The sequence below is a fragment of the Stegodyphus dumicola genome, chromosome X1 (genome assembly GCF_044657685.1).
Source record: "Stegodyphus dumicola isolate Sdum_Otavi_A_Nest chromosome X1, ASM4465768v1".
Taxonomy (NCBI): domain Eukaryota; kingdom Metazoa; phylum Arthropoda; class Arachnida; order Araneae; family Eresidae; genus Stegodyphus; species Stegodyphus dumicola.
This window is the reverse complement of record NC_140780.1, coordinates 155351099-155423187: the sequence shown is the minus strand read 5'-3', so window position 1 is coordinate 155423187 and position 72089 is coordinate 155351099. Positions and strand designations below refer to the sequence as shown.

The 72089-nt window shown below is 32.8% G+C and overlaps 1 protein-coding gene across 1 annotated transcript; it reads left to right on the top strand.

Annotated features, from left to right (window-relative positions):
- Positions 1-21658: 21658 nt before the first annotated feature.
- Positions 21659-70625, top strand: Arl8 (ADP-ribosylation factor-like protein 8). The gene is made up of 6 exons (XM_085808002.1): positions 21659-21896; positions 38721-38801; positions 56106-56179; positions 58694-58855; positions 67665-67735; positions 67844-70625. The coding sequence occupies exons 1-6, from the start codon at positions 21774-21776 to the stop codon at positions 67891-67893; spliced, it is 561 nt and encodes a 186-aa protein (XP_085664128.1). The 5' UTR covers positions 21659-21773; the 3' UTR covers positions 67894-70625.
- Positions 70626-72089: the final 1464 nt, after the last annotated feature.

Sequence of the window (72089 nt, the reverse complement as noted above, 5' to 3'; positions counted from 1 at the left end):
TTTCAGTTACTGTTGCATATAAAACTTTAAGAAGATGTGGATTTAAGCCCCAGTGGATTCCCTTCATAAGTTTAAGGCGTTGAGCAATCACAGCAGTACTCTTCTTGAGATCTAACACATGGGGAATTCAATTGAGTTTGTCGTCGAAAATAATTCCAAGGTATTTAAATTCACGTTTAATACGAAGACGCTTGCCATTTATGGTTATTCTCGGCTGACGAGTCATAGAACCACCTTTCTTAGGAATGATCAGAATTTGCGATTTCTCTTCAGAGATTTGCAATTTAAAATCTTCACATCTAGTCTGAAACAAAGAACAGGTCTCCTGTGAGTTTGCTTGAAGTTTATCACGAGTCTTACCTCGCACTATGAAACTGATCAATCACCACGGTTCTTAATCCACCACAGTGATTTCCATAGCATCACTTCATGCAATAATTTCGAAATCAGGCAAATCCAAGGCGACGTATACTGAGTGAACCAGTCTCGCGCCAGGTGCAACAAGCCAACTTTCTAACTGTGCTATTGTCATTAAACTATTTAGCTTCCTACAGTCAATAGCAAATCGCCAACCTTTAAAGTTTGTGGGAGGTAAATCAATCTTTTTACGGCATAACCCTACCGGACTAGCATACGGAGTGTTGATGGGAATAATTATTTTATTTTTTAACATTTCTTCAATATGTTGCTAATTTCATCTTCTTTTAACTTTAACCTACCGATTTCTAGTTTCTTCTTATCTTCGGGTTTCATATGCCCCAGCTCCAAGACAGGTAGCTGTTTCCTCACGCTTGGCTTGCATCTATAGCTTCCCAGTTGCTTCCTGAAAGTTTATTTCTTCTCCTGCAATTTCGAGGAGATCCATACACAAAATGGCTGGAGCCTGAAGTTTTTTAACAACGAAAAAAACTGATTTTTGTGCCTCATTTTTAAGCATGGGTACAATGTTTGCCTTGTGCGGCATTAGCTTTCGTATTTTCTACCAGAAACAGTATATATCTTTCAAAAGTTTTCCAAAAAAAATTTTTCAGAAAGAGAATTTGCTTCCGCCTCTGTGTCTAACACGCTCTCTGCTGGCAAACTATTCAGAAAAATTTGAATGAGAGATTAAGGGCAAATTTTTTATGACCACTGTGTTTAATCTTAATTTAGAGGGATTTCTATAACTGCGTTGTAACTGCACCCTCCTTCTATCAGTAACAGTTACACTAAACCGGGCTAGTTCATCAACACCCCGGATTAGTGTAACTGCTGTTTCTCCGCCGCTTTATCTTTTATCTTGCTGCCTACTTTGATAATCGCTAAAATTTTTTCTTCATCTTGAAAGTTTTTCCAGCTGTTAAATCTTCTCCTCTTTTCTGCTATCAGCCTGCAAAACTGCCGTTCGTTCTTTGAACATAATATACTGTACGCGTACTTTCGGCCATCCTCCGGCTTTCAAAGTTGACCGCCAGATCAAACAACTGCTCCAAAGTGCCAGGGTTTCTCAATTCAATAAAGTCCTGTATTTGAGGCAATAGTCGGGACAAAATAATCTGAAACACTCATTATCGAGCCTTTTCCCATACAATAAATTAATTTGAATTCTTCTTAAAATAAGCTAGGTCAATCCTTCGACCTTCCTTCAGTATTTACGAATTAATTCATCTTCTAACTTCCCTCTGTCTTAGTCCGCTGGGAATGCTTTTAACAACGCGGTTTTAAATCTTTTACACGAGTATGTCTCACTCCCTATTTCTCCTAGTAAAATTTACCGATCCTTTTTTACCAGATTAAAGACTGTCTTCGTAGGGCGGTGGTAGCTATCGTTATTCTTTTAACTTCTGGGATCCGCTACAGTAAAAAGTTGTTCTCCAACTGTTCCAAAAAATTAGTGATCGATGTTCTCCCATCGAATGTCGCTGCAAGTTTTATGAAGGCCTCCATTGTATCTACTAAGAAACCAAACCTTTCCATAGGGTTTACTGGAATCTGCGACGTTAGGTGGTCTGCGACGTTAGGTGGTCTGCGACGTTATTGGGGCCAGCGAAAAGGTGGGCAGATCCTGGGCCATTGGTCCAGATTTTTTCGGGCGGCAAATATACGACCTAGTCTTCTTTGCTAACATACACTATAACTAGATCCGCTTGAAATCTATGTTACGACTTTTCACAAAGACTCAAAGATTAATTTAACTGCGTAGGGTGCAAAAGACCCTTTTATTGAACACAGTCATTTACAGATGATACGGACTTTAGTGCTTACACAGTCACCAACCACTTATGGTAATGAACTTAAAAGATAATGTTAATAATCTAATCTAAATTAAATAACAATCTAAATTCAAGGTAGTTTCAAAGTAAAATCAATGGTGATAACCTAAATTCAAAGGTAAATAATAGTGCAAAACTACACAATTTGATTTAATTTAGCAGGCTGACCCAGAAACCTACACAGGCGTGATACGAATTCGGCGGCAAAAATGCGAGATTCCTAATTTAACAGCCGGTAGAATTAACAACGTGCCCTCCCAGTAGTGAATCCACGTTCAGACTAACCTTTATCCAACTTCAGTTTAAATACTTTTATAAGGTATTTCTCCCGCCTTCCTAACGAACCTTCGTGGTGTACTGGTCTGCACGCTCAGTGCGTAATTGAGAGGTCCATGGTTCGATTCCCAGCAAAGGAGCTGCTAAATTTTCATCTCTCCGGCTTTTCCAATTAGAATAACGTCTCTACAGTGGCACCCGAACTAAAAAGGGTGTTGGGTGATGATTCTCCTCGCCCAGGACTTGACGATTGGGTCCCCTAAAACCCCCAGTCGCCCTTTAAAAGGGGGAGTATATAAGGTATTTCTCCCGCTTTCCTAGCGTGCCTTCGTGATGTAGAGGTTCTGCACGCTGAGCCGGTAGTCCAGAGGTCCGTGGTTCGATTCCCGGCGAAGGCAATTGTTCATTTTTCATCTTGCCAGCTTCCAAAATATACCTAATTTATCTACAACTTTCTTATTCACCCTAACTAATTTACGTTCTTCGAGGAAACGCGAGAGAAATTAAAAGGGACAGGAATAACAAATTAAAATAACTGTTAGTAAAAATAATATACCTCAAATAAAAATAATTTGCCTCAAATAAAAAAAAATACATAGGCACAACTCTGGCTTCAGTGCAAGGCCTGAACATCCAATTCATTTTAAGTAGTAGAAAAAGCTATAAGAAAAGAAAATGGTGTTAAAATTTTTAATTTAATCATATCTGCGGTAAAAATATTTTGCAGTCTGAATTTTTAACCTTTTAACTGTCAAGTTATTTTGATGATTTGGGTGCAGAAATTGTCAATTTTTTTTTTTTTTTTATTCCAAAAATGAAAGTTTTCCTCGCAATCAAAAAAAAAAAAAAAAAAAAAAAGCTGCGCACTTTGAACTTTAAACCTCTATCCTTTGAAACCTTCAGTAAAATCCTGCCATCTGTTGAATTGAAACTGAAATAAACTTCTCACGATATATATTCGGGTATAACAATACGATGCACTCAAAAAAAATTAGCCCAAGTAGTGTTCGGGCTTGACATTTTGGAATACCAGTGCTGTGCTCGAGGTTATTTCGGGCATGACAGTTAAAAGGTTAAAACTATCCTGTTTTTCGTCTTCGAAACTATAAAACTTCAAAAAAAACTATAAAAACGTTTATTACTGTGGTACTGGACTTTCTTCTAGTTTTCTTGACAAAGTGGCTAGAAAATAAAGCTTTCGTGTTGAATTAATAACTGCTATTTTCTTTTATAAACTTTTGCCACAAATTCAATCATTCTACGGCATGGATGCCTAATCCGCAGCATGCGTGGGCAAAGTTTTAACAGGGGTACGAGAAGACTGATTAAAAAATTTGAAAAAAATAATGTTGTCTTCTCAAAAACTTTGTCAAAATGTGTGGAAACCTACTCATATACATTACTGGATACAACAGCGGCGGACGGCGGCACTGCTTGACACTAGTACAGCGATGCGGTAAGACAACGTGGTCATGAGACGAGCCGAACGGTTTGAGTTGCCTTGCTTTGAAGCCTTGTGTCTTGCTACGGTTGTCCGTTATCGAGCGATTGCGATACTCTAACTGTTTGGCTAAGTTAAATTCCCGAACAAGACGCTTTTTTTAAACTGCTGTTAGATGATGGCATCGAGTTTTGTTTGAAAATACTTATTTTTACTATGTCCGTGAATAAACCTTCGACATTGAAGAGAAAATAGGAAGAGGATATTGCTATTCCTGATTTTAAAACTATTTGGGAAGAACAACTTTTGTTTAAGCATCAAAATTTTTACAAGCGTGTTTATCTGATATGTGAAAGTTATGTAGCAGTGCCGAAAAAATTTAACCTCGACCGACATTTCAAGCAACTCTATAGTGATTTCAACAGCAAATATCCTGTCGGACCACACTTACGAACGGAAATTATCAATGAAAAAAGTCATTATCCGGACAGCAATCCTTTTTCCAGAAAAGAAATGACGAAATGTAAACTATGGGGAAGGCTTCCTGTTAGCTTTCTTTGTTGTTACCCAGTGTGATACTTCTTTCGAAATTTGAAGCAATTACTGCTATTTTGAAGCAATTACTGCTATTTTCTTTTTTTAATCCATTGATGGAACACTGCAATAATTTTTATTTAACACCCAAAATGGCGACATACAAACAAGAAGAGAAAACGCACTCTAACTTATTTAAAATAAAAATAAATACTTTCTTCGTGCGAGAACCGCATGCCGCTCTCAGCCCTGCGTTTCAAACATTGCCGTTAACATATATGTTGTTCTTCATCTATTTAAATTTTACAATAATTTAACAACAGTATTTAGAACTATTACAACCAGCAAGAAAAAATTCTGTTCTGACAGAGAGAAGATAATATAAAAAATGGTTTTTTAATATTATTTGTCCAAAATGCCAGTAATAAAAACGTCAAAAATATGGTTCACAGAATAGCTTTCTCTAGAAATACCGTCATTCCTCGTATAGAAGATAGGGGCGAAGATGTTGACACACAAATTGTCTTTGAATTACAATATTGCAAATACTTTTCATTAACTTTGGATGAAAGCTGTGACACTTGAACTTTTGACTTGTGCCAGCTAGTTTTAACTACAGGTGAAGATATTATTAAAGAACTTAAGAATGTAATTGAAGTCAATAAAGTAGATTGGACAAAATTATATAGTGTTTGCACAGACGAACAGCCTTGCATGGTTGGCAGGATAAAATTTAGAAGGTCCCGCCTACTTAGCATGCCTTCGTGATGTAGTGGTCAGCACGCTCGGTGTGTATTCAAAAGGTCCTTGGTTCGGGTCCCCGCTAGGGCATTGCTCATTTTTCATGTTTCCTGCTTCGAAATAACCTAATGCTTCTACAATGGCGTCCGAACTATAAACGGTGGTGAATGATGATTCTCCACCACCAGGATTTGGCGATTGGGTCCCCTAATCTCCAGTCGCCCTTTAAAAGGGGGAGTATATAAGGTATTTCTCACGCCTTCTTACCATGGCTTCGTGGTGAAGTAGTCAGCACGCTCAGTGGTATTCGAGAGGTATGTGGTTTGAGTTCTCGCGATGGTATTTCTCATTTTTGATGTCTCCTGCTTCGAAATAACCTAATGTCTCTACAAGTGTTTCGTTACATTGCTTGAAAATTATTTGGGAAGAAAGGCTTTTAAGTATCGTTACGTGCGTACGAGTTCGCAATCGATTAAATGCACAAGTCGATAAAAAGTGAATAAAATTTATTAACTAATCCCAAGAAATAAAACAAAATGCTGAAATTACCTCAGGGGTATTCGTACAATATCGCAATATCTCACAATAGTTATATTTTAAACTACTAAAAACATTTTGCAAAACATAATTCATAACAGAGAAAGCTAATCCGATCTCCCCGCGAATTCGCCACAATAAACCACAACAAGTAAGTAAACAACTGAAATGAGATGTTTTGATCCCGCTTTTATAAGCTTTTTAATCGTGCACGAGAATATTTTTGTATTTTCTCGATTTTTCTGAATAGCAAAAGCAATAACGAGAAATCTATTAAATGCGCGTGCTCCTGTATTTTAACTTTTACGGCGTAGCTTTCTCTTCAAATAAGTCTCGTGCTGTATTGCACGGTAATATAAAATAATGTTAATTACAAATTCTCCTAAAAATAGCTAAATAAATACAAACACCGTAATTGTATTGTATAATCCACCAAGAAGCTGTTTATGCCAAGGACTTAACCCTGTCTTCTGTTGTTGAGCCTAAAACTCCCTATATCAACAAAATGCGAGCTCGAGCACTGAATCGACAACAGTTTCGTGAACTTTTCCCGGAACAAACGGAAGAGAATGTCGAGTTACTCCTTTTACTGTAGCATTTGCTGCCTTCCCAAAAGAAGTGCGCTCTCCAGATTTTTGGATTTTAAGTGTGTGTTTTAAAATATCTGGTAAAAAACAATAAATTGCCCGATGAGCACTTGATGCTCAAGAATTAAGATTGGCTAAGGCATTTAACTTTTATCACCGATATTATAGGATATTTAATTAATTTAAGTTTAAGATTTCAGGAAAAAGCTTGTATTTTTCCTACCGTTGTTGGTTTTGATTGTAAGTTCTTCGCTTTCAGCTTATTCGAATAAATAAAATTTCCATTACATTTGCCTTCATTTTTAACCGTTACATGAAGCAGTTAGCTATTAATTAACTGGCTGCAAATGAATTCGAAACAGAGGTATACAGCTGTATATATGAAACAAATAAAACTAATTTAAAATACATACATAACGTACAACCTGCTTTGGAAAAAAAAATAGTTACTTAATCTTAAAATCCAAACAATCCATTAATTAAAGAATGATCGACTATTACATTCATCTTAAGAGGCTTATAATCTGTAAGGCTTATCCCAACTTTTTAACAGTTAATTTTTAGTTAAAGCCACTTTCCTGTCGCTTCTAATTTCAGCTTACAAATTTCCTGCCAGAACGTGTTTTTATAATCGCGGTTAAATGCAAATGAAGGAAGAACAATATTTAAAGTCGAAGTTGCACTGACTTCGTTAGACTGCTATCCCACGTAGGTTTGTTTCGAAAGAACAACTGTTTAGAACAATTTTTCTGCTTTGTCACAACAGCCAATCACCACAGCTCGCTTTGGGGTTAACACAGGGGAAACTGGTTCTCCATTACAAACAAGCTAACAGCGTTCGGCGCTGATAGCTGATTGGTTGAAAACGAACAACTTGCAACTTTTTTCGAAAGGAAGGAAAAAGTCGCACGTCTTTCTTTCAATAGTAAAACAGGCAGAAAAATTGTCCGAAACAGTTGTTCATGTGAAACAAACACCGTGTGATATGGGCTTTTAGAAAGCCAGATATTCTGACCAGCGCGAGTTCGTCTTTTGGCTATATTCTCTGTAAGCTATTACTACGCTCAGCCGTATTTCAGGCCCTTGATAGCTTCGCCGTTTAGTAGTTAGCGTTTAAGGGGCCAACTCCTGTAAAATTTTGATAGCTTCGGCTATATCTTTTTAATTTAGTTAAGTTTATTTCATAGTATTCTTGATTCAAACCCAAGTAGAGGCTTTTCTGTACGTCCTGAGAGAGGACCGTCTGTAAAACTTTATTTTGAGCAATAAAGGGTAATAAAACCTTCTTGAGTTTCTGTCTCCTGAACTAAAGCGATTATTCGCTTACCAGTTCTCAGGGTTCCACACATTTAGCTGTAAATTCTAGGTTGGAAGATTACAAATCTTCTTAGGCCTGCTTTTAACGTAAGAGAAATAAATATGTCTTAGATGTCTGCGATTTCAGAAGTGGAAAGGAGAGGTCTGGAAAATATACAGATTTAATTCTTCTATGTATAAGTCAAAAAAATAGGCACAAACCTGTAAACATTCTAAAAAAATATTTGCTCAAATATATTAATATAATTGTTGTACAGCATATCATATTACGGTTATTACGTAATAGTTTTGCTTAAAATTCTCTCATATGATTTTCCTAATACATTTTACTGCATGTTCTACTGCGTTTTATATTCAATAGTTTTTATTACTTCCTATAAAAGTAATTTACTCTACTTATTTCGGTTGAGTAATTTACTCTATTCTCTACTTATCTTTAAAGTTATCATAATCAAAATATGTATTACAGTATATTAAAGCAATATTTTACTGTAGTAAATACACTGGATTTTAATTAATTTTTATAATTACTTTTCACTAATATACCCCTGATTTATACTAAGATTTTTCACGTCCTGGAGTGGGGAACTGGAAAGTAATTATTTCAATATTTAGTTTCAATGTCGCACTCTGAAGCACACACTCAGTTATGCATCGCAAAAATTTCATCATTGACCATAGCTCACATTAAAAGAATCTTCTTTGACTACATCATATTACTCGTACATTGTGCAGTATCAGAATCATATAGATATTCCAGTAAAGGGGATTGTTCAACGCGTTCTTCATCAATTCCCTGGCTACACTCTTGTTTTCTTTACCAACTTGAATGAGTGCACTACTTCAACCTTTTTTACCTAGACATTTACTACTCTCTTTATAAGAGAATGAGCATGTGTTAAGTATATTGTACAGAAAAATTCTGTAAGCTTTTCTTTTAAATGTTCTTAAATTTAAATTTTAGAAAACAAGAAACTCTATTATTCCCGTTTGCGACGGAGTTCATTCAGGGAATTACCGAATGGCATCAAAAAATAATTCAACCAAAAAATTCTAGTTGCTGAAATCAACTTTGAAAGGATCTTGAAAAATAAAGATTTTGTCAGAAAATTCGATGAGACTGTGCAATAATTCAAAGAAAATAATTCGAAATTTAGATTGAAATTTTTGAGATTTTAGAATCGTCTCTGTTTCAGTTGTTTAAAGAAACATGAGCATCTAATTTACAGTCAACAGTGAATTAATAAAGAAAGAGTACAGAGCTGAAAATTTTTCAGCTTCTTAACTAAAAATTTATAGCGATGGCATGGACTAAAAACTTAAGCAATTACATAAGATTAAAATATCATTGTCTGAGCGCAGCAACTGTAGCAGTTGAAGACTAGATTATAAACAAATGGATATTAAACCTGTTTTATTTAATAAAGGGCTACGACATGAAAAACATGATCAGCTGCAATGAAACTGCCTTATTTCATTGACCTTTGCCAAATGAGACAGTAAAATTCAAGAAGAAATTTGCCACGACTAGAAACGCACTAAAAAAGACTTACTAGTATTTCTATGCTGTAACGTTGATGGAAGCTAAAACCTTTTACTTGCAGCTACAGATAATTTTTTTGAAACCACTCTTTTTCAAAAACGTAAAGAAACTGCCATGCAAAAAGGCATGAATCTATTGTTTTTCGAACTCTTTGAAAAAATTTGATAAAATTATGAAAAATGAGTAAAAACGTCCTGTTGTTTACGGATCACTACTTTTCACATCCGCGTAGTCTCACATGTGCACGCGTAATTGTTTACTCACTATACTGCTTTCGTCTGTGGCTTTGCAAATGCGGTCAAGAGCAGGAGACTGACGTTAATTACGGAAGGGAAAAGTAAACGGCTGTGTCAGGGATCATAAGGGAAGATATATTTTAAAAGTAAAGTGTTTTTAGGTCTCATTCAGTATCAGTATATCAGGAATATATATCGCGCGCTGGAGATAATTTTTTTTTTTTTTTTTTTCCGTACAGTGTTGCCATTGCTCGCTTTGAAATCGCTGAGTTTTTAATCAAAAATTCGTTGAAGGCTTATAAAATATGAAATCGATAATAAAACAAATTTTAAATTCAAATTAGGGCTTCCACACACCGATATTCTATGGAAGATTACGTTATTCAAATTTAGATGGCTCTAGGTACCGTCGCTTTATCAAAACATACATACATTCATGCAGACTCTTCATTATTTAATTTCTTTAAATATAATACAGGGCGATAATATTTGGTGGCAACAATTTGAAAAGTGATTCGCCGTTTATAGTTTTCAACGCAAAATGCCAAAATGAAATTAATAATCCTTCTGGGCAAATTGTCCCTTTAATAATGTATTCTAAGAGCGATGGGCTGATGCCTAGCAGTAAGGGTTTGGAATCAAGAATATATTTCGCAGAGCCATTATATTACTTGCAAGTATTTCCTTAACTGATATCGTTAAATTTTGAAATGTCATATAAACTAGAAAAGGGATATAAAAATTAGGAAATATTTTATTTTTAAATAAACATTTAATTTATGTTTATTTATTTAATCAATTAGCTGCAAATATTTTACTCAGTTGTTGTAGTAGAGTTGTAATTTTATTGGGGGGGAAACTAGGAAATTCTACTGGTTAAGTAATGGAAAATCGAGAAAACGAAGCAATAACACAGATAACTAGCAACATGTAACACAGATAACATGTAACTAAATAAAATATTATACATTTTTTTAAATTACAAATTTACATTTATTAATCAATTCAAGAAATGCATACAAAAGCATTAAAGTCAAGATTACTGTTTAATTTGACGGTATGTTTACACATTATGGGGTACATAAAACGGCTTTTCTTCGTTAAGAAGTTCGTTTTAAAAAAGGTACCCTTTTTCATCGAAATCGTCGGCACTGATACGAAATGAAGGGCGATTTATTTATACTATACCTCAATTTCCTGGCCTGTAAGACGCGCAGTGATTTATCAGGTTAAAACTTGGGAAAAATACTTATACAGGAAAGAATTAAGTACCCATTTTAATGATAACACTTTATACAACGAAAACGGAACTGTTGCATTAAAAAATTAGCAAATACATCAGCGTTTCTTAGAATCCCAGAAATTCGTAATCACTGTTGCTAAAAATCATAGTTATTTTCACTTAGGTTGTCACTGTAACTAGATTTGCACTTTTCTAAAACACAATGTCATCCTTATTTCCACCTAGTGCACTGCTCATTCCACACTTTTTAAAAGATTTGGTGTAGGATAAAATTGGATAATAGGATAAATGTATTTTTCAGTATTAACTTCATTCTGAAGAATTTTCTGCAGTCTAGTTTGCGTTAGTTTATTCATAAGTCTCAAATTAAAAACAATTTAATGTTTATATGTCACTAGAAAATTAACCAAAAAGCAGCGACCACAGTGTAATTGAAAAACAGTCCTTAGACGTGGAAAGGTTGAAAGCCATTTGGGTTAAGACTATTTTCTCAGATACTCAGCTACTTCGCATACATGTAACATAGCATTCAAAATGAAAAATTCAATATTTACTACAAATTCATTGATGTAACAAATCTCAAATCTCTGTCTTTCTACTCCTACTTTAAAAAAAGATGTTATTTGCCTTACAGTTTATAGTTCACTAATACATTTTCATTGTACAAAATTGCATTCCTTCGAAGGATTCAATTTGTATTTTCCTCTGTATAAAAACTGAATGCAGAGAAGTTGAATGTTTAAACGACCCCCACATTTTCTCAAGACCACGAGCAAGACTATCCCCTCCTTTTCAGCCCCCCCCCCCGTGAAAAAAGGGGCTCTAAATTTACGACCTAACCGCATATAGGGTGATCAAGGATCAAGGATCAAGGAAGTGCAATTTACGGAGTTCATAGGCAAATACGCCTTTACCTCCACATCTTCAAAGGAAATTAAATCATCCGAAAGAGGGTATTGTCAAATAAGGTAAAAATTTTGATAAGCCGAATGACTTGGGGTAAGTGCCTTCACACTGAGTCAAAAAAAGGCAAAAAACTCAGAAGGTCTTAATTTTGCGCCGAAAAAGGGCCAGAATAATTTAGATAGGGGCAGCCAGAAAAATTTTGACTAGAAAAATAAAAGGTGAAGTTTCCTTGAACCTTGATAATCATTTTCTTTGCATACGTCAGATGAAGGACACGCAGGGGAATTCCGATGCGCATTCTTCGAGGTGGGAGGGAGGGGGGAACCTGTTTACAGGTCGAAAAAGTAGTTCTGTCAGTGATCAGCTGGGAGGGAGAAGTTTCATTTTTGACCGCTATTCATTGCGGTTTTTAAAAGCCAAAAAGGACGCTGTTAAGCGCCTAAGAAAGTTCCTTTTTAAAGGAAGAGAGAAGTTAAAGTTTAAAGAATCTTTTTCAGTTTTAAAAAATCTTTTTCAGTTTTATAGCAGTTGATAGATTAAAGTATGTTAAATCATTCCTATTTGACTGTGATGTTTCTTATTAAAGAAACGTTAAGGAGGTTCCTCGAGTTAATGCCGTGTGCATTAAAGAACTTTAGAGGCGGGGGGGGGGTTAAGGAACGAGAGGTAGTTATTCACGTGGCTGTCAGTGTGCTCGTATCTAGCCCGTTTAAATGGCAGAGCTGAATATTTCCTATTGCGCATATAGGGTGATTTCCTCTCGTCAGCCGTCAGATCGTGGGCTACGCGCTCAATAAAGGCCCATAATAGGAAAGTTAAATGCGTAAGGAACTCTTTAGGAAAGTTAAATGCGTAAGGAACTCTTGGAAAAGAACTAGGTATTCTCGATTCTGGCTACTTTCTTACGGATTTCTGGGATACAGTGATACTTCCAAACAATCTCTAACTATTTCAAGGAAGTATGTTTACTTCCTTCGAATGACAGGCAGATTACTTCAACGGAAGATAATGAAGCTGATACGGATTTTAACATTGATGAAAAGGGCTGGAGTAATATTACTCAGTGTTCATTAGTCTTTCCAAGATTTGATCAGGGTCAATGAAAGATATACTAACAGGTGAATATAGGAATACTAAAAGAAATGTTGAAGCTATTTGTGATGACAATGGTGGAAGAATCAGATAAAAATGAAGATGAAATTATTGTTCAAAATTTATCAACATTTTTTAAATGCACTGGCAGTTTTAGAATCGTTGAGGCACTATCTTCAAACTATTGAAGATATTCACCAATCGCAATACATTTTGAAGTATTAAAAAGTTATTTCTTTTTGCGCAAGACTTAAGCAATGCTAATTAATTCTAGCAACTTTTTCAGATGTATAGCTATCATTTATAATAAAATACTATTCAACTGATGTAAATATAGGATGCAAAAATATTATTTTTAAAACACAAGACAAATAAATTAAAATTATGATTAATCTTATTAATTTCTTGCTTATAGCCATTTTAATTCGTTCCTTCAAATCGACAATTACTCTTTCCTCACTTTTTTTGGGTTAATAAATAGAAACTGTCAAAAAATTAAGTAAATTGTTACATTGTACTTTATCTTTCTTTATCTTTTGGGAATTCTTTTTACTTTATCAATTCTTTATCATTTGGGAATTCTTTTGAGCGATGTGAATTCTTTACATTATATTTAATATACTTACTGACCGCTCCGAAAACGCTATTGAATTTCTGACTTTGTGAGTCACATACGCAGTTAATGAATTCTTCATAGAGCATCCATTAAAACATTTCCTTTGAGTGTATTTAAATATTAAATTGTATTCTTGCATTTTAAAGGCCCGTCTTGTGAGTCTCGGTGATAATGAAGCACGGCCACATGAACTCTGTAGAACTTAATTGGTGACTTCTCGAAATATATTCGAAATTTCTGCACCGCCAAGAACTGCTGACGTTTCCATTTCGGTAGCGTTATAATTTGTTCGAGTTAGGTTAAGGGTCTTGCTAAAATATGCAACTGGCTGTCTAATGTAACATCAAGAGCAGATCCGTAGGAATAAATCTTCAGCTCTCCATACAGCAGTACTCTGTATGGATCTCAAAAATGCGTTTGACTCCGTGTGGTGGCCTGGTATCCTTGAAGCCTTGCGCAACATTAAATGCCCTCAGAACATATTCAAGCTAATGAATAGTTTTCTAACAAACAGAGCAACGATAATCATCAGCAACAACAGTATAGTAGAAAGAAGAATAACAAGGGGCTGTCCACAGGGCTCTTGTCTAAGTGCAGACCTGTGGAACATCACCTTCAATTATATCACCTCCTACAAGTAGCCGGACCATACAAAGCTCATCGCCTTTGCCGACGATGTGGCCTTTGTAACAAATGGGCATTCAAGAGCCATACTAGAAAAGAACAGTAACGAGACTCTCTCCATATTCCGTTCCTTCTGCGTCAATCAAAAACTAATAATTTCAGAGCCCAAATCACATATTATTTTATTTCCAAAACCGGGCAAATCGCTACAAAGGCTACCTTGCATTAAAATCAATAATAAAAGAATCAAGATCTCAAAAGAAATCAAATTTCTTGGATTGAAAATTGACCAAAAGTTTTCTTGGATCTCACACCTCATGGAAATTCGGAAGAAGACCCAAACTATTTCTAGAGCCCTCGCGAGGATGCAAGGCACAACGTGGGGCCTCAAGTCGAGGATGCAAAACATTCTTTATAATACCGTGATCGAAAAAATAATCCTCTACGGGGCATCAGCATGGGCTTACCCTATGACAGTGATAAGGAAAAGAGTCTTAGCTTCGATCCAACGCCCCTTCCTCTTACAAATAGCAAAAGCATACAGAACTACCTCAACGGCAGCTCTCTGTGTATTAACAGCAATCCCACCCCTCCATCTGAAAACAAAAGAAGATGCAGACTTAGCCACGTTATTCCACCTCAAGAAAAACATAGAGGTAGAAGATCAAAACCTGTGCCCCCTTGATTTTGAACAGCCACGAAATCATTACATAAGACACCCTGCAGTACATGCAAAACTCAGAATATCTACAAAAGAAGACACCCTCAGTGTACCTTCATTTCCAGTCATGTACACAGATGGGTCAAAGTTAAAAGAAGAAGTAGGATGCGCGTTCTTTGCACTCCTCTCAGAACAAGAAACAACAGAATGGAAAGGACACCTAAGGAACAACAACAGCGTTTTCCAAGCTGAGCTTTCAGCCATAAAACACGCTATTCTATGGTCTCATCAAAAGCATCTAACATATGTTACCATCTACAGTGATAGCCAAGCGGCAATTAAAGCTGTCAATGATGCAAGAAACAAATCATCAATAGTACAAGATATCCACGATTTAATATCACAGCACAACAGAACATTTATAAAAATAAAGTGGGTAAAAGCGCATGCTGGACAAGCCCAAAACGAAAGGGCAGATGCGCTTGCTAAGAATGCAGCTGAAGACCCATCTCTACCTCCAATCAATGTCCCATTCCCTAAATCGTATGCGAAACATATGTTGAAAAAAATTACATTAAAGAAATGGCAAGCTGAATGGGAAAATGCAGAAGTAAGAAGGCTTTTTAACTTCTACAAGAAACCCACTTATGATCCAATCTCTTATAACTTCTTCATCAAGATATTCTTATCTGGACATGGTCCTTTCCCCACGTACTAGTTTGCACGAAATTTGAGCGATTCAGACAAGTGCGTATGTGGGGAAAAGGGAGACCCAGAGCACTATATTTTCAAGTGCCAGCTCACAAAAGAGCTACACTGCAAAGGAAGGTCACAAATTACGCCTGAGTACATTAAATGCATGCTAACGATCCCTCAATTACAACAAAGGGTTTCCTTGATTATGAAGAAACTTTTCGCATATAAAAGAGAAGACATATGTCAAGATGTTATCACATCTGTATAAATACCACTTATTCCATAACTTGCAATATTAATGCAAGATTTCAGAAATATTGCAAATGTCTGAAACAGGCTAAATATGGTATGAATAGTTTTTACAAAATAATTACATTAAGAATTTGGACTGTATTAGGAGATGAGGGGGAAAAATCTTGTAATAATTAAATCATTAATTAAAAAATAATATACGACTCTATTAGATATATTAGTGTAAATGTAAGTATTATGTGATTTTCTAATATATATTTTCTGTGTTTATGATACATTAATTTACAAAAATAATAATGTAAGACTTCAGTGCTGATGCAGTTGTGTGTAACAAGTTAAAAAATGAAAGGAAATGTATTAATAAGATAATTCGTCTTAGTAATTCAACTAAGTATAACAAGATGCACAAAAAAAAAAAAAAAAAAAAAAAAAATTCTTCCCCAATTAGTTCCTTAAAAAGATGTTTATTGTAATTCGATATAACTAGATATACTAATGTAAATATATTGTTTGTATGAAGTACAATGTACAATGAAAGTTTGTATGTATGTTATATTAATCTGCCATGATCCAACTTTTGTTAATAGGTAAATTTCTTTGTAATAATTGTATACTGTGTCTTTGTAATTGTATATTCAATACGTAAGTCTGATATTAATGTAAAATTACTATGTAAATGTCATGGTAGGCTAGCATCCGATGCAGGCCAACTAAAAGCCCAGCGGGGTACAGTAGTGTGGTGGAGCAACACCTGTAAAAGGTCACTGACGAAGTTCTGGTGCTCCGTCCACTTTTCCCTGTCCCTGTCCCTGTCTAATGTAACAAGTAGAATGTTTGATTACAAAGTTATTTTTGGTATGTTTTAAGAATACAGCAAAATTTATGCCACAGTTAACTTTTAACATGTTATTTAATCAAAAGTAATATGGGCTGTACTGTGTCCTTAAATCTGTATTTTGTATATTATAAGTACAGCACAAAGTAAACAAAGAGTATTTTTGTGTGCAAAATGGGTAATTTGTTTGTAATGTGCAATTTTGCTCTTTATTTAAGAGCTCTTAATTTATTTATCTGTTGTATCAAGTTATTTATTTCTGTCTTATATAACGAAGTTATGTACTTATAATCCAGTTATGTCTTATTTAAACAATTACATTGTTCAGAATCTATGTTGAATTGTCAAGAATAATGTTCAGCGTAATATGTTGCAAAGAATATATAGTGTATTAAGTGTAGCATTGAGTTGTAAATGTGCCTAAGTACAGTGCAATGATCAACGCAATGCATATTATGAAATGTATATTGTAGCGAGTATGTGTAGTAATGTGTTAACATGCGATGTAGCCAGGAAAATGTTTAATTTCGCATGCAGAAAAATCTATATTTTGCCCTTGTATGGCCATGTACTTTGCCCTTGTATTGTTTTCGGAATGTAGCTTCAGATAGTTGCGGGATCCGGACGATACCCGATTAGTCTATGTAAGCCGTCCTTGTGTTCGGACGTGCTCTCACCTGTCTGTCTTGTATGTTCATCTACAGCCCCGCTCAATTCAAGACGCACTTTTTTGAGCTCTTGAAAGCAAAAAAATTGAACTGCGGATAAAGCATCATTTTGATATTAAAAGTTATATGTTCAAAAAGCACTCCAGCAAAGGAATCGGAGATTCCAAGGGATCCATCTAACCACCAGTGGGATATTATCAAAAAGCGAGTTAATCTGTAAATTCAACGTCTTAATAATATTTAACAAAATTATGGATAATCGATGTCAAGGTATGTCATTTCGATTCATATTTTGGGGAAAAAAGGCACAATAAGCGTTGCAAATTTGTATTGATTACAGATAAGTACTTATCTGTAATACCTACTTATCTGTAATTAAAATATGTAGGCTTTTATACAACATCTATGCCAAACTAAGACTGCTGTCTAGCCTAATTTTAAATATTAGTTCCTTCCTTTGTTTGGAATTTGCAATTTGTCATATCTCTGTGTAACCACATGTCTACTGTCTTCAGTTAGCGAAATTCTAAGATTTTCATCTTTCCTTATATATCACTTCAGAAACGGTGTCTGGCTCCAGCATTGTGACCTGTCGCTTCTTTTGTACCATCAGTGCATATATCTGCACATTTTTCCCGCAGTATTACATTTGATGAGATTAACTCATCTAAAAAATTAAATAATTTAGCCCCTGATATGCTTCCTGGTTGGCAATAGTCTGCTAAGAAAACGCCCTACCCAGTAATGGAGAGCTTAAGACCACTGAATACTGGAAATTCGATCCCAGGCAAACATATTGGCTGCATGATTGATTTTTGTAGTTTTTAGCAGGTTTAACATGAATACATGCCGGTTTCTCTTAGAAAGTACTACAGGAAAGCATCGCTGCCTCTCGTCAGATAGCTGTCGTGTGCTTTGCCATATTCAAGTAACGTAACCTAACCTTCAAAATCGAAGCTCTTCTTGATAGCTTTGTGAGTAAGTACAAGTAACAAATACCGTTAAACCAACTAACAGAGCGACATCAGTAAATTTTTCATTTGCAGTTTGAATTTGATACACTTAATGCGACTGAGGAGTGACTCTTTCATATAGTTAGCTTATAAGGTATTTCGCCCGCTTTCCTTTAAATCAATTATCATCTACCGTTAGAATTTAGGGGTGGAATCTGGCCATGTTTTCGTCATTTGAATTGCCAAAAACTCAGTATGTCCTCAAATGATCCAAAATTTTCTTCTAAATAGAATTTGAATGTTTTTTTGTTTAGCTCGATTACCTCCACTAGCTTGCTACTTTTTTATCAGAACTTTGCCAAACATCAATAGGCATTCGAAAAAAATTATACGTTTATGTAATACCTAATATTCCAAATTGTAAGCTTTTTATCTTTATTTCTCTGTTTATCATTCTGTCAAAAGAATTAAACGCCTTTTATTTTTACACTGAAAATATTGCATTGCCGTATAGATAAAATATCAGTGATAGAGTTGCATGCTTTATCATCAGTCACAGAAAAAAGTGAATGATTACTCATTAAATTTGTTATGAGGTAGTGTAAAACAGTATTATGTAGTTATATGATTTCTTCGTCTTCTTTCTTTTCTCGTTCACAGAATTTTTTTTATGATTCCTTAAAAATCTATTCATAAAGGCATATAACAACTTGTACCAAATTATCTCAGAATTTACTACTATAAGCTTACATATTCAATGAAGAGGTGCAATAAATGTTATAAACAAAGCTGAATCTCTGTCTTTAGATCCATGAAATTACTCGTTTATAAGAACTGTGGGTCTTGAGGAGATATTGAATCCCCCAGTTTGTAACTGAAAAATGTTATTTCTATGTGTTCTTGGTCAGATAAAGTTTACTGCACTTTCTTGCGCAAAAACAAAACGTTCAGCAGTATGATGAAACAATTAAAATATCTTGTTTCTGTGATAAATATTTAATATCATCATACAGACAAAACTACCAGATCTGACTTGTATATTCACTGAAAGTTGTTTATTTTGGGAGGAGGTCTCACTTTTTACAAAGACTGTTTTAAAAATACAAATTCCTAATCACTATAACTCAAACTTTTTATTACTGTGTACAAAATGTTAAATATATACTAAAGCATACATAACTGTACTTAACTTGTCCATGAGAAAATCCAATCAGTCGAAATAGGAAGATTATAAATCAGATCGAACATTATCCCACGACAGCTTTCATTAGGAATACTCTCACAACAGGCGCAGATAGAAGTGGAATGGAACACCAGAATTTCCCTAGATGGATTCGAAAGTCTAACACACCTCTTTCCATACTCCCAAACCACTTGACAGGATTCTCAGCTTTGCAGTACCATAAGTGCCCTCGATGCCGCACAGAAATTATGTATTTGAAAAACAACGTTATCTTTCGGAGATTCGAAACCCGGATTCGAAACCAGCATCGGCGACTATTATGCAGATCAGGGTGGTACCAATAACCAGCAATCGCACAATCGGCCATTCCTACTATTTAAGGCGTGAGAAAGGGGACCGTGTTAAAGGATCCGAAACATTTGCTTGCATATGTTTCGTATTATATACAAAGCGATTACATCACGTGTCTTCCAGCAAATGAAGTGGCGGTCTCTTACAAGAGGTCTCAAATGGTCTCTACAGGAGATGCAAAATTGAATTTTATCAAGTTCCCGTTCAGAATATTAGTTCCTAATTATTTTTTTCAGTTTGATTAGACTTTTTACTTTTTATTCTTTAATTATACTTATACTTTCTTTTCCACTTCCACCAATCTTTTTAAGGATATTCGAGCTCCGTGGATTTCAAGTACCTCTATGCTGCAAAGATACTATACATTTACAAACATTATTATCTTCTCTGGGATTTGAACCAACTTCAAACGATGTAATAACCATCTTCGTTACTGAATATATCAATTAAGGCGACGCTGAATAAATTATTTAGGCCATCTATACCGCTTCTACCTTCCCGGTGCTTTTGTATTACCTTTGTTCGGAATGCGCTCGAAACCCTTCATTAAATTCTTCCTCTGAAATTTTAGATAGAATTTACAAAAGTAAATAATAACTGCAATAGTAATCAGTGCTAATACTGTATAGGGTTATTTCAAAACAAGAATGGAATTTAAAGAATATATTAAAAATATAATGAGGATATTGTATGCCACTTTTTATTACATCTTACAGAAAATAGTAGCTAAGATAATTAATGAGTATATCTAAATCATAAGGTAACCATAAATGCTTTGTTTTTCATGTAGAGCCGAAGAAAGAGGTCACATAGGTTCCAAAACAGACACCAGAATGACTACTTTATGAAAGGTAGTTTATGCTCTTCAGACTGTACAATACATTTTTAAGGAATCTTTTTATTTAAGAAATATCCCACGTTGATATTCCAAGGTGGTAGTTATCCCTCTAATTGAAGAAAAAGTTTTTCGCTATCCTCTAATTGGGGTATCAGCCAGAAACTTAGCATAAAGAGAAAAGAGGTTCCCTGATCCCCATTTCTAAAAAGAAGGGGGCCATATGCAATACTGGAGGAAACGTCATTTCTGTACTCACATGTCCCTTCAAGTTTCATCGTAATATTTTTTACTGTGTTAGCCAATCAAAAAGAAAATTGCAACGGAAAGTAGGATGGGCAAAATTTTGACGGCACTTGGAGGTAGAATTTAGGAGAGCAGAGACTGCACCGTATAGTAGAAAGCAGAGCCGTAGCCCTTGATTTATCACAACATGGAAGATATCTATTTAAAGACTGAAACTAGTTTCGGATCTCGTTGAACATTATTGGCTGCAAAGCTCCCAACTCTGGAGTTTCATCATTGAGAACACAACAGTCCCTTTTCTGCATCATTTCTTAAGTATCCAATTGTTAACATTTTGCTTGTAGCATTAATTTTTCTGACTTTTCTTACAAATAACTTAAGCAGGATTTATTCAGATACCACATACATACATTTCGTTTTTGTTTCCTTTTTACAATTTTAAATATTTGGCGCAAGATAAGGAATTGAGAAACTTAATACAGCGATCTCGCGTTTTTATGAACTACGCTTATGAATGCCTATCTTATGAGCTTTGTTACAGTCTGCGCGAATTTTTTAAACCAGATGTCCACTCTAAAAGAGATGATATCCAGATACTGGCACGCCCTTAAATTCCGTAAAAACGTTTAAAACGCTTTCACGAATACAAAGTATCAGACTGGTAAATGCGTGCTGGACAGGTGCTTGCAATATAAGAAAGGGACAGGAAATTTACATCCATAAAGAAATCTATACTTATTAGGAGCTAAGTTTCGCTCCTAAAGTCTGATGCCGCTTATGTAGCCTGAGATATTTTGGGCTATCACCCTCCTCAAAATCATGATAGTCACGCTTTCCTGGAACTCCTGCAGGTATAAAGATTGATAATCTTTACTCTTCCAACATATATTAAGCCTTTATCGATTAATTATCTCTTCACCAATTACACAATATTTTTTCACTTTCAATTCATTAAGCAGTCTATGCTATATTCCAAGCCTTCATTTAAAACGAAAGGATTATCATCTTATCGTTCGGATAAGGGAGGCGGCTGTGAATCATCTAGTAAGCTGTGTAAAACGGAAACGTCATTGGAATTTCTGAGAAAGTGTCTTTTTTATTTACAGCGTGCTGTGTTGTTATCGAGTTCAAGAAAATCGAAAGGAAACATGCTTGCCTTAATTAATAGATTCTTAGACTGGATAAAGAGTTTGTTTTGGAAAGAAGAAATGGAGTTGACTTTAGTGGGCCTACAGTATTCCGGAAAAACTACTTTCGTCAATGTGATATCGGTAAGTTTTGTTTTGCGTCTGCTAGAAATACTCATTATAATTTTGTGAACCATTGACTAGGTGTATTATATAGTCGCATGATAAATAAAGCTGTCTTCCGTATGAATGTAATAATTTTTGGTCTGAAATATGTGTTACAGTAGTTTGTTTAAAGGCCTAATGAGGAAACAAAACTAACATGGAAGCAAAATTTTAGCTCCAAGCATATTTCCTCATATTTTAATATATTGTGTAGTCACTGCTTTTAATAAACCCAAAATCACTGCAACGCAAAATTAATATTCACCTACTTTATTTCTTACAATTTATCCTAAAATGTAGGGAGGGCTTTATATTTGTGGGAAGGGAAGTCGTATTTTTGAGTAAATGTGATATAAAAAGTACTCATTCAAACTGATGTATTAATGTATATTTATTTTAAATATTTTATTCTAGATTCTAAAATAAAGGAGAAATATATGAGAAATGGTGTGCTATTCAGAAATGGTATACATTTCGAATCCAAAACAGCAATTTAATCTCCTCAAGCAGAGGGTGATTCTGCACTTTTCCCCGGATTGCCGCCATGTAGTTAGATTTCGCACCAGTGATAATGTTTGCTGCTAAGTCATGATCCCCCAGTAAGAAAGAAACATACTGAAAATTACCATCTATAAAAATTCATGTTGAGAAAATAGTTTATAAGCTATATTAACAGCCTTCCCCAGAAGTCTTATTTATGTGGACTAGCATTTCTTTTCATAAATGTGAAAACCATTTTGTTTCCTTTTTTCTCTCTGTTCGTAAATATTAGAAGCATATGTACACTTTTGTATACATAAGTGTTCTCGTACCAGTTACATGGATATCCATTCAAGATCATTCACACTTTTAGATAATATGCTTTGTATTCTCAGGCATTAGAAAAATGATGTATTTATATTAATTTTATTTCATCATTATGAATGTTATTTATGTTTAAGAGAACTATTTTCATAGCTTCCATTACAATACAGTACGATGTTCGAGATCTGAACTCATCGGGACTTCGGCAATTTGGGATTTTTCCGTATATTATGTAATCAGTTTAAATCTAGTAAGATTCTTTAAATCTACGCAAGTAGAAATTATAAAATTAAAAATATGAAATCATGAAGCATTTATGATCTGAAGGGTATCAAAATTTACAAGGAAAAAAAACTTAATATTTATTTATTTTATTTATTGGTTGATCTTTACATTACGGTAACTTGGCGATTTTTTGGCGAAAATTTGGCGACCAACTCCCCTACAGCAACCCTCTATTTTTTTTTTCCCCGCCGCCATTTTGTCTTCACGAAGTAAAGACTTGTTTCTTTTCTTCTTATCTACTGAACACTTCTTCCAACAATCTACTAGCCGAATTACACTTATGCTAGAAATTTTATTAAACAAAACTGCTTAATCATGACAAATATTCACTGCAAAATTCGGAAAAAGTGCACAATACCATACACCTTACGCGTTTTTCAAAATAACACATACACATAAACCATGTACACGCCGACTTATTTTTACTTAAAAAAAACATCCCAGAATTGCACAAAAATGGCATTGCGCACACTCTTCACTATATCCATGTACACTGCTTTTTTCTCATAAATTCGAAAAATTTCACGAAAATACATGACAATTTTCTCAATCTTTAAACCCGGTAAAAAGAACATATATGAAATTACCTGATCGCGAAAAAGTATTTACCCTTTACAAATATGAACATTTCCACATATAAAATAAATAAAATATCCAAAAACTTTTACCTCTAAATCATCTATTACATTATACACGTCACCAACGAATTCATACATGAAGCATTACAAATATTTAGTATCAAATATTTAAATTATTTCCATGCACGTTTATTTCAACTTAAACGTAAACCAAATTCCTACAAGCATAAAATTCACAAAATAACTATCATTTCATTAAAATATCACTGAACCATGTACACGTCGACTTATTTTTACTTAAAAAAAATCCCAGAATTGCACAAAAATGGCATTCCGCACACTCTTCACTATATCCATGTACACTGCTTTTATCTCATAAATTAAAAAAATTTCACGAAAATACATGACAATTTTCTCAATCTTTAAACCCGGTAAAAAGAACATATATGAAATTACATGATCGCGAAAAAGTATTTACCCTTTACAAATATGAACATTTCCACATATAAAATAAATAAAATATCCAAAAACTTTTACCTCTAAATCATCTATTACATTATACACGTCACCAACGAATTCATACATGAAGCATTACAAATATTTATTATCAAATATTTAAATTATTTCCATGCACATTTATTTCAACTTAAACATACACCAAATTCCTACAAGTATAAAATTCACAAAATAACTATCATTTCATTAAAATATAATTAAATTCAAAAACACCACTTAAAATATACATGAGCACATACATTCAATTAATAAAAATTACCTTACAATCCTAATTACTTTAAACTAAATCATTGCTAATAACAATTTTCCCAATAATACCAAATTCCTTTCCACCTTACATTTCCAACAATGCATAAAAATAATTAAAAATACTAACTTACCTAATCTCCTTCAAAATCTTCATTACGTGGCGGATACACTTTTCTTCATTCTCTTTCAGAATCTTTAAAATCATACTTATCTTTCAAAGCAAGATACCAGGTAAAATAAATAACATAATAAAACATGTTTATTTCTCTCTCACACAACCTTAAAAAACATTTCTTACTATCCTTTTCAATATCACTAAATACCCATTTCGAATTCACTTTACTTACGGCCATGGGATCCAAAAATTCACAAACACTATTTCACACAACACAGAATAAAGCCAAATACAAAATTTCCAAATTTTTTCCCGATTTCCCCCCCTTTTCCGATTAAAGAACCGTAATTCGTCCATTAATATCACATGACATATCCCATGATCTCTCATTTCCCCCACACAAAATAATGCGTAATCGGAACTCAGTACTGCTCACATTATTACCAAAGTCCCAGGTAGTAACCTTTATCGCGTCCAAAATGTCGCCAAACTACCAGTTACCGTAATGTAAAGATCAACCTATTTATTATTTCGACTCTAGTGTAGAATTGGGTGCCCCTTTGATTAACGATAATTTTTTAAATTTTTTATTTTATCGATGAAACCTCATTTCTGGTTACCATGATAGTTTTAATTTTGTTGTAGCTTCCTGATTTTTTTTTTTTTTTTTTTTAATGAAAATAGATTAATGTGTACATGGACAAATTTAAGGCAATGTGCAATGCCTAGTTTGTGCAATTCTGGAATTTTTTTTAAAGTGAAAACAGATCGATATGTTCATGGACACAGAGTTTGTGCAATTCTTTGACTTTTTATTTTAGTTTTGTGTAGTGGCCATCTTGAAATTTTACCTTCCTGTTGCCGATCTTGGCATAAAAAAAGAATCGCCAAAAACAAGGAGCACCCAATTGTAAACTTTTACCTACATTTCTTTGAATGTAAATTATTCGAGTTGCTTCGTTTTTTGTTCTAATACTTTCTCTTCAATTCTATAGACAGACATAATCTCTTGGTCAGTTACAAAGTTCCACTGTTCAGGTTATGTAATTGCTGTTTCGAGAATTCTGACCAACTTGTCAATCGAAGACGAAGAAATTTACTTCTCTGTCACTTTCTTCACTATCGGTATTTTCTGGATCTAGAATCGCAGTACAGATTTTGGCATGCATTGATTGATGATTGAAGCATTGTCATCATAATGGAAAAACTTTGTTTTATCATCTTCATTTGTAACCACTTCTCCACATTTCATTATAAAATCCATTAATTGGAAAATTTCACCTGTGGTTTGCGATATCTGAAAACCTTTAAATTCGCAGCTATCATCTTCACCATCCTCACCGTGAAATATGGTAGCTGGTCATAAATTATGCCAAGCATTATTTTAAAGTATCTGGAGGCACAACCTACTGCAATCTTTTGATGCTCTACACAGCAGATTTTATGTTAAAATATGTCAAAATTTCTTGAATAGTCTTACCATTATTCAAGAAATTTAAGATGGATTTTTAAAACTGTGACTTTATATTTGCACTTCAGCACAAGCACTATTCCGATATCCATAGGCTGAATGATGGACATACAGTTTGGAGGAAGGAATAACATGGATATATTATCTTTCATTAGAACTTTTAAGTGAAATATGAGCCAAACAGTTATCTGCAATCAGGACAATTTTTGTTTTGTTAGGTAAACGAACCGAATTCAAATTTTGCTGAGCCTCGGGTATGAAATTATTTTCAAACCAGTCGTACATTGTCATCTGTGCTCTTTTATTTGCATGATATATAACGTGGAAAATCTTCACTTCTTGCTCAAGGTCAGGTATTTTTTCCGAATACGAAAGTTTACACTTGTGCATTCCTGTAACATTTGTGCCTGCTAAAACTGTTAGTCTAGCTTTGGAATCTTGGCACCAATTGGAACCCTTTCTCTAGAAGTTGCCAAGGTATTTCACGGTGCATATTGCCAAAAAAGACCAGTTTCATCAGCAATGTAAATTTGTTCTGGAGGTAACGTTTCACTATTAATGAGTTCAATTAATTTATCTGCAAATAGTTCAGCAGCTTCAGTATCATCTGAAGCTTTTTCAACTCAAAACTTTTAATTGCATTATACCACAGCAATTTTAAAATTTGTTTAACCAATCTATTGAATGTGTGCATTCATTTTTTTAAGTTCATTTGTTCGTGAAATGTTTTGGTGCCTCTTTGGTAGATTTTTGGTGATTTATTTTGGCACAGTTGTTGGCACGGTTTTTACAATTGTTAGCCATCTTGAAAAATGCGGTTTTTACGTATTTTATGCATAATAAAGTATTCAAAACATTAAAAAAATAAATATCATTAAAAATAATGCATTCATTTTTTGTTGAAAACGTTTTTTAAGATGGCAGGCAAATGTAAATAAATACATTTACTACGAGTATAAAACACTAAAGTAAGGTTAAATTATTACTTTCATATAGCAAAGAAATAGGGTTGGATCCTAACAGAGCCCACACCCTTGGCACGCCCACTTACATGGTGCACATCGATGTGTACATAGACAAAGTCAAAAGAGTGTGCAATGCCAAGTTTGTGCAGTTTTGGGATGTTTTTTTAAGTGAAAATAGGTCAATGTGTATATGGATACCGAGTTTGTACAATTCTTTGACTTGTTATTTTCAAGTTGGCGATTTTGAGAACCGCGTGAATTCTCCACTTTCCCAGTTCGTCGCCAAGGGTGTGGGCTCTCCTAGGATTTTATCAGAAATAGAATAAAAACACCGCTGTAAAAACATTGTGCCAACCTTTAATTGGATTAAAATATTACTTAAATTGAATATTGAATTAAAAACTATCATACCAACATTTAAAAGCATAAAAATATTACTTAAATTCAAATACTTTAAAATAAGTAAATAAGAATGCTTTGTACACTAGAGCTAAAATGACAGCAATTAGAAGTTTACTGTCGGTAAAAAAGGAGAGAGAGAGAACGGAGGATGTGGGCACTATCCTCTTACCAAACGGTTAATTAGTATAGCACCACATCGACCACTATCTATAGCACCCCTTTAAAATTGATAATGCCACCTGAAAGGTATTCAACGTGCATGACAAGACATACAAAATAACATGTTACAGATTAACCCTTAACGCTCCACACGTTTTTGTACCACTGCCTACCAGCAACTCCGGCACATTTTCGCAGCAGAATGCAGCATCCTGAATAGCTGCATAAATCTCTTTCTTGTAAATATTTTACCGAAAAAAGGGATGTGACTATTCGCCTTAACTGACCAATAGTCCTGCATATTTGCCAGCTGTATCGTACCCATATTGATAATAACTCCAATAAAAGCCCAAAAATCATCCTCTTCCACCGCACACCACGTTTTCCAAATAGAATTACTAGATATTTCTTTATTCTTTAGAACATTTTGTGCGTAATTTTTGGTTTCTTTTATAATTTCATTTACCAGTTTGTTTTTGAAAAATAGTTTGAAATATTGTGTCGGCTGTGCAATATTTGTAGGAATTTGTGGTCTAATGACCTTTGGCGATACACTAAAATGTATTCTATCTGGAATATCCAATTCTTCCGTTACATTGCGCCATTCATCTAAGTCTTCTGGCGACTCTTCGCTTTCACTTTCAATAACTACCATTCGTCGTCTCTTTCGTAGTATAATTTCGGAACCACTACTTGAAGTGTGAGAATTATAATCAACATTGTCTTCCACAATATCTTCTAACAATGAAAAATCAAACACATCTTCACTATCACTAAACTCTACATTCTCATCATTATAATTATTTTTCTCCATGTTGCTAACCATAAAATTGGTCAAATAATGTTTCAATCGTTCAGTAGCGAGAGTGAGCACATTTTAACTACAGATAACAATTGCCAACACTGACGATTCCGTAACATCTTAAGCCTAATCATGCTAAAAACATTGGGCTCTGTAGCGGAGCCTGCAGAGTTGCGGAACAAATGACGGATGGTTCTGCAACGAAGCGCTAAGGGTTAATATTCAAGATACATTACTGGTACATTACTGATGCAAATATGACACATGCAGAACTGATAAAAGGCTGATATAATACTGATACTAACACTGATTAATACTGATTCATTGATATGACACTGATTATTAATACTGATTAAATGGGAATGATTTTGCACAAGTCGGTAAATAAATCCACGAAATAATACGTTGCAGACTTGAAATATTGCGAATTAAAATATCGCAGATCAATGTTCTACTATTACATTACTGATGAAATATAACTGATATAATACTGATACAATACTTCACTGATGTAAGACTGTTATATTGCTCATGGAATATATGCATGAGCAATATGCATATACAATACTTTACTAATATTAATACTCATACAATACTTTACTGATGTTAATACTCGTACAATACTTTACTGATATTAATACTCATACAATACTTTTACTTGTATTAATACTCATACAGTACTTTTACTTGTATTAATACTCAGACAATACTGATTAATAGTGATTAATTGTAAATGGGAATGATTTTGTACAAGTCGGGGTTGATCTTTACATTATGGTAACTTGGCATTTTTTTTGGCGAAAATTTGCTGACCAACTCTCCTACAGCAACCCTCTATTTTTTTCCCCGCCGCCATTTTGTCTTCACGAAGTAACGACATGTTTCTTTTCTTTTTATCTACTGAACACTTCTTCCAACAATCTACTAGCCGAATTACACTTATGCTAGAAATTTTATCTAACAAAACTGCTTAATCATGACAAATATTCACTGCAAAATTGGGAAAAAGTGCACAATACCATACTCCTTATGCGTTTTTCAAAATAACACATACACATAAACCATATAAACGCCGACTTATTTTTACTTAAAAAAACATCCCAGAATTGCACAAAAATTTCATTGCGCACACTCTTCACTATATCCATGTACACTGCTTTTTTCTCATAAATTAGAAAAATTTCACGAAAATACATGACAATTTTCTGAATCTTTAAACCCGGTAAAAAGAACATATATGAAATTACCTGATCGTGAAAAAGTTTATACCCTTTCCAAATATGAACATTTCCACATATAAAATAAATAAAATATCCAAAAGCTTTTACCTCTAAATCATCTATTATATTATACACGTCACCAACGAATTCATACCGCAAGCATTACAAATACTTAGTGTCAAATATTTAAATTATTTCCATGCACGTTTACTTCAACTTAAACGTATACCAAATTCCTACAAACATAAAATTCACAAAATAACTATCATTTAATTAAAATATCACTAAACCATGTACACGTCGACTTATTGTTACTTAAAAAAACATCCCAGAATTGCACAAAAATGGCATTGCGCACACTCTTCACTATATCCATGTACACTGCTTTTTTCTCATAAATTGGAAAAATTTCACGAAAATGCATAACAATTTTCTGGATCTTTAAACCCGGTAAAAAGAACACATATGAAATTACCTCATCGCGAAAAAGTACATACCCTTTCCAAATATGAACATTTCCCCGTATAAAATAAATAAAATATCCAAAAACTTTTACCTCTACATTATCTATTATATTACAAACGTCACTAACTAATTCATACCTTTACTTCATTACAAATGGTTACAAATACTTAGTGTCAAATATTTAAATTATTTCCATGCATGTTTACGCAAATTACTTTACTTCCACCTTACATTTAGAACAATGCATAAAAGTAATATCCTCAAATAATTAAAAATACTAACTTACCTATTCTTCTTCAGAATCTTGATTACGTGTCCAATAAACTTTTCTTATTTCTGTTTCAGGATCTTTAAAATCATACTTATAGTTCACACCAAGGTACCAAGTAAAATAAATAACTTAATAAAACATCTTCACTTCTATCTCGCACAACCTTAAAGAAACACTTATTACTACGCCTTTCAATCCCACTAAATACCCATTTCGAATTCACTTTAGTTAGGGCCATGGGATCCAAAAATTAACGAACACTGTTTCACAGAACACAGAATAAAGGCAAATACAAAATTTCCAGATTTTTTCCTGATTTCCCCCCTTTTCCGATTAAAGAACCGTAATTCGTCCATTAATATCACATGACATATCACATGATCTCTCATTTCCCTCACACAAAATAATGCGTAATCGGAACTGAGTACTGCTCACATTATTACCAAAGTCCCAGGTAGTAACCTTTATCGCCTCCAAAATGTCGCCAAACTACCAGTTACCATATTGTAAAGATCAGCCCAAGTCGGTAAATAAAACCACGAAATAACACGTTACAAAGACTCAAGCTAATGCAAATTAACACATCATATATGCATTATCGACACATTACTGGTATATTACTGATGCAAATATGACTGATACACTATGGATGAAGGCCTGATATAATACTGATACAATACTTTACTCATGTACGACTGTAACATTACTGATACAAATATGCATATACAATATTTAACTGTTACAGTACTGATGCAATACTTTACTGGTATTAATAATGACACAATACTGATTAATACTGCTACTGATGTAAGACTGTTATATTACTGATACAAATTTGCATATAATCCATACGGAGCATATGTTTATGGCAGCAGAATTCACGCTGTCTGATATAAGTCCATGCCCTCAGCGCGGACAGTTTGTGAATTAAATTGACAATCTTTGTAATCAGATGTCTCTGCTTTATGATAAATTTGCAGAAAGCCTGCCTGTTGGTACTTGGCAGCTGAATATAAAGATCAGATGTCAATGGACAAGTGGTCAGGTAATGCTCTGGGGACCCAATGTCTCCGCAGCAGCAGAACTCGGTATGGCTGAGTCCGCGTTTTGCAAAATATTGCTGAAATGGACCATGGCCAGTGATAAATCGGACGAGCTTAGGGTTGGAAATGATATGGTCAGTGTCCACATACAATATGTTATATACTGCGTTCGTCGACCAGTTGAGCCCTAGTCCCGTTCCTCTTGCCATTTTCTAGTGGCCTTCAATCTCAGACATTTCTTTAGATAAGAAATAGGCCATGGGATATGACTTGAATATCTGCATTGCTCTTTGGCTAAACTGTCTGCAGTTTCATTTCTGTAATGCCCAGCATGGGCTTTGATTCACTCAGTCCAATTATGTAAGTGTTGCTAATTTAAATTCAGTTCTTTTCCAAAATATATGCATAATGAAACAGAAGCTCAAAAACTGTTTTTTAGAATATTTTAGTTTTAAAAGTTAGAAAAGAAAGGATTATTTAATCATGTACCATTTTATACTGTTTATTGAAAATTAGTAAGTGATATATTTCAGGTATTAATAATAGAATGAATTTATTTAAGTCATTAAAAATGTCGAATTATTTAGTATACAAACCCATAATTCAAAACGTAAATTCCATTTGTATTTTTATGCTAAATTCCCAGCCTTGCTAAGGGAACATGTTCACTCCATGGAGGTAGGAAAGGGAGGAGGGGCCATTCTGCGCTAGAAGTGAAGCACTGCTTTGAAGCTTGTGTCACCAGACGGGGTGTTCTTTGTTTACATTCAGAAGCTCGCTTGACAAGATTCTGATAGTATTTCGACACACGACAGTTCCATAGAAATCGAAAAAGGTACACTCTCGCATGAAAGAAACATTCATAGTGTGATGGATAATAGCAATTTGTATAGTTTACTGACATTTACGCAAAAATCACATCTTGGTTATTTTTCGATAACTAACAACAGCGATTTTGATTATGAATTTGTTTTATAAAATTCTAAGCTGTTGCACTACAAAAATATAGATTTTAAGAAAATTGCTAAAAGAGATCTGCCAAAATTTATTTTCTAGAAGATTTTAAAAGTTTGAAACTTGATGGCTAAATGTAAATATAAAATTATGTATGTTAAAATATTTGTAATTAGGCACATAGGTCAGATTAAGTTTTTATTAAATAGAGTAACGCAAGCAAGGGCTATCTGCCTAAAGAGAGAGATGCCATCGTGGAGGAATTTTAAAGAAAAACTGACCTTTGAGTGGGTATTAAAAATAATACTTATAATTTTCATTCAAATTATATTCATATATATTTTTTATGTAAAACTTTCGGGTGTATGCTAAATTAGTGTAAATTACTTTACACGAAAAATATAGTGAATGCACAGAAATTAAAGATTTGCACATGCCGGAAATGATAAATAGGAAATATGTATGGGTATTTATGCATGTGCTTGCAAAAAGCATGTATCTGCCTTTGACAAAATACTTAAATATTCATTAAATTATTTATAAATGTATTTGAAATGAAGAATTTATTCACTTATAAACAACTGTGAAAGTACTGTGAAGAAATCTAATGATTAAATGTATCTAATTTATAATGATTATAAATGTTATCTAAATATATAATAACCTTAATATTGAATTGTAAACATAAATTGAAATCCTGTTGACAAATACATTATAAAACTATTTAAGCAAGAATTGTTCGTATTGGAAAGCAATCTGTTAAGAGGTATTGTAAAGCAAATGCTATGAGATGCGCACTTAAGAACGTAATAAAGAGTTTTGGAATATGTATTGTTGAAATGAAGAGTAAAAAAAAATCTGATAAGTATAATTAAAAGAATTATTCCCTCTACATTTTATAATAACTCAGTTACAAGTTTTAAATAATACGTAAAAAAAAAAAAAAAAAAAAAACTTATTTTATTCCCTTTCAGAAATGTTCAGAGAAAGTCAAATACTATTTAATACCTATTTAATTATTAGGAATTAGCGAAATACTTATTTAAAGTATTTCGCTAATTCCTAATAATTCTCTAATTTAAAATAAACCGAATAGAGCATTAATTATAAATTGACTTACATTTTTCGATTTAAAAGAAGCCAAAAAATCATGTAATATTTAAGAAAGTATTTTAGGAAGAAGCTCTATAAATAGAAAAGAAATAATGCATAATTTTAATATTAATAATACAATAAACTTTGATCTTAATTTTTGTACCTTAACCGAATAAAATCGAATTACCTGAATTTTTTTTTCTAATGTAATTAACGAAAACTTGTGAAAATATTTCATTCAAAATAAACCATTCTGAGAAAACTGTCCTGTGAAAAGTATAGCATTTAATTCCGTTCAGAATGAAATGTTGTTTAAAAATATGTTGTTTTCAAATACTTAGGACTCTGAAGTGTTGTAGAAAAAGAAAATATATACATTTATATGTATATTTGCGACGTAATTACAAAATATTTACACCCGAACGCGTCAAATCCCATAGAACTGAATGGTAAATGACCCAATGTTTTGGTCACCACGTAGGGATCGCCGCTGCTTCAGAGCAGGGTACGGAGAAACTTGTTTAGGGCGACTCCATCTTACTTCCTACCTCCATGGTTCACTCAGGTATCAAAATTAAGTTAATTTCTTAGTGTAAAGAGTTTTTCAAATTGAAAGGAAAATTGTTTGTTATGTATAGTGTCTGAAAAACTATGGGGAAATAAGTTACCTAGTAGTTAGTTGTCTTCAATACTGTATTATATTATGCTATATAATTTAAGAGAGAGAAATTTCCAGATAATATCGGGTGCCCGGTCAGCAAAAATTGTAGTCTGTTTGAAATCGTCGCATGTGAATTTTTGTATTTTCTCTATTGTCTAAAACAGTTTGTTCTTTGTAGCAGCTTTGACATTAACCATGATGGCATATTTTATATGGTGGAATTTAAATTCTACGATATATTAGTGTCTTTATATGCAGTTACTCAAAAGAACTTCATTGTCAGGTCAAGCAACTTTTATACTGACACAATTGAATTAATTGTTTTTCCCATTTCCATCAAAAACTTGGCAGTTATTTATTGATTTCATTAACACCTCAGCCACTTTCAGATCCATTTTCCATATCGAGCTCGCAATCAGATTCGCTATCTCCGTAGTTTTCATCATCAAGTTCTTGAAGAAGTTTTCGTATTTCTTCTTCAGTCAGTCCTCTTTTCCTTTTCGGCATATTGGTAGGAAAAATCAAAATAATTGCTAGATAACTTACAAAAATATGCAATACAGTCAAAAGTCGTTAATCCGGATTCGTCAGGACTTCGGCGATTCCGGATTATAGATCATCAGTTTAAATCTCGTAAGATGACATGCAGAAATTCTAAAATTAAAAATATGAAACCGTAATTTATGAAATAAAGAACAATTATGATCTAAAGGGTATCAAAATTTACAAAAAAAAAAGCTTAATATTTATTTGTTTACTTTATTAAACATTTCTCTCAATGTAAGTTGTTTAAGTTGCTTCATTTTATGTGATAATACTTTCTCTTTAATTTTATAAACAGACATAATTTCTTGTTCAGTTACAAAGTTCCGCTGTTCAAGTCCCGTTAATTGCTGTGCCGAGAATACCGACTAACTTGTCAATCGAAATTTTTTCGTTTTCACTAACCTCTCTGTCACATTCTTCATTTCTTTATCCATGTTTTGCAGCAATTTCACTTTTTGTTTGTTGGACATCGAAACATACTTTCGTTTTGTAGATCCTTTGGAAGTTCCAGCATCGGAAATTCTATTTGACATAATCGAAAGTTAAAGTTTACTTTTATAAAATTGCTCTTACAGTCTGCAAAAAATAATAAGCGGGATCCAATTTGAAGATTAAGGAACAACGCAATCATTAGCATTAACTGAAATAGATAATTAGATAATTTTAGCTTACACCGTCCGTTATACATTAAACGCGCAGGCGAAAACGCTTTAAATTGCGCGTCCCGTGATTTCCGCGGGGATGAATTTTTGCCGTCTATTTAACTGTGCAACACGCTCGTTCCCCCTTCAAGGCTTCCTTTTGGCTTCTGTGATGTTTAATTGTTTATTTAGATGTGGACTAACACATAGCGTTAATTGTCTTCATTTCTGCCAAATATACAAGAATGCATAATGTAGCATTTTGTACGCGCTTTTCAGAGCTCAAAGATGTCTGCCAGGAAGCGTTTCACGAGTGATATAACCTATATTCCTGACGATATTTCCGACACTGATAGTAGTTCTGAATCTGATTTGCCCACCAGCAGCCAAGTGGTAAAGTCTCTGAACACTGGTAGTTCGTTCGGAGGTTCGAACCCTGCGAACGGGCTGGCTGCATGGGTGTTTTCCCCATGTGTAACGTGTATACGAGCCAGTTTTCCTTAGAAAGTCCTCCACGAAGGCATCCCTCTCCTTAGACAGATAGCCCTTGTGTATTTCGCCATAATTAAATAAACCAAACCTGACTCTAATTTCAAGTATATTCAAGATAGTTATAGCGAAACTAATGAGAATTTTTAGGATTCCTCTGCAGATAGTGATGAATCTGATTAAAATTCAGTTTCCATTGAAAACGTTCAACAGTGGTGAAAAATTGATATTCAAAATATTTTCATTAGTATATATATATTTTTATTTTACCTTTGTATTTTACAAAATAAATCATAATTTAACCAATATTAATGTTCAAAATTTTCCTTTTATATCATCATTCTTCAATTTCAATATTCTGGCAACCTTTTTTTATGATCTAATTTTATATTGAAAAAAAACTCTTTTACAAAAAAAATTTTGTATATTTTAACTCAAATGTATGTATATTTAAATATGTAATAAAAGAAATCCGCAATTTTTGAACATATTTTGATAAAACAAGTACGCAGTGAGAGGGTTAAGGATTATCTGCGTCCTGAATAAATAAATTCCTACATATATGTAAGCTTACTGAGTGCCGGCGCTAGATATTTTGCTGCCTGATGCAGTCTCTGTGCGTCCTAAATTCTGCTACCAAGCGCCTCCCTTAAGTTCTAAAATTTTGCCGTCTCTTAATTTTGGGTCCCAGTATTTTCTCTAAATTCTAAAAAATTTATCATCCCTTAATTTTGTTACTCAGTGTTTCTCTAAATTCCAAAAATTTTGTCTTCCCTAAATTTTACCACCTGGTGTGGCCATATGAGCTCCGGTGCCAGTTCTGGGTTTATGTGAGAAAAAAAAATCAGTTATTCTGAAATCAAATAGCACTAAATGTAATCTTTTGGCCTATGAGTATCATTAACAAAATCTGTTTTTAGCATATGGAAAGAAATTTTTGTAAATTTTTTCCTTGTCAACATTTACTTCATTTAACTTAAATCTGTAATCATCGTTGAGTGTAATGTCAACATGAAAGGTTTCTATACTCTTGTTATTTAGTTACTAATATATATAAAACAAATTTAGGCATCACTGCATGAGTCATTAGTCAAGTTGTCATAAACCTACAGTGGTGAAAGCAAAATATAATAAATAGTAATTCACCGGTTTGCCATCAGAGGTATAAAATATTAGTAGTTGTGAATGTTTCTATGTAGAATGTTTCGGTTTTAGATGTATGCCAAGTAGATACGCAGTAGAGCCAAATTATTGATCACACAAATTTAGGCTAAAATCATTGTTTCTTCAATAACAAGGGTCTTTTACTTAACGTGAAAGTAAGAATCGGGATTCTCTACGTGTTTCCTTACGGGGGAAAAAAATCAAATGCGCATGTCTGAGGCATAAAAAATAAATTCCTAAAAAAATTTTCCGTTGGTGGCTTTAAGGTCCGGAATTTAGATCATTCCGGATATTGTACATGATATTGTGAGGTTTCAAATAACCCCAGAGCCAAAAATCGCATGGCGTGAGGTCAAGGGAACGAGGCAGCCATGCAACTGGAAAACTGCGACTTATGACTCTATCATCAGTGACGTTTTGATGCAACAGCTGCTTTACGTTATTACTAATGTGTGGCGGAGCACCATCCGGCATAAAGAATGTCTGTTGGAGATGGTTTCTTTGCTGAAGTTGTGGAATAACAAACGCTTGCGGAGATGGTTTCTTTGCTGAAGTTGTGGAATAACAAACGCTTGCAACATTTCGTGGTACCTTTCTGCATAGTGCATGTTTGGGGTCCTGTTGGAGTGATGGTCTCAAAAAAGAATGGGCCAATTACGAATTCATCTATGAAACCACACCAAACAGTGACTTTTGGGGAATTTAATGGGATTTCGTGCACGCTGTGTGGCTGCTCAGAAGCCCAAATTCGGCTATTTTGTGTGTTTATGGACCCATTGAGATAAAAATGGCACTCATCTCCCCACAGAATGTGCCATGGGAAAGCATCATCAATTTCTACCGTGGCAAGAAACGATAGAGCGAATGTCACTCGCTTATCATAATCACTTGGTTTCAGTTCGTGCAAGTGGCTGATTTTGTAGGGGTAAAATCCAATATTGTGCCACAAAACTCTCCAGACTGTGGAATAATTCATGTCCAATTGTTGAGCTACACCGCGGGCGCTGCTAGTACCAGCAACGGTTCACTATGATCCTTCGACAATTACAGTTGCCACATCGGTTATTACATCTTCTGATAGTGGTTTACGTACTCTCCCACCGCGAATGGTCAGTGATCCCGTTTTTTCGAGCTTCTTAATAATTTTCTTAAGACCATTCAGCGATAAAGGCCCCTTTGGTAATTTTTTTCTGGTTCGAAATTCCCGAAGAGCTGCAGATGCATTACATCGATTCATGTAATACAGCTTCACCAGTAACGCACGTTCCGGTAACGTGAGCGGCATGTCCACTGGAGCTCGTTTACTTCATCTGAGATTATTTGTCGGAGCTGTCTACTACTTGCTTTTATAGCTCCTATTACTGGCTCTGTCATTGCACAACATTTGCATTCTTTGATACCCGTGTTTTATGCTAATTCTTGTTATTGTAAGCTACAGCAGTGCCACAAAATGTCCAAGCGGCGATTTTTGGAACTAAATTTTTTTTTTTCACAGAATCCTTTTTCTCATGTCTTGATTAGTCTAAATACCAAGTTTGGTCCCATTTCGGCTATTAGATCGTGGCTACAGGGCGCTCCAAACACTGTCACTTTAGAAAAGATCCCCCTGTACATTAGTAATGGGGGCAATAAATATTTTTTATTTAATTTTTGATCAACTATCATATTTATATTTTCCTAAATCTTAAAAAGTTAATGAAGGTATTTGGAAATTATTGGTATTGTTGTTATTGAAGTGAAATTCTATGGCATTCTCTACAGACATTTTGTTTATTTGAGGGAGCTAAAAATAAATTTCAGTAATAGAGAATTATCAGTTTATTTTATAATGATAATTGCAAATATTTATAGCATTTTTTACATTGTTTATATGAAAGCTTTTTATAAATAAACTTTTTTATATTTTAGTCTGGGCAATTCTGTGAGGATATGATTCCTACTGTTGGATTCAACATGCGGAAAGTGATGAGAGGAAATGTTACTATAAAGGTAATAAATAAATGTTGATATCTGCATTTCCTGTTATCAAAAATAAAAATACAAATTGATTTTTGAAATAATGAATAAATAAATAAATAAGAAATGTTTTAGGGGGAATATTAAGTAAAATCATTTTTATGAAGAAAACCAGCTGCTCCAATGAATATATCATTTTTAAAATTACTGTTCTTGGATCTCTTTAATTCTAGTTAAGCATATATTTTATTTAAGCTTGTCAGAGAATTTACGAAGTATTTTAATTCAATTCTGAGTCTTTGCTGTTTTCACTTTCTGCACTAATAAAAGTTAATATGTAGATTTCCATCAAACTGGAGACTAATTTCTGAAAATGCCTTCTTCTGAATCTCTTTCATTACTTGAATGAAGTTTATCATATTTTCTCCTTTTTAATGCCAATTCAGTAACTGTTGGAATGTTGAATGAGCAGTAGTTGAATTATATCTAAATTCTTCCTCATTATGGAGAAAATTATATCTGTATTCAGTAAGGTTAATTCTTATGATTTATGCTAATCTCTTTTATGAAGAGCTGAGAAGTTTTTCAAGGGAGGGGGCTCAACTCGATTGCATGCATCAGAAAAAAGATCCCACTTTGTGAATAGTATTTGTCACTAATTTGAGCTGAATTCATTCCTGGTCACCAAAGGGTTAAACAGTGAACTTAGAAAATTTTCATTTCTAAAAAAAAAGGAAAAACTGAAGTTATTTGTACTCAGATTGCCAGTTTTACCTAGGTGCAGCTTCTGATATCTTAATATATAAAGTTCTGTTATTTCTTAATGAGCTGCAAATTTTAATTGAGAGAACCTGTTCATAAATTTTATGTATGTGATTTTAATTGTTAACTTATCGATCTAATTTAAAAAGAACTTGTATTTAAAATATGATAGGTTATTAAATAATTCTGAACTTAATTAATTATCAAAGGATATTAAATTCCATTGTTATATTGGTAAGTGACTTAAAAACTAAATGAGGATAGAGCTGAGGCAAGAAGCCCTTGTGGGTTTTACATAAATCCAATTCCTGAAATATATATAGCTTTGAACCGGGATATGAAAATCTTTTAAAAATCCATTTCCTATTTCAAACATAATCTTTTGCTGCTGTTGACATACTTACTGAAGCACATCATTCTTTGTGGTAATTTTTAATTTAGTAAAACAATCTCAATTTTATGCATATTCGCTCAAATATTAGTCCTATTAATTTCCTTTTATGCAGTTCACTGCTAATGAGTGTTATTTTAAAATAGTACTAGCTGCTGCAAGCCTTCGTCTGGCATTTAAATGTACTGGAAAAAATGCCTAAAGGAAACACCAAACATTAAATTTAAAAACTGCACAGAATTTTACTCAGCAGAACAACTATAAAAAAAAAAAAAAAAAAAAAAAAAAAAAAAAAAAAAAAAAACAATTTTCAATAAAAATGTATTACATATAAAATATTACAATAAAATAAGCAATATCCCTCAAAATAAATATTAATTATCGTAATAAATAAATTAACAAACTTCCCGTTGCTTTCTCTCGACAATTATCCAGCATCCAAGAAAAACATTAAATTTAAAAACTGTACAGAATTATTGCCCTCATTTTTTCTGAGTGGCAACAGTGCTGATATCAGCAACAATGGTTAATAAGAGAGAATTATCGATTTGATGCAATTTCATAAAAAAAGTAAAAAAACTCATTCAAATTTTGAAAAAAGTTGCTTCAAGGTGCACTGGCTGTTGTCTAGTTGTACCTATGTATCAAATTTCATAGCCCTGGGCCTATTAACTTACGTGCAGCACGAATGAAAGACAGACAGGCTCTACCTTTTATTATAGGTAGAGATCACACTACTTGACATCTGGTGTTATTTGACACCTTGACCATTGAGGCATTTTTAATTAATCACACAGAAAGACTTCATTCTTGAAACACAGTGGTTTTCAAGAACAATATCTTCCTCTGGGCTAAAGTCTTCAGCACAAGTATGTGTCAATTTCTTCATAATTTCATGTATATTTAATTGTTCTGCCTACATTATTGAACAGAATTAATTTTCAATTAGCTTTAGTTGGTTAAAATAGTACACTGCAATTTTTATAGTTGTAGATAATACTGTTAGTACATTTGGGAAGAAAGTCAGCTCTGTTTGTTGATATGTATTTTGATTTGTGTATGTTAATATATGTTGTGATACATTTTGTGTATAAATTATATATTTTGTTCATTTTATATGTGTGTATATATATATTGTTTTGTTCTTTTTGATAATAAGTGTTAATGGCAAGGTGGCAAAACTGTATTTTAGCAAAGTGCTTTGCAAAAGTGCCTTCGCTCATTTAATACTGAGCTCTATTACTTGCTTATGCACTCTTTTAAAAGGACAGCCTCAGGGAATATGTATTTAGACTGTGAGAAAAGTACAGAATGTTCATAAATTCTTTATTCATCTTGAATCCATCAACAGAACTGGAATTCACAATAACTTTAAAACTTCATGTCTCTTTTTAACAAATGTCATGTTTAAACTGAAATATCATTTATTACATTTGACCAAGAACAACAGGGAAGGGTTTCATAGGGACAACAATAAAGCAGGATCCATTTAACTCATCAATCTACATGCAAATATACTCATCAATCTACATGCAAAAATCCCACTTATCCTGCCACCCTCATCTTTAGTATAGATGTCTTTTATCTGCTTTGTATATGCATATCTTTATCGGTATAGCTTTTTCATTTTATGGCTTATTAATTATGTAACATTATCTCGTATGGAAAGGGAACTTGCAGAGGCCAGTCTAATAAAATTGTTAAATCCTGATTACCTAAACCTGAAGTTTAGGTGTGGTTTCCAGTGAGCAGACTAGCTTGATGAGTTTTTGTGATTTTTTCATGCATAGCACAACTGTGAGCCAGTTTCGCATGTAAAGTCCCTTAGAAAATCATCCCTCCTTAAATAAATGGCCCTTATGAACTTTGGAACTAGCCAGTGTTCAAAATGAGTTCTTTTTTAATGAGCTGTTTTATTGAAAGAATTCAGCAATAGTGAACAGTACGTTCCTTACTGTTGTCACAAGATACCACTAAACATTGCAGTTGTTTTTCTCATAGTTTTTTCTGTTTTAAAAAATAAGTGGTATTAATTTAAATTTAACTGTAATTTTGGTAGCTTTTGTAGTACTTTACTATTAAAGGCTGTGTTGCACATTTTTGGTGCTTTACTCGCACATTTTAGCTTACTTCTTTTCCAGCCTTTTTGGCGGCTTGATACTAGACAAACAGAACGTTGGGAAAAACAATAAGGAACAATTTTTAATTTCACAAAAAAGTCTTCCAAATACCCATTGTGGGGGGCCGGGGAAATATTATCTGAATTATTATTTTTCTTTTTGTGAAAATTTTTCATTAGTTTCCTCAGTTGCATTAATTGATTTTAATGTATAGGAAATTAGCACATGGCTCATGTATATTATTCCAGTCAACTATTCTGATTCATTTGAACAAGCTTTGGTTTGCAAAACTTAATGTACATTAACTTCTGACACTGAAATTGAATTGTGTGGAGAAACAGTAAATTGTGTTCAAGAATGTTCAATTTTACAGTACTATTAAACATATGCCATATCCTCAAAAGTCTTTACTGTGCCTTTTTATTTCCATAACCATTGAACCTCCAATCATATTTTGGCATTTTTAAGTACAGTCAAAAGTCGTTAATCCGGACTCCTCAGGACTTCAGCGATTCCGGATTATAGATCATCAGTTTAAATCTGGTAAGATGGCATGCAGAAATTACAAAATTAAAAATATGAAACCGTAATTTATGAAATAAAGAACAATTATAATCTAAAGGGTATCAAAATTTACAAAAAGAAAAAGCTTAATATTTATTTGTTTACTTTATTTAACATTTCTTTCAATGTTAGTTGTTTAAGTTGCTTCATTTCATGTGACAATACTTTCTATTTAATTCTATTAAACAGATATAATTTCTTGTTTGGTTACAAAGTTCCGCTGTTCAAGTCCTATAATTGCTGTGTCCAGAATACCGACTAATTTGTCGATCGAAATGTTTTCATTTTCAATAACCTCTCTGTCACTTTCTTCACTATCGGAAGCGAATTATAATGACGAGGAACTTGATTTAAATCATATCAAAGACGGTGTACATCGAGATGAAATACTACATTCAGTAAGGAATTATAAGCCAAATAAAATAAAAACATCTGCCCTGAAGATAAGGATAGTGCTGACAGATCAACTTCCAATTCATTGCGCGCCGCCGCGTTTCTGCCCCCCTGCCGCAGAGCAGCGTGAAATTGATAAACAGATTTCGGATTTCAAAACATACTTTCGCTTTGTAGATCTTTTACATATTAGTAAGTATATATCAGAAATTCTATTTGACATAATCGAAAGTTCAAGCTTACTTTTATAAAATTGCTCTAACAGTCTGCAAAAAATAATAAGGCAGATCCAATTTGAAGATTAAGGAACAACGCAATCTGCAACATTAACTGAATTAGATAATTTTAGCTTAGTTTATACCGTCCGTTATACATTAAACATGCATGCGTAAACGTATTATGCACATGCGCACACGCATATTCGCAGTCGCAACTGTCTTTCGCGCAGGTGTAAATGCCTATGCGCATGCTTCAAAGCGACGCATGCGCAGAAAGTTTGTAGTTTTGAGGTCCGGATTATAGATCATTCCGAATTATAGGTGTCCGAATTAACGACTTTTGACTGTACAAAGGGATGAATTTTCTTTAAATTACGAAATCTAATTTTTTATATGCTCTCCCATTCTCTATATTTAACATGTAGGAAATAATTATAAAATAATAATAAAGTTTTGACTCCTATATATGACAAAAATTGACCAAAATATTTTACTTCAAAATTTGCGAATTTTGATGTTTCCAATTTTTATCGAGGGGTCAGTTAAATAAATTAGAATATTTTAGTCTTTCTGCCCTCTGAAATACCGTTCAGTTATTCTTATGTGATTTGCTCATACCTTAAATACATGTTACTTTGATATGCCAAAAAATTTCATGCTAATAATTTTAGATGCTGAAATTACATTATTAATATTCTTATGCAGTATTATTACTTTAGAATCATAATCTAATAATGTAAAAAAAATCATTAAACTAGAAATTCTTTTTAATGAATGCAAATAGTGTTGCCATTTGGGCAAAAAAAAAAGGCAAGCTCCAGTGATCCAATATTGGAGACTGCCCTTTGTTTTTTCTTCTAGAACTCAAGTTTCATTGAATAAGATTGCCATTTTGAAAAAAATTATATCGATAAGAGCTATAGTTATGGTTTTTTAGTGCACTGGGACATGTGAAGGTTTTGCCGCCCTCCTTTTGCCAATAAGGGGAAATATTTCATTTAAAAATTTTATGGTTTGAATTTGGCACCTCGTGGATGCTTCGTTCGAGGACAGATGCTCCCCTTAGCTACACCATTGATATTGATAAATACTCTTCACGATAATATGCACAGAAATATTTCTTACTTAATTTGTTAACAACAGAAGCCTTTTCTCTTAAGTGATGTCTTATTTTTAGTTATATTATATTTAAATGCAAACCTTTCATTTTTCAGTTTGCATACATTCTCTGATTATTCTTTGATTCTTTAATGTTAAATAACAGAAGTTGTACTCTCTGTATTTAATTTTCTTAATGAGTATAAAATTTCCCTTAATATTAGTTATAAGGACGGAGAGATTTAAAAATGTTTTAAATTTCAAAATGCCAAAACAGGAATACTAGAGTTGCCAACTCTCCCGATTTAGGCGGGAGACTCCCGATTTTCGACCGCTCTCCCGCCAACCCGATTTACAATATATTTCTCCCGACTTTTTCTTATTCTTAAAATTTCTCACGATTTTTATGCAACTTGGCTTAATACTTTGTTATATGAATAAAAAAAGTGCTTTTGGACGTCTGAAAGCAATCGAATTTTCTCTACATTATATCTAAACATTATATCTAAAACAAAACCTTGCGAATCAGATAGCTTCTGCTTTGTGAGTGAGAGCATTATACGTATCCAGAAACGTCATTCTCCAGTTCTCCAAAGGGCTTCAAGCTCCACTGCGTGTCAGCTGGCATATATTAGCCAATGAGGACAAAGCAAGTTGTTATTTGGACGTTCTTTTTAGTTTCGTTCATTTTGTCCTGAGTTGTGTGAGTACACGTGCCTTAGGGAAATAGTTTTAGAAATTATCATCTTTTGTTACGTCTGCGAGAAAGGTGAAATACTCGTGTACGTTTCAAAAATCGTACACAGTTGACTTATTATCCATTATTTCCTTGAGGAAATATGTCATTCTCCAGTTATGGATTATAATGGATAATAATTCCTTCCATTATTTCCTCAAGGAAATGTAATAAATTTGCGATGTGTACCGCCTGTCGTTGTGATTTTTCAATTTCGTATGTTAAAAGGGCAGATGTTCTCAAACATGTGCGTACACAAACACACAAGGATAACATGAGTTGTTTTGAAAAAAACGAAAAATTAAATTTTTCTTCGGAAATAAAGGATAAAAAAGTTATTAATGCAGAATGTCTGTTCTCTGCCTTTTTACTGGAGCACAACCTGCCACTGAATGCATCGGATCACGCTGCAGCTTTATTTAGAAAAATGTTTCCCGATAGTGAAATCGCTACGAAATACTCAAGGTGCAAGAATCAAAACAGGTGCAATTGTTAAAGAAATGGGTTTGAAAAATAAATCTTCAGTTATTGATTGCATTAAAACAGCTCCGGTCTGCCTCTCTACTGATGGAAGCAATAATACCGATTCAAAACTGTATCCAGTTGTTGTTTCTTTTTTTGATCCAGTCTTCAGAAATTGAGTGCAGTTTACTTTATGTTCCCACTTTAGAAGGACATTTGACAGGCTTTAATATAGCACAGCTAATTATTAAAACTTTAAAAGAAAACTGCAGGCACTCTGGATAATTGCTTAGCACTTGGTGCCGATAATGCACCAGTATTGGTAGGCTTGGAAGGCTGGTGTTGCAGGCATCTTAAGAAAGGAAAATTCAGATTTTCAGATTATGAGGTGCACCTGTCACCTCTTAAATTTAGCAGCTGAAAAAGGGGCAACTTCTTTACCAATAAATGTGGATGAACACATTGTTGATAATTATTATTATCTTGAAAGGAGTTCTAAAAGGAAGGAAAAATTGAAACAGTTCCAACAGCTGCATAACAGCAGTTTACAAATAGAAAACTTGGATGAAGTTATAAAATCAGCTACGATTGACACCCAGTGGAGTTTAATTGCAAAACTGAAAGGTGCTGATGGAATTTTAAAATATAGTGAACTGTCTAGAATTGTGTTGGCCATCTTGACAGTTCCCTATAGTAATGCAGAGTGTGAGAGGATTCTCAGGTTTGTTGCGAAAACGAGGACTAAATTTAGATCTAATATTAGAGATGGCACATTAGAAAAACTTCTATTAGCGAAAGCAGGCCTACGTGGCAATTGCTGTGAACACAATGATGAAGTTTCTTTCCTAAAGAAAGCAAAATCTGCCACTGTTTATAACATTTGTACGAAAACTGATTAAAGTGTCTTTTTTTTTTTTTTTTTTTTCCCTCTTAAACGATGCGTGTAATAAAAATTTTTTTATGTGTAAGGTATTTTTGTGTTGCTTGCATTTAAGAATTAGTTACTACTTAAAGTTAATTCATTATTAAAAACTATATTTTTATCATTTAAAAAGTCTTTTTAACATTGTGAAAAATCTCCTGATTTCTTAAAAACATCTCCTGATTTTTGAGTGTCATAGGTTGGCAAGTATGCTGGAATTATATATCTATGACCAGCAGTTCTGAAAATAAAGATTGGGTAAGGACTTTTGCAGATGTATATACTCTAAGGAGGAAGGTAAAAAATTTTTTTAAAGAGATGCTGTAAAGCTACGACAGATAACATAGTTTTATTCTTATGCACATGCAGCTGTGCAGATAACTGCAAGATTGCTGAACACTGGCAGTTCAAGATGGATTTAAATCCCGGCAGATGGTCTGACTTGTAAATATAAAACTTTTCCCTTTAAAAAATTCTCCATGAAGGCATCTGTCTCCCTTACCAATAGTGTTCCTGTGCCTTGCCATAATCCAATGCATAATCCTATTTGCTTTCTGAATGGTTTGCTTATTTTCTTTCAGAACTGTTAGGAAATCATATTGGTTAATTGTCAAAATCAGTTGACAGCTGTTAGATGAACTTGCTTTTGTAGTAGGAATATAACCAGTGTTAAGTAAATGGAAAGTTTTAGAGAAAATAAACTGGAAAAATCATCAAAAAAATTATACAAATAAATGGGTGTACTGAAAATAAAAGTATATTCATTTTTCTGAAATGAAATTAATGAAACTTCTAAATCGAAAGAATTTCTCCCCCCCCCCTTTCTTTTTTTTTAAATCTAATTTTGTATAAAACGTAACAACATATGTCAGTTATTTCAGTTTTGTGTGTTTAAAACTGTAGCAACAGATGTGTCAAAATAATGTAAATTTCACGCATTACAATTATTATTAAATTTTGAACTTAGTAAAAAGTAATCATATTTCAACAGTAATAATGCCATTAAAATATTGTGTGTTTGAAAGTTGCAGAATGTAGTTGTTAATTTTTTACATGTTTTTTTGAAAATAACTTTTGGCTTTAAAACTTCTCTTTAAGTAATAAATGCATTTCCATGCATGTAAATTTTAACCTAGTGTCGTGAAAAATACCATCATCCAGGTATAAAATTTGAGCATAAAATCAAGAGACTTCTAGTCATCAAAATGGAACCAAGAATTTTTTTGGGGGGGCTCACTAAGTGTGGTTGGTATCAAGTGTGAAATAAAATGGAGAATGCTATTAAAGGTGGGTAACCAAAAATAATTGCTACCAAAGATAACAGAAAGGTAGAAATTAAAAGTCCACCTGTTATAAAGCTGTAGTTTAGTATTAAAGAAAGTGCAAAAATGTCTGCAAATTCTCACCATTTTCTGATGATTCACATCCCTGTCGAAATTTCAGGAAAAGGTTGTCATAAGGTAAAGCAGTATGTTGCCAAGATATATGTGGCAACCTATGATGTTGCCGGAAAGTATTTATATGGCTACTCATATATATGTGTGTATAGTCTAATGCGAAATGGCAAGTTTGTGCTGTTCTACAATGTTTTTAATAAAGTGGGAACAGGTTAATGTGTTCTTGGGGAACAACAGGACAAAAAAAGATTTCTGTAAAAAGGTTAAACATTTTATTATCGAAGTTTCTTGCATTTTTTTAATTCATGGATTGATTGTTCTTGTATGGAATTCTTAGTGCACTGTTAGTTTTAAAATGACTCTTACCTTTTATGCATCAGCGTGGCGAAAAGCAAGTCTCCATAAAGTTCATGTTTTTTTAGTAGGGTTGTGTATGATAAGAAAATACAGTCAAAAGTCTTTAATCCGGACTTGTCGGAACTTCGGTGTTCTGCATTATCGGTTTTCCGGATTATAGATCATTAATTTAAATCTGGTAGGATGGCATGCAGAAATTATAAAATTAAAATATGAAACTGTAATTTATGAAATCAAGAGCAATTATGATCTAAAGGGTATCAAAATTTACAAAAAAAAGCTTAATATTTATTTGTTTACTTTATTAAACATTTCTTTCAATGCGCGTATGCATAAAGCATACATTACGAAGAGTCGAAATTAGAAAATCTACAAAGCGACCAGAAAACTATTTGATGTGTATTCATGATATTTATAATGACGAGGAATTTGATTTAAATCATATCAAAGATGGAGTACATCGAGATGAAATACTACATTTAGTAAGGAATTATAAGCTGAAGAAAATAAAAACATCTGCCCTAAAGATAAGGATAGTGCTGACAGATCAACTTCCAGTTCATTGTGTGCCGCGACGTCCTTCTTCCCCACAGAGCAGCGTGAAATTGATAAACAGATTTCGGAATGGTTAGAGAAATAAAGGATATGCCTTTATCCATTTTTTGCAGCAATTCCACTTTTTGTTTGATGGACATCGAAACATGTTTTCGCTTTGTAGATCCTTTGGCAGCTCCAGAATCGGAAATTCTTTTTGACATAATCGAAAATTCAAGCTTACTTTTATAAAATTGCTCTAACAGTCTGCAAAAAATAATAAGCCGGATCCAATTCGAAGATTAAGGAACAACGCAATCTGCAACATTAACTGAAATAGATAATTAGATAATTTTAGCTTAGCTTATACCGTCCGTTATACATTGAACGCGCATGCATAGACGTATTATGCGCATGCGTAAATGTATTATGTGCATGCTTAAAGGTATTATTCGCATAATGCATTTACGCATGCGCAGAAAGTTTGTAGCTTTGAGGTCCGGATTAAAGACTTTTGACTGTACCAAATTCTGTACTATGAAGAACTGTCTTGGTGATACTGGACTTGATGGGCTTTTGCAAGTGAAAATGCTGTTGATTTTCATGAAGAATTAAAGGCAACAACAGAATGGGCCAAAGAACCTGAAATAGAAATCTAAAATGTGTCATAAGTCCCCCACAGACAATCCAGTTTTAATTTAATTTCTTTGGAAATGATAGCGTCTATTATTCCATATGGAGCCGCCCAGTCGGTATAGTGGTCAGGGAAGCTGACTGCTATGTCGAAGGGCCTGGGTTCGAATCCCGGAGAAGGCATGGTTGTAACTGTCCGTCTCTTCATAGGAAAGGCGATGTGGACCAACCTATTAGCTTCCATAATAAAGAGACCACCACATCCAGCCTTGTATAGATTAATGGACTGGGTTACATTTGTAATTGTTCATAATCTGCCATTGGGGGGGGAATATTGCATATGGTGTACAAGTGTCAGTCTAAAACATCAAATGCTATCTGTGAAGCATCTAGTGCAACAAAGTAGTACTTCTGCATGCTTAATTGTTCAGTTAAATTTAAGTCACTCATATGTTCTTAGTATCTGCTGCTTTTCTTTGATTTGCTAGATATTTTATTTGTAGGTTTATCTGAATAAATGTTTTATTCTTGTCTTCCCTTTAATGACTTTTTTTAAGTTCTTGTCTCCTTTTCCTACTAGTTCTAGAAAATAATTGTTAATGAAAACGGTTGAATGTGAATCAGTCCTTCATTATATATCTAAGCAAACTAGTCCAAGTGTTTGTATTAAGTATTTGTTTATTAAGTTTTTAGAGGTGGTAGTAAACTGGTTGTTGATTATGTTAAGTGCAAACTTGGAGAAATTGGAACTGCTGGAGTTAAAATAATTGCATAAATTTAAGCTTCGACTGTTAATTAGTAAAATTAATGCATAAATGAAGGTACATAAAAATCAAGTCCATGTTGTTCAGAATTCTGCATTTGAAATTTAAGATGATTAATAACTGGCTTGTTGCTGTGATTTCAGAAGACAAACATAAGAAGCAGATTTTTTAGATTCTTCAATGTTTTAAGCTTTGGAGATTTAATATTATAATTCTGCCTTTGTTCAAATTTAACTAAAACTCAACTTCAAATGCATGCTATTTAGGGGCTGCAGAGCTTTTTTGTAAAATATAACTTATTCGATTATGGCAGAGCATATCAGGACTATCTGCCTAAAGCAGTGTTTCTTAACCTTTCTAGCGAGTCGCACCCCATTGAAACTGAAAATATATCTCCGCACCCCATTGAAAAATGTGTTTTAATTTTTTTTTAGTCTAGAAAAATACATTTTTTTGCAAAACTTATTGTTTATTGAAAAACATTGTACATTTTATATAAATACAAAACATTATTTTTATTAATGACTAGTCTGTTGTTGTTTGTTCAATATGATAGTGGCGAAGCGAGGTTCCTTTTTTGAAAGACATACGCGTAAGTTATCATTTGCATTTAAGCGATTTCTCGCTTTAGTTTTTATATGCAAAAGCGATGAAAATTCCATTTGGCACAAGTAGGTGGTAGCAAAGGGTAAGAGTAACTGCAGTGCTCCGTTCGTCAACTCTGGATAACGTTGTAACTGTGACCACCAGAATTGTTGCAATTCTAATTGTTCGAATTCCATTTGAACATGTCTACTTGCTCGCATTTCAATAAGTTGATCTTTTTTCAGATCACTATCATCCATCAAATTTAAGTCAAATAGAAATGGATCTAGTATCCATCTCTGAGTTTTGGTAATAATTCCGGTAGAAAAATATCCATTGAATGATTTGCTCAATCGTCTCAAATGTATTACAATGTCGGGTACAATTGTATTCTTTTCATTTTTCGCAATAACAGAATCAAGCAAGGGAAAGTTTGCAAAATTCCCCTTTTCTACTCGACGTATACAAATTTCTAACTTTGTGATAAATGAAGATAATTTTTCACTAGATATTATTATATTTATACCAAAGCCTTGCATTGATAGATTCAATTCATTTAAATGGCTAAATATGTATGCTAAGTAGGCCAGCCTCAGCATTGCATCATTACTCTCAAAATCTTTTACTAAATAACAGTTTTGACTAGTCAGTAATTGAATAATTTCCTCACGCAATTCAAAAACTCTGTTAAGCATGCGACCCTTAGATAACCATCATATTTCGGTGTGATATAGGAGCACGGTATGATCAGCACCAATTTCTTTGCAAAATGCACGAAAATTGCAATGATTAAGCGCTCTCCCTCGGATGTATTTTACTACATTTACTGCTGTAGCTAGATGTTGTTTTAAACTTTCTTGCAATGCTTTCGACGCAAGTGCATGACGGTGCAACATGCAGTGCGTTATTATAACTTCCGGTAATTCTCTTTTCATGTGTGAAAAAAGTCCTGAATTTTTGCCTAACATTGCTGGGGCTCCATCAGTGCATACTGAGCCAATCACATTCATTGGTAATTGATATTTAGTAAAAAAAATCTTTGATGCGATTGAAAATATCAATTCCTCTCGTATTCACCTCCAGTGCTCACGAAATAGAAATTCTTCTATCACCTCTTTATCCTTCACATACCTGACAAATACCAAAAATTGGCTACAATTATCAACATCAGTTAACTCATCCAGTTGCATGCTTATTTTTAGTGGACTGATTTTTATGTCTTCAATTATTTGCATTAAAATATCTTCACTGAGATCTTGTATTCGCGATCGTATATCATTCCATAATGGAATCTGTTATATTTTTTTATGTGCTTCCGAATCTAAAACTGTTTTAGCAATGATTAAAGCAGAAGGTTTAATGAACTCTTCAGCGATCGTGTGAGATTTCTTTCTTTTTTTTTTTTTTCCACATAAATATGCCACTTGATACGATGCTTCTAATGAAGGTTTTTGAATTGCTGGTCCGCACAATTTTAGGATAGTTTTACTGGTATCAAACCGAGTCTTCTTTGACTTCAAAAGCTGTTCATGTTATGCGCTTTTTCACCACCATGCAGATTGTTGAAATGCTCGAATAACTTTGATGGTTTGAGATTGCTGTTTGAAAATATTCTGGAACACAAGATGCATTGCGGTTGTTGCGTACCATCTTTTTCGGTTGTGCAGGTAAATCCATAACTGTCATACTTATCGTTCCTTTGTCGTTTTTTTGACATAGTGGGGTCACTATAATCGATTTAATTATTTAGAAATAATGTAATATATATAATTTCTTACGTTTGTAATATCACTGAATCCTATTCGGCTTGAACGGGCAATTAAGAATGTATTAGTCTCAAGAGGTTTCTGGACAAGTCAGAATACACAATACACATGTCGCAGAGACAATAGTTGACTCAACTTGATTGAACCTAACACAGGCGCAGTAGATGCAGATACAAATCTGTGGATTCCATTGCAGTAGAACATATTGAACTCGGCGTATGCGCGAGCTGGGATAACATTCTTCGCTTGTATTCACACAAAGTTTTTTTCTTTTCTCTGTCACCTAGCTGCCTGTTCGTGTTCGTTTGTAGCGTTTCCTGCCTTTTCGTAGAGTAGTGTATACGTCCATCGTCACCGGCTCTTTCCTGTGTCTTTTGCCGATAAGGGAGCTAGGTGCTACCAATTTTTATGAGCTTCAATATTGGGGACACTATTGCAGATTTCAAATATTTTATTATAAGAAATTTAATAAATGATATTTAATAAATGTTATGGTTAAGTAGGGGCTTCTCCCGCACCCCCAAAAATAGGGGTGCGGGCGCCCCCGGTTAAGAACCACTGGCCTAAGGGGATGAATGCCCTTTTTGGAGGAATTCTTAAGGGAAACTGGCTCATACCCGCACTGCACATAAGGAAAAGCATGAAAATGGCCAGCCCATTTGTCAAATTCTTAAATTAATGTCTTTTTACAAATTTATAGGCTTTTTACAAAATTTTAAACCATATTAAAATGTTTATGCCTTTAAAATAATAAATTCTTTGCACTAACATTTGTTAACATTTTTTATGTGTATAATGTATGCCATCGTCAACAAAGTCTGTTTGGCGAGATTTGTGCCGGCGAAACGGAAAAGTACCCAAGACTGCAGTTTTTTGTATATTTTTATATAGTGAACTCATATTTGTGCAATCTTTAATATATTGATTTGTTCCAATCCAAGAATCCGTTTAAGTCCTTACACTTTTATAAAAGCTTAATCCATTGATTGGCCACAATTGCATTATAGCAACCATTTACAGTGTATAAGTAGTGTAAAATACAAGCCCTTTTTCTGTTTACTACTAAGAATTGAAAGGAACTTCCCTTTGCTTTACAACAAAATAGAAATGTTCTTTTTTGTAGTTGTAGGAAAATCTTAGAAATAAGCTTTTTCAAAACGTGTTAAAAACTTTTACTCATTCTTAATAAGTATAAAAGCTGTGATAAATATTATATTTCAGTAATGAATGCCGAATTTGGACCAAATAAATAATATCAAAGCTGGGGAAGACTTTAAATTGCACATTGATGTAATTGCAGTGCATATCGCTGAAACACTAAAAAAATTTTTAATCTGTTAAATTTCCCAATTGTTGCCTCAATTTTACAGTTTGTGGCTCAAGAGGTTATCCAAAACTTTCGAGCCTAAAGATAATGACAAAATTTTTATTGAAATGATGTTAATATATTAACTACTGCCATCTTAACGAAAGCAGCTTGGGATGAAGTTTTCAGTTTTGCCATTTGAAATGATTTTTTCTTATGCACGATTTATCAGCAATTATGTTTAAGAAATTTCCGGACATTGGTGAAACAAATTTTAAAAAAAAAAGAAGAAAGAAGAAAAGGGGCCAAAAATTCAAAAGCATGAATATTCTCAAAAATTTTGTTGTGCTTGATAGATATATTCAGTGTACAGGGAATTAATCCCAAGATTATGTAATTGCAAATTTGGGAAAATCGTACTAAGTGAATTTATCAGAAGTTATTGACATAATTTATAAAAACTTAATTTTGTTTCTCTTTTCTTGTTTAAGGAAATGAAGAAATTTTGACTTTCTAAATTAACAAAATTTTGCATTTAATTCACCAAAAATAATTCAGATTGTAAATACAGTACAATGTCCAAAATTTGGAAGTTCAAATATCCAGAATGATCTAATATCTGGACCTTTGGAGGACCATCCACAAATAAATAAGATAATATAAAAAGTCTCGTTGTGGAGAATATTAAATAAAAACCTGCTTCTTCAGTAAAAGGAAGTAGCAGAGATGCAAATCTAATTTTTCTCCATAGTGATATTCCAGCATATCAGATTTAAAACTGTTGATCTATAATCCGAAAATATCGAAAATCTAGGTTTGTCAAGACTTTGTACTTAATAAAATTTAAAGAGGTATTTAATTTCTTGGATATTTAAAATTTAAGTATGATGATTAATGATTTTCATGAATTTTCAAACATCTGATTCAGTGATCATTCGATTTCGCCCACCTCTGATGATTTTCAGAATAGTAACCTTTATTAAATTTTATGTGAATCATTTTTTTCTTCATGGATTCTTCTTTCTTGTGAATCATTTACATTTTATTGTAAATTTCATTTGATCTGACTTGTCTTAATATATTGTAGACATTTATAGATTTTTATTTGAAGATTCAAGCAATGTTAGCTAGTTAATATTTATATTAAATTTTCTTTACTTCAGTATATGGTACATTACTAAGTTCATCCACGCAAATACTATGTACATAAATTATTTATTTTATTTTCATCATAATTAAAAGTACTTTGCTTCACTCATCAGGATTTTCTGGGTATTAAAAGTTTAAGAAAATTAAAAAATCAAATTAGCTAAAGAACATAAAATTCTGAATATCTAATTAAATGGCAATATATTTTATATCAGAATTGAATTACAAATAATTCAGCAGTCTGAATTACATATTATAAAACAAATTAAAGTCATTTTGGACTTCCTTTGAAATCTCCCTCAGGGAGGTCGACGTAGAGAACTCTGCGAAGCTACTGCCTAAAACGTATCTGTACCTAGGCAGTCTCGGCCACAGGGGTACCAAATTTATAAACATAGTAGTTCTGGAGGCACTGAAGAGTTTATTGGCTGACCCAGTGGTCTGAGAGCGGAACCTGGGACTAGAGTCCCGGTTCACTTTGTAATGTCCATCTGCGATGGGCTGCCCGAGCAACTGGCAGGTAGCAAATAGATGACCATCTTCACCGAATGGCAATTAGTGCCTCTCTCTCCAAATGGCAGAGAAGGAGGTCGAACCTCTGGATCCATTGTGAGGGGGGGGGTTGGCCGTGTAGTGCCAAATTTATAGTCTTTGGGCTCGGTGAAGCATATTTAATAAAGCTTGGTTTTTTTTTTTTTTTTTTTTTTTTTTTTTTTTTTTTTTTTTGTGTGTGTGTGTGTGTCGCTGCACATTATAAAAGCTTTCTGGTATTCTTGCAGAAATCTTCTGTTTTTTACAATGTCAAGGTTGGCAGCTACAGTTTCTTCACTCTTGTCAAATTCTGTATAGATAGTATTTCTTCAAAAGTTAATAATTCTTTTTTTTTTTACCTTTAGTTAATGGTAGTTGGCAAAATATTAGGCTGTAGTGTTTTTATAAAACCTTAAGCTTCGTTAATGCTATAATAATGGGAATATATTAACTATGCACTTTTGTAAAACATCAGCTTGTGTTTTAGCAAATGTTTTGCATGATGCCAATAAATGCATCATAATTTTTTTTAAGTTCAGCTTATTTTTATAAAATTTAATAATCATACCTAGCATTATGTAATGACTATTTGTAGCTTTTTCATGTGAGTAAAATATATATAAACCGAAAATTTTCTAAACATTTTTAGATCTGGGACATTGGTGGGCAGCCAAGGTTTCGAAGTATGTGGGAGCGATATTGTCGTGGGGTGAATGCTATTGTGTAAGTATTCTACTTTTTTGAATACTTTCAATAATTACTGTGCATGAATTAAAATTTTAATATTATTTATGTTAATGTATTTATGTGTAATGTAAAAGTTACTTAATAGATTTTCCTCTAATTTGTGTTATTTCGTTATTGAGTAGAGTTTTTTTTTTTTTTTTTTTTGTGTGTGTGTGTGTGTGTGCGAGATTAGTATTTAAAATAGAGATAATTGAATTTTCCAGGAGTAAATGCTGTTTAAAGTTTTTTTTTTTTTTTTTTTTTTTTTGTGTGTGTGTGTGTGTGTAATTTTTAGTTTTGAATTCCACATCTTTTAAACTTTTTCAAGGTCTTGTTGATTGCTGTAGCATTTGAAAGTATGAAGGAAGCAATGACATGGATACAGGAGAGCAAGGGGACAAATGTCCCTGGGTGCAGCGTCAAGGGGGTGCCAAACTGATGTTATAAAATTTTAGAATGAAATGCTTTTTATTCTTTGCAAACAGGAAGGGTGGACGAAATCTTTGGTTGTCCTTGGGCACTGAAAACCCTAGTAATGACTTACTAGGGTTTTCAGTAAGCCATTACTAGTAATACATAAGTATTTATGTGTAAACTTATGCAGGTTTACCCACATAAATACATAAGTACCCTAGTAATGCTGCCTATTCATGTATTAAAGTATTATTAAACATGCAAGTGATAAAAATATCATTGTGAGAATATCTGTTTTTGAACATGTTTTAAAAATTGACAGTTGTTTAATGTATTCTTGTATTGCCTACATAACTCATTACTTTTCATGGCATGATCTGGAGGAATCTGTTAAATCTTACATAATTCATTGCATGAACACTAGGCTTGTTGAGTCAATCTAGACTTTTTAAAGATAATTAGAAAAAATATTGTGTGCACTAAGATCAATGAATTTTAGTGGTTGCTGAATGTTATGAAAAAAAACATTCATTGTTATGAAAAAAAAAAAACATTCAAACATTTACTATGTACATAAACCTATTCCAGGGCCATTGAAAAATGGCCCTGGAATAGGTTTATGTACATAGTAAAGATCTGAGTCCAGGATTTTCAGATATACTTCAGGAGATATGAACTCCACCTGTATTCTGTTGCCACTACATTGCTGTGCTTTTACAACCAAGATTGTGTGAAGATCTTCAACTTTTAAGAGCATGCTAAAGAATTAATCAGACATATTTGTATTTTATTTTTTTTTTCTTTAAAAGCAACTGATACCCAGCAGAATAATACAAGCCACACTGTAATTTTAGCTTTGTGGAGTAAAATGCTGAACATTTCAAAGAAGTTATAAGAAAACAAGAATAGAAAAGGTTTTATTCGTAATTGAAATAAAGTAATTGGCAATAAGGGTAGTTACTGTGTTGTTTCAGTAACTTGTAATTAATTCCTTTCATATCAAATTAGGTTCTAACTTTTTAACTATTCGGATTTTATAAAAATAATAATTTAAGCTGTTGCGTGGCATTTGATGAACTGAAATGTTCGGAATTTGATGCACTGCAAAATTCTGTCGAGCAGAACTGCATGAATTATATGCATATGTAGATTGCAAAGTCAACAGTATTTCGAGAAGGTGCAGATTTTGTTGCTTTCAAAATCATTTTTCAATAAAAAGTGTGTCATATTTCGCTTGTAGGGTAAAAGATTAAAGTTTATTCTCATGTTCGGTTATTAATTCAGTATGTTATCTGAATGCCTCTTTTTGTCCAGTGCTACATCAAAATTTGCAAGGTAATTGTGTATTATATGTTTGGCTTGTCGTATGTCCTTTGTGTTCCTTCATATGGCATATGAAATATTCCTACCAACAACACATCAAAATTTTGGCAATAAATTGTTGCAGTATGAATTCAATAATTGTTGTGTAGTTAGAGCATGAAGTTAGCTATTGGTTTGATGTGTGTTACAGCAAGTGCATATGCACAGTCTGACATAAAAGATATCTTTTTGGTATTATATGTTGTATATTTTTATATTGTCTGAATTAACATTTTTTTGAGCAGTTAAATCTTTGTTTAAAATTCTATGTATTGTTTTCTAGAGGATGCACTATGTTAATTTTTTGGAGAGCAATATGTTTTACAATGTCAAAAAGTAAATGTAAAAAAGGTCATCTAAAAATGCATCTTGCTTTATTATGTAATACACAAAACTAAGTATCTTGTAAATTGAAAGTTGCTGTGCTGGTAATTGGAAATTAGAATCACAAGCATGTGCATGAAAATTAAATATTACCTCATAAAAAAAGGATATAAATAGAAATGTTGATTAAGTGAAAAAGAAGTAAAGGTATTTCTTTCATTGAAGGAAAAATGCGATCTTGGTATGTTAGTTTGAAATTACATTTGAGAAGAAAGACTCTCTCTCTCTCCAGTAGTGAATTTTTAGTAATGATTAAGTAAATCTGTTCCCCTACCCCAAAACTGTTAAATTCTACTTCTGTAATATATTTTTTTCTCTTCCCTGCTTATGATTATGACTTTTCTGCTCTAGGTATATGGTTGATGCAGCTGATCTTGAGAAGATTGAAGCTTCACGAAATGAGCTTCATAATTTATTGGATAAACCTCAGCTAATGGGAATACCTGTTCTTGTACTAGGCAACAAACGAGATCTGCCTAATGCCCTTGAAGAAAAAGAAATTATCGAGCACATGTATGTTAATTTTAAGATTATTTTCTACTACTAGAGTGATTTTAAGATTTTTCAAATATTTTACTTGAGGCACAATGTAATTTTAATTTTTTAAACTGTGATAAAATTGCAGTTTTATGTATGCAATCCTGAATCGGGCCCAAAACAGGTATTGAATCAAATTTATTTTTAAAAAGGCATGCATGGAATTGCGTATTTAAAATCTTTATATATAAACAGTTTTCGAATATGTCTATGTATATATATGAGATAAATATGTAAATCAAAACAAATTAGCAATAGCTCCTTTAATCCCTTATTTTAATTTGTGTGTTTTCTGTCTCTGTTTGGAAATTAGCCATTGCTTAATAACTTTTTCTGGACTGCATCATTTCTGAAATAATCCATATTGTATATAGCTAACTTGGAATTTAAAATTTCCTGAACCCAAAACCTTTTGTCTTAATAAGCTGCCCTATTGGTTAACTAAGCACTTTGCTTCTGCTTCTCTTACTGTTAAGACACTGCCACACAGCTTTCTTCCTATTGCAACAGTTTTAAGGTGTGGTGTGGTGTATTTAGTTATGGCAAATCACACTAGGGCTATCTGCTTAAGGGAAGGGATGCCTTCGTGGAGGACTTTCTAAGGGAAACTGGCTCGTATACACGTCACACATGGGGAAAACCACGAAAACACCCATGCAGCCAGCCCGTTCGCGGGATTCGAACCTCGGACCGAACTACCAGTGTTTAGTGACTTAACCGCTCGGCCGCTGGTGGGCACAACAGTTTTAAGAATTTAAATGTTTTAAAATAGACACAACTAGAATGCCCTCTGAATTGTGGCCCCACAGTTGTCAGTTGAAACAAAAATGAGTATTTAATCTGCCACTCCTGCCAAGTTTGCTCTTCATGATGGATAAATATCTTAAATATCCAATCTGTAAGCTTTCCTATGTCATACGCACACACACACACACGTTTTGGGCTAAAATATGAAATAAAATAGTATACATTGTGTTTGCTAGCAGAATTTAAAGCCAGGAAAAGTAATGTAAATAATTAAAAGAATCTAAATGAAATTGAGATGCCAAACGTTTTTCAAAACCTTAAGTGATGAAATTTTCTATTCAGTTTAAATAATTGCTATGAAGATTTTTCGCTTAAGAATAAAAAAATATTTTCCTTTCACGTATGTAAGGTAATAAATTTTAAATTCTTGTATCTTAAATCCAATGTCCAAGTTTCCTTTATTAAAAAAAAAAAAAAAAAAAAATGCCAAGTTACTCTGAAGCTAATGTCTGGCCTAATCAAGGGTTTAAATTAGACTTCCACATAAACTTGTGTGTTTCCGTCTCTGATGTGTAGTATTGGTATACCACCTGTGATGCACCCAAGGAAAAACTGATATTGTGAGTATCTCTAAATGCACAGCAGGCTTTTCTTTGCTTATTATAATCAGCTGTTTGCTATTTGGAAATAAAAGAATTCAGGCATAAATCCAACAAAACTAAGATTATGACTTTATGAATGAATGCAACTGATTCTGGATATAAATTGACATTCTTTAAGGGCACAGAATTATATATTTAAATATTAAGAATTCCTGATTTTAAATACTTCTCCTTGTACCCCCTGGCGTTTACATACTGACTTAATATTATACTGAGACAGTTGCACTGTGGGAGAACACAAACACAAATCTAGTAACCACCAGAACCTCAAGGAAAACAGTTGGACCAAGAAGCGATTGGCAAAGACTTCAGACTTGTGAGGAGAAAGGCAGTAACTCTGTACTCCCTCAAGTGGAACCTCTGGTCAGGAGAGAGGTAATAACTCTACTCTGATTTGGTCGTTCGACTGGGGATGGCTTCTAGCCCATGTAGCATCTTGATGATGGTGGAAGCATCTTGATGACCAGTCAGATCTCCAGGTTTTCATTGTTCCCACGGACTTTTAATTGGATTACCCACCTCCCGCCTAATATGGTGGATTCTCAGCTGGGCCCAGTCCGTGTAGTGTTTGAACATTAAAACAGTGGAACATGTACCAAAATACTTGCTTAACTTACCCCTTCAAGGAGAGCCGAAAAAAACCACTTTTTTATTTGTTGAAAAGAAATTTTTTCAGAAAAATTGCTTGTTACTTAGCTAGGCAAAAAAAAAAAAAAAAAAAAACCTTCTGTTCACACATTGCATTTGACTTTTTGAAAAATTGTGAAATTTTTATGCTTTTGTCAATTTTTAATAGTTACTAAACTCACTGCTATCAAAACACTATAGGTCTTAATGTGAATTTCGGGACTTGAGGAGCATGGAAAAATTTTAAAATGTGTAATATCATATATGTACGAAAAGCTCAAAAACAATTGTTTAATCAATATTTCATAAATTTTGCCATAGACCTTTTTAAACAGTGGCTAATTATCAAATATTATGTACCTATATATTATAATTATAAATATTAATTAATTGTGTATGAGATAACTGATCTAGATAATTCTCACATACAAAAAAAATGGGGGGGGGCAAGGAAAAACTCATAATAGAAATTATTTGCAGAAGGAACACTATGTCTATTAAGGAAACACTGTGGTGTGAATTTTGATAGGAGATAAGATGATACGATGATAATTTAAAAATTAACTCAAAGAATTTTTGAAAAACTACAGGACTTGCTATAAAACTATAGCTTCTACCTTAATTTCCCATTTGACTGCACATCAGATTACTTTTGAAGAACTTTATATGATAGGGAGCAATACGATTGCAATTAATACTAGTAAAAAATTGTATTATAGAATTGCATGCTGGGAAGCATCATAACAATATATCACAATATACAACTCAAAATTTACTGTCAATGGGTTAACGGTCTCGTGCAGTTTCATAATCTATTTCAGCACTTGGATGGTGTTACCATGATCAATGGGCCAATCTGGAAAAAAACTCAGTGGCTTTAATTAATTTCAGTGGTTCCCTTTGAACTTGTTGAATTCTTCATTTCTCAAGTTGGCTGAAGAGTATTGAGTCAATTTTATGTGCTTGCTATTTCTGCTGCTGTAAAGCCAGATACAGTTTTAGAAGATGTAGCAGCTTCATGATTCTGGTCTGCTTTCACCCTCAAGACAACAGCACAACGAATGTCAGACTTAACATGGGCTTAAAAAACATACTGATGAAATTATGCAGTTAATACATTTTATTTCATTTTGTTACTGTGGTTCAAAATCAAAACCAGCAAAAATTTCACAAATGGTCCAAAGATAGTTTTTGAAGCCATCAAAACATCACAATATATAACTCAAAATTTACTGTCACTCGTCAACCCATAGACTCCAACCTTCAGCAAACCTTGTCAGTAGTCAACGCGTGAACGACATTTTTACAACTTTGAAAATGTGCGCGTAGCGTATGTTGTAATTAACCATTCATTAATTTTAAATTAATAATTAATTGTAATCAATTTTATTACATTTAAAATCCATATACATATAAAACTGAATAATTAAAAATATACCTTGTAAATTATATGCACATTTAATTAGAAATTTTCTTTTAACTCCTCAAGCATTCACTAATAAAAAGTACTTCAAATCACTACTAATCATAGAAAAAATCAGAAGCTATAAATCATATCTTTATTCTGGATATGATTTCTACAGGGAAATAAAATTTAAATAACCAAGAATGATACATATAAGTATTAAACAAAATACGCATAATTTATGAATGCAAAGATTTATATGTAGCATGCTTAGCAAGCTTAAGTTCTGATTTTGAGAATGTTTTTTATAACACAGTTCTTCATTTGCCTGCATATTTATTTTTTCAATCAAAACTGCTTCAAGAGTTTTAAGACCTAAATTTGGTCGAAATTCCGTCTGATTTTTTTTAACAATAGAAAAAATTCTTTCGCAAGCTGCATTTGAATGAGGTATTATTAAGACAGCAAGCATTACAGAAGGCAATACTTTGTATTTAATACACCCATTCATATTTTTTAATTTGGCAATTTCTCCCCATGCTATATCAATACGCAAATCTACAATTTCTTTTAAATCATCTACTTGATACATGGAAAATTCAATTTCTACTTGATTAAGACATTTTTCATCAATAATGGATGGAAAAGTATTCATCAAGTAAAGAACAGATGAAAATGAGACTTCAGTTCTCAGGTTGATGTCAGCAACTTCAGCATGTTTTAGAAATGGATCACTCAGTGGAAATTTATCAATTATATATGAACATGCAGTTACAAAAAAATCTCGCACAGAATTGAAAAATGATTTCACTTCACTTTCATTCAACTTGGCAATTTTTAAATATAGTCTTGTTTCCGCACCAATCACTAAATTTTCATTTTCTTTTTGTTTACTATACTTCTGAAATGGAATAGACGTTAGAGTAACATCTTCATTTTCTTTAGAAATTACTGATGGTTTTACGAATCTAACAAATAAATTCATTAAAAGTTCAAAAAGTTCTCTTCTCAATTTATGTATATAAGGAGCTTGTTGTTGCAAATTAATATTTACTGTTATAAACAAAGGCAAAGTATTTTTCAAAAATAACAAGTACAATTTGGTGGTCGGTGACTGTAAAATTTTTTTAATGTTTTGCAATCTCTTTCCTTCATTCTCACTGTTATCTGGTTTATCTCCAAAAAAATTTATCACAGCATCCCACTGTTCCAAAATCCTTGTTATAGATTCTAAAAGAGACAACCATCTCGTACTGCAATATTTCAAAATTTTATGAGATTTTGCATTCTGTCCCAAAATTTGTTGAGCAACTTTGAAGCTATGCTTCCGTTTCGAACTTTTCTCCAAGTAAAAATATATATCTATTATCAACATTTCAATTTCTGAGCCAATTAATTTTTCAGTAGCTTTTTTTGCAGCTATATGCAAAAGTGGCACGGACAACCTCGGGTGATTATACTTGGTTGATGCATTTTGATAAATGATGCTACACCTTTAAACTTTCCAATCATATTACTAGCATTATCTGAAGAAAATGATAAGCAATTTTTCCATTCTAAACCTTTGTTTTTAAAGTTTTCATTTATACAATTAAAAATACCTTCTCCTGTATTATTCAAGCATTCTAAAATAGAAATCAATGAAGTAATTATCACTCCCTTTTCTTTACTGTAGTATGTTATAACCAATGGGTACAGTTTGTTATCATTGTTATCATTACTTCCATCAGTACTTAGAGAAAATGATGTACTGCACACTGATTTTATAATATCAGCAACAGTATTTTCTGCAAGCGTTTTCACAATAGCAGCAGTTTTGGTATGACCGCAGCTAAATTTTTTTGCTATGGCAGAATCCGGAAACATTGCTTTGAAAAGCTCTTTGGAATGATCCGAAACAGAAAGCGGTAGATTATGTTCAATTAAAAAACGAACAAAATAGCATTCGGCTTTTATAGGATCTGTTTCATCATCTTTTATTAAGAAATTTGTTATTTCTTTAGATTTTACGGTGCCAAGTTCTATATGCTTTTGAGAAAACACATGCCGTTTACAGTCATCTTTTCCGCCATGAGCAACTGAGAAGTCTTTGTTGCATACACTGCAGTGTGCGTGATTTACAAAAATTTTGGATGCTTTAATGCATGGAAATTCTGAAGAATATGAATCTTTAAACTTCTGCTTTGATAATTTTGGCTTCTTCGTTCGAGGCAGCATTATGATTAAAAATCTTTCACCTGATTCACAGTTCACAAGACACACGCTAAGCTCTCGCCGTAAACTACACAATGCAGCCGAATGCAGCCTAAACACGCATCAGCAAGGAACCTGGGAGACAGACAATTGGGTGGAACTATTGATACGTCGTTAACGGTTGGAGTTACTGATCTACGATTGGCTAATTCTTCAAAACTAGGAACGCACTCAACACGTGATATATGATAACACGAGTATTCAGCCAATCATCGGATGAATTAGTTGGTTCCGTTTTGCGTACTGGTTCTCCTGCTCTTGTTTCTGTAAAATCCGTAGTTTTTTCCATACTTTTCGTAGCTCATAGTTTTTCATGAATTTCCGTAGAAACTACGGAGAATCCGTAGTAGTTGGAGTCTATGCGACAGTAACTCGGCGGAATTAATTCCTTTTTTCCCAATAATTCATTCTTTCTTTGTTCATCTCCCAAATTAAATCCTTGCAATGACTGTAAGAACACATATCAGAAAACTGTGGCTGTGCCAGTTGTTGAAAACTTGATTACTTTCCAAGGGGAAAACTGTTTAAAACTTCACTGCAAAAAAACTCATCTTGAAGCAACAGACTGTGTCAGTATGATTTGGTGGTACAATTATAAGGTATTTCTCCCGCCTTCTTAGTGAGCCTTCGTGGTGTAGTGGTGTGCACGCTCAGCACGTAATTGAGAGGTCCGCGGTTCGATCCCCAGTGAAAGCGTTACTCATTTTTCATCTCTCCGACCACAAAAATATATATATAATGTCTCTACACTGTTACAATATCTTGTTATCCTGTTACAATCTCTTACGATCATGTGATAAGAGAATTGTTTTAACTGGTCATGGACAATGGCAAGAATATTTATATAGGTTTCATAAAAAAATGTAAACTAAGTGTGGATGTGATGAACTACATGCTGATTTAAAAAAATATTTATGAAAATGGGTTTTAACAGATTCTGTAAGGACAGAATATTTTTATTTCAAAAGAAAATGAATTCTACTTATTTACAAATGAAAAAAAGAATGTAATCATAAAAGTAATAAACTAAACAATTTTGAACATTTTGATGTAGCTTATTTTATAGGAGAAAAGATGTATATTGTATTTAATTGATTATATATAAAATTGTTATATTTCATGTAAATGCTATTTCTGTTCAAGTATTTAAGTGTCTTTGATAAGTTTGTTTTGTTTTCATGTATTTGTGACATATGATCTCCATTCGTTGAGATCTACTGAGGAATTATTATTGATTATAGATAAATTTGTTACTGAATTTCCCCCTTGTATAACTTATTCAGAATAAAGGTTGAGTTGACCTTGTTCACCTGAATAGGATGAGGTATGGGTGAATAGCCCAGTTTTACTTGTTTTATTTTTTCTTTTATTAGTTGGTACTGGTTTGTTAAGTATGGTGGTACGGTCTTTTGGTTTTTAGTTTAGGTTGCTATAGAAACAAATTATGTGTATTTTTGTTTACAACTGTTGCTTTACGGTAAATTTTAACTCGGGTGCAAAAGCAAACTTTTTTTTTAAAATATACTTTTTTATTAAATGGAAGAAAGCGGCTGATGTTCTCGTAGAGATATGTGAAATTTATGCTGGTGATTGCTTAACAGAATTAATGTCAGAAGTGGTTTAAAAAATTTCCTTCTGCAGATTTTTCACTGGAAGATAACCAGTGCTCTATGAGACATTCTGAAGTTGATGACAAAATTAAAGCCATACTTGAGTCAAATTATATAGTTGTGCTGGAGTTTGCAAAAATGTTAATGTAACAAGCACAACAATTGAAAATCACATAAGATGTCTTGTACTCATTAAGAAGCTTGATATTTGGGTTCAGTATGAATTGAAAGGTAAATTATTTAACACAATGAATCGATGTTTGCGATACATATTTCTAAACATAATGCATTTGACCCTTTTTTGAACAAATTACTTGTCATGGAAAATGGATTGTCTGCAATATTACTAATTGAAAAAGATGTGTGTCCAAGCAAGATGAATCGGCACTAATCGTATTGAAAGCTAAATTATATCAGGAAAAGTTCATGCTGTCAATTTGGTGGGATTGCAAGGCTGTTGTGTATTTTGAGCTGCTTCCAAGCAATCAAACAATCAGTTCAGATATTTACTGCTAACAACATATGAAACTGGAGGAAGCAATCGAGGAGAAAATCCATAATTGGGAAATTGCAAAGGAATCATGTTCCACCCCCCGACAGTGCGAGACATCGTACGTCTTTAGCAACACGTTTGAAATCACTTAAGCATGGTTGTGAGGTGATGTTGCATATCCCATATAGCCCCGACTTCGCAGCATAATTGGATTATCATTTATTTAGAAGTTTTCATTAAATAGTAAAAATGCAATTTGACATAATCAGTAATAATGATGTCAAATTGCACTTGGTTGAGTTTTTGGCTGATAAATACCAGAGGTTCTATGAGTACAATCATGGTTACCAGAAAGTTGGCAAAAGGTAATCAAACAGAATGGAAGATATTTGACTAAAATTCATTTTTGGTATAGAAAAAATAATGAGTTTTATTTCACTCTAAAAAATTGGAATTACTTTGTCAACCTGATATTTGTATACGAAAATCTTTTATTTAATTTTGCAAAGCTTGGCAATATGTGCAACATATCCAGGGTATTGGTAAGAAAGATAAGAAAAGTGGGGTTCCCCCCCAGCCACCCTAATGGACAATATTGAAATTGCTTAAATTTTTCATTATAAGCTAATCTATCCACAATTTTTTACGTTGCTGCAGCTTTTGAAATAGATTGCTGTAAACTGCTATGCCTTTAAAATATGCTACTGTTAACTGCCGCAACATCTACTGGTCATTCAGTTAAACTAAAACTAAATTTTGTGTATTCAATAGTATTGATCAAAATGTATTTGAACTTTATTTTATTTGTTTTTCATTGGATTTAAATATTAGGAAGTATTATTAATACTTTTGAAAACAGAAATCATTCCTGTTTTTATTTCTTGCAAGTTTCATGGATTTTTTTTTAATATATAAATAGTGTATGGTAATTTATTATGTTTATTATCTATGCTTCAAAATGATTCCTCATAAACATTTAATTATTTAGGAATTTGTCTGCCATTCAAGATAGAGAAATATGCTGTTATTCAATATCTTGTAAGGAAAAGGATAATATAGGTAAATTTGTATTTATTATTGTATTACATGAAGAAGTTTGAATTTTATGTCTAAAATATATGAGTAAAATTGTATGGTTTTTTAATGCTTCCCCTTTTTTTTACATAGATATAACATTGCAGTGGCTTATTTCTCACTCTAAGTCTAGTGGTCATTGAACTGCAGTAATGAAAAGCCAGTATTTTTAACACTTCTCATAGTGAAAAAAAAAAACAATGCATATTGTAAGCAGGACTTTGTATGCAAAAGGAACTTATGAACTGGTGTCAATATTGTGAGGAAATCCTGTTGGTACTTTTTATCGAAGTAGTGAAGTGAATGGTCATAGCTGATATGGGCTGATGATTTATGTTGCTGTGTGTTTCAGTATTTACAGTTCACTTGAAGGCCCACTGAAGCTCTGCAGCAAAGTATCAAGTTTATCATTGTAATTACTTTGCAAGTGTTTTTATTTAAGTGCATTGCTAAAATTTCTTTGCTTATATTTGTTTAATTGATGGCATACTTTGTTTCTGTGAATGGCATTGTTCAGAAAAATTGTAAATGGACCCACATATTTGCCTTAGGAGTGTATTTATGTTAAGAAGAAAATATGTATCTGCTCTTTTTTGGGAGGGGTAATAGTGTAAAATTCTAACATTATTTTTGTGCATTTGTGGAAATATTTCTAAGCTGAGGAAGTTATTTAGTTAGCAGAAATAGGCAGAACATTTTTTAAATTGTATTTTAACCTAAGTTTTTATACCCAGTTTGCCCTCGATGATCTGTTATTTGTGGTTTCTTACCAGAAAATGCACATTTTGAATTTATATTGCTGAAATAAAACATGATGAATATAGCTTATAAAGAGTATCACTTTACCTGAAGTAATTTTTCACTCTTATCTGCTAAGATTCATTTCTTATTTGGCTATAACTAGCAGATAAAATAAATAAATATTTTATTTTACGGAATATAATGTGTGTTAAAAACTGAAAATCATGCATGTATGTAGTTGTAAAAATAAGTTTTTCTGTTCTCATTATCATGCTAAGCCATACATCTGAAGATGAGTATGTTCTTTTAATTGTTTCTTGTGAATATAAGTTTATTGTAAAATATTTCGCTTATATAATCATAAAAGAAATTATTTGGGGAATTTATAGAAAATTTGTACAAACTGAGCATTTATAAATATTTTCTTCACATTATGCAGATCTTAAGTGTAAGCAGTTATGAAAAATTTCAAATTTGAATGAAAAAAATTTAAACTGTTTTATTGAATGTTTCATAAGTCTTATTAAACTATATTGAAAATATCAACCGTCATTTATTTTATTAATCTGTTTGACAAGATAAAACACTAAATGTTTCTTCCTTGTTGTAGCATTTAGGGTTGCAGCAGAGATTGAATGTTAGTCATTTCATTTGTGAGCTTTTAAAAGGCGTAAAAATTTTTAGTTATACATTATGTTAAATAAGATACTGAAATATAAATTAGAAAATGGACTGCAATTAGCAGTGAGAATTGGGGGGTACTGTGTGTAAAACTTGAGTTGGAGAATGGTATACTGCATGTTTTAGAAATATGTCAGCTCTCATTGTTGCCATATTTTTACCATTAAAAATACGATTTGAATTTTTAATTCCTTGGATTTTCTTTTATTTATTTATCATAGTTACTGTTTTCTTGATACAGTTAGTGTTTTTTCCAACAATACCTTGATGCTTTAATATCGTAATATTTCTTTTTCCGTTACTCATGCTCAGTTAATTTATTGTGCTCAGATTTTTGAAGGAGGGGAGTTGTAATGCAATATCAGCTTTTTTCTTACTTTTTCTGTTATAAAAAATTTAAAAGTATAGAGATACATAATTTCAGTTTGTTAAAATTCATATTTGTGAATAAGACTTCTTTTCATTTTAAAAGAGACGTTCATTGCAAGTAAACTTGCAGTAAATTAGCTACAAACATTTTAGCCAGATACTAATAGCTGAGCAAGAGTTCTTTCTTTGGAAGCTACAAAGTGATTTCCAACACATTCCTTTTCAAACTCTGTATAGTTAGACATGAGACATGAAAAGAATATTTTTCTTTTACATTCCAATTCACATTCCACTTTTCATGTTATAGAAAAATATTTCAGAACTTGACGCATATTTTGTGATAAAGGCATTTTTGTGTTTGTATTGTAACATTATTTAGCTTCATTTCGTCATGTTCAGTAGCTTGAAAACTATATACAAAGACTAAATATTGCAGTTATTTTTCTTCTTGCCTCTGTAAAGGTATTAGGAAGTTCATATCTAGTCTCTAAAGAGTTGAAACAAAATCAAGAAGAGTAAATTATGGTAAATGCTGAATTTCAAGCCTTTTTTTAAAATGGAACTCAAATGAAAAGTCTAAGTACATTCAGACAGATGGCAATCACCTGTCTTTAGCAGCAGATTACTGAAAGGAATGAAGCATTGCATCTTTTTCACTAACCTGAAAGGTTCAGTTTTACCAGTTAATAAATTTAGCATATACTATTTTTCATAAGTATCGGGTGAAGGAATTCAAGGATTTTAATGTAACAAATATAATCAATTCATATAAAAAAGTTGCTGAATTGCTGGTAATATTAGTGTCTCTATAAAGCACAGTAATATTTTTTTTACTTGAAATATGTATTAACATATGTTCAAACAATTCTGAATAAGAGAAATAGGGAAAATAAGATTATGAAAGCATTTTTTGAAATAAATTTAATTTTAGAATTTAAGAGATTTACCCTTTTTATTTTTGTATCTCATGCAACTTCTGCTGAAATTATAATGATAATAGAAATTAATGCTGTCAGTTAATAAAAAAGAGAAGTGTAAAGAGAGATAATAGGTGATATAAGAGAAATAAAAGGTGTTACTAATATTTCTATGCGTTATTCTTTATTTTACATAATTACATTGTTTTTATTTAAAATGCCTTTTATTCATTTCCTATTTGAAAGTTTGTGTAGCTTTTAAACAAAATGAGCGTTTTTATTTATTCTTAGTAACATTAAATTTTAAATGTCAGACTGTCATTTATCCATGCATACAGTAAAAGACATTCTTAAGTTTTCTGTTATTGAATGAATATGTCCATTTAAAAACCCACTCGTTTAAAATGTCATCTAGTCCATCTAAAATACCCCTCAAATCTTGAATGCTTATTAGGAACAGCAGAATTTAATGTGAGAAATATAGTTGATATCAAGTTGTCCAGAAACTGCATCATTTTTTTTTTTTTTTTGCATTTGCATAAACAATATGCTTTTTTGCTTAGTTTCTTGCACTTGTGCATAAATGTTGTTTTGTGATGCCCTGGAAGTTCGTGCTCCCTTAACTTGGTTGTTTTGATTACAAAAATTCAAATTGCAATATTTGCGGGTAATTTTAAGTCTGTCATTTGTGTCTGAAATTTCTAATCAATTATCCTTCTTGCTTTAATCATATGTAATCTCTTTGAAAGGTAGATATCACCTAAATTAAGTCTTAATAAAACATGTAATGTAGTTTTTTTAAAAAGAAATTTAAGGGGAAATAGCACCTTGTATCTTGCTTCTTTAATAATAATAATAATAAAAAACTGATGTAACTTTAATAAAATTTATTCTATATTTTCCTTGGTGAATTAAAATTATTTTAAGAATTACTGATTTGCATTCTTTGTTGTATAAATTAAGACATTTAATCAGCAATTTTAGCATTCAGAAGTAATTTTCAAGTAGAATAAGAATGAATAACTCCATGTATATTGAGTTATTGAGAATTATCAGAACTGAGATGTGTTTGAGTTGTTTTAAGTTATAAAATTATTGGACTTAAACTTCCTTTTCATACCATCTTCCTCTTATTTCTTATATGCATAAATTGATAATCGGCATTTGAATGAAAAAGTATGCTTAAAATAACAGGAAAGTATTTTCATCAGAACGTCATAAATCAAAAACTAAGATTTCAAACTTGGTAATTGACTGAATAATATTAATTCCGATCTCGATTGCTTTAATCTGGTACAAACAGAATTGTTATAGATGCCTAATATTTGATTGCTGTGAATCTTGTACGTAACAATTCCAATATTTTGTATCTTTTCATATGAATTCAGGAGGAAAAGACATAAATTCAGGATCAAAATACATATTTTATAACTAATTGCTGCAAAAATGTAAAAAAATATTTTCAATTATTCATGCTTCTCCACTTTAAAATGGCCATCATGTATATTGTACATTTATATTATATCTAAAGTCTGTACTGACTGATTGCTGTAAACACTTTTCTAAAAACAAAAGTATGAATGTGCTTGATCTGCATAGTTGCTCAGTCTCATTTTTCTAGCATCTTAGTC

Coding starts and splice junctions, on each gene's coding strand:
- Arl8 (XM_085808002.1), top strand. CDS start 21,774: ATGCTTGCCTTAATTAATAGATTCTTAGACTGGATAAAGAGTTTGTTT. Junction 21,897..38,720: donor CTTTCGTCAATGTGATATCG/GTAAGTTTTGTT, acceptor TTTATATTTTAG/TCTGGGCAATTCTGTGAGGA. Junction 67,736..67,843: donor TAAGGAAAAGGATAATATAG/GTAAATTTGTAT, acceptor TTTTTTACATAG/ATATAACATTGCAGTGGCTT.